Raw genomic sequence first — 61,440 nt, forward strand, 5'->3', positions numbered from 1 at the left:
AGGACTTTGTGCAAGCAGTTATCACGAGGGAGATGTTGACTCTGTCCTGCCTATTTCTGGCCCAAACCCAAAAGCCGTAATGAGAATGAACAAAGACGTGGGTGATTGTGACCACTTTTGTTTTCTTTTCATTTTTGTCCTCCTTGTGGATTAGCTTAGGTTGGACAAAGCTGCAGGAGGAGTTGAGCCTCTCTGCGCATATTGAAGGCACTGTTGGAAGGGATGCTAACACTTGACTAGCAGCAGACTGAAGAGGCTGAGCTTCTGCTGATACCCAATTAGCTGATTATTCCAAAGGGAATTGAAAATGAAGGTTATCTTTCAACTGGTGATGAGCTTCCAAATAAATATTCAACATGCATTTAATAAGACAGTTTTATGCATTATTTAAGTATCAATTGATGGGTAGAAGACGAAACACTATGCTACTGATGTTGAGGTTTTCAGAGGCAAGGGCAGAAATCTGGTGAATGAGTCATTAAAGGAGATTTGTATCACACTCATTTTACTGGATTATTATTTATACAGTAATCATGAAAAGAATGTTAGCAGGATATTCATTTCTGAATTTCAGTTGTTTGGGGATTTTTTGTTTTTAACAGATGATATGAGAAAGGATACAAAATGGATCAGAAGATTAGGGAAAGGGGGATGTCAAGGCAGAGGTCACTTACTCCAGCCAGCCCAAGGCAAGATGAGCTCTTCTTAAATCACCCACTGAAGTCAATGGGGCCAGGGCTTAACCCATGATACTTTGTCCATAGGTGGAGCTTCGTGCCTAGTTCACAGAGAGGACCTGTTTCGTGTCAGAGGTTAGAACTCCTTCTGTGAATTTAGAGGAGCTGATTCTTCTCTTGCTTACACTTCTGGCATATTTCAGGATGGACTTTGTTGGAGACAAACACACTCTCCAAGGTTTCAATCTACTATTGAAGGATAGTCCAGCTCAGGGTGTGAAGTGGAATTTTTAATGTAGTAGAGACTCAAGGCAGGTCTTGTGGGCTGTTGCCTCATTCGAACTTTTGCTGGGTTGATCTTGGCTCAGGGCTCTGGTGCATACTATGCCTAAGAACTGACCCTGCATTAATGAACACCATGGTTGAGTGCAGTTAGCAGTAATTTTTAGTCATGTCTTTTCTAGGCCTGAGAAAATTAAGAATTATCGTAGAAATGAATAGACAGATTTATGCAAGGATCACACCTTGGTCCATGAAGTCCCTGGCCTGCAGACTGCTGGGCCCAGTGAGCGTATGCTGGGGTATGCTGGCAGCATTATATGCATCTCGTCTTATAATCTCGCAAAGGATGTAGGCTAGAAGGTGCTTTGATCCCTCACAATGCTGCTTTTTATGTGAGCTGCAAGATTTTGTGATCCCTATGAACCAGCATGTCTAATTATGACATCCCAAACTCCTCAGGGCAGCTCAGAATCCAGCCCCAGACTGACAGCGATGTCCATCTCTGATGTGCGGCCCTGGCTTTTCCCCCCTTAATATTTTCACTTCTCCCATCCAGATTTAGGATTGCCTGAAACCTTGATGCAGAGGCTGTAGCTTCCGCCAGAAACATGGGTCTGGGACCAACCCACCATGGTTTTAACGCCATGAAGGTGCCACTGAAACTCTTTCGCCTGGGGAGTAATTGAGAGCAGGATCAGCCTCCAGTCTTGAGGGACACCACTTGGTTAATTAAATAAACCAGTGACCTTTGAAACAAGAATGCAAACAGGAGGGTGGATTTTCTCCCCACTCTTTCTGCCAGGGCCTCTCCAGTTCTTCATTCTTCAGTGGCACAGCCAGGGGCTGAGCGCCGTCCCAGCAGCTCCCTACCAGCTCTATTTTCCCTGACACCCGGTGGTATTTCAAATATTATTTTATGGAGTTCTTTTTTTTTTTTTTCCCCCCCCGAGTGCTAAAATAAAAACAGAGGGTCAGCCCTGATTTGTGATATTTACTTTTTCAGTTCTCTCTGTTAACACATTTATTAATCTAGTTGGAATTTTTTGTCTTTCCTCTTATAAAATTTCTTTCCCCCAAAAGGAAAAACTGCCAATGTATTATTAAAGGAAGGTCAGACCCCAGTGCCCTTTTCCTTGTTGATTCAGGGTTTGGAAAAAAAACTTAAAGGGAGTTTTTTAAAAGGACACTGTTGAGAAATAAGAGCTTGAGTTCAACTTGCTTTTTGATGCTTTTTGACTTAAATTTTCCCCTTTCCCCCCCCTCTTTCACTCAGTGGAACAAGACCTATTTTCTGTATATATGTGGTTTCCCAGCCTAATTTCTCTTGTGCTGAGTATTTGCATTTTCATTACTTTCAAGAAAGATTACATCTTCATTATAATTGAAAAATTACCTGTTTTAGTGGAAATATAAATGATTGTCAAACATTTTCACTGATCTTTACGGATTTTTTTAAAACAAAACCTTCATTTTGCATCTAATATTCTGATGCTCCCTTTAAGTTGGTGCACATGGCTATATTTCCTATGTCTTTAAGTGATCTCAAGCATATCAAAAAGCTAGATTTTTCAAAAGAGCTCGGCACTAGAACTCTGTGAATAACTGATTTTTTACTTCTGGTTGTTAAACTAAAAAAATGTTTCCTAATTTCTTTCTGGTCACGCTAAGAGGAAGATTATTCAGCAAATTAAATAGAATACCCTCCATGTTTGGTTTGATTCATTTTGCATCTTTTGTGTGTTCTGAAACCATTTAAATCTCCCTTTAAAAATTAAATGCTGATGATTTTTGAAATAAATGTACTTGGAAATGAAAACTTTAAATGTTTGAAAACATCTTTGGAATGTTAAGTGGAAACATTATGTCTTTTCTGAAATGTATTCATTTTTTTCCCCCTAAGGAAGCTATGGTCTCGTTCGTACTATTTAGTAGTTTCCGTGGGGTAGTACCCATCCCTAGTTGCTCTAGCTTCCCTAAAAAATGAGCAAAGAAAAAGAGATGCCTCTGGAAAGCAATTCAAGCCTTTTACCTCTTTATGATAACTATAGGAATTACTCCTAAATTAAGTTGCATTATACGTTGAAGGTCAGATGGGATCCACCTGGACCTATATATGTATTATGGCAAGTGTAGCATATATTGCGAAGTGCTTGAACAGGTTTACTTGCACGTTTAGGGTGTAAAGGTATTGTGTTATACAGCAGAGGCTTCGGAAAACGAGGGGTTCATCAGTGAAAGGCATTAACATCATGAACGATATGTAGATTAGTCTATATTAGCAACCACATTCATTTAGATTAGGTTGATGAGCCAGCAGAGGAGGTTCTTCCACAGAAGACCAGCGACCTTGGGTGGAGGCAGGAGAGGTCAAACATTTGTACTGTCAGATATGTTAAGGACTCTTGCTGCTTTTCAGGTGATGCAGGTATGTGTTGATACTGGTGTTTTCATTAAATTCTAAGCAAGGTCGTTCCTTCCCTCTCAGCTAGGTCCCTTTTGCTATTTCTGCTGGATACAATAATTCTTTCTTATGCACAGCCCAAAAGCACTGTACAGGGTTTTGTCTGGTGCAAGCAGCTCACTAGTGTCCCTGGTTCTTGCAGGAAATTTAAAGTGAAAGGACAAAGCTATTCTGAGGCATGACGGAGGATATTTTAACACAAGGTGTTGTCTTTTTGTTGCAGGATCTTTGTGTACATGTCTGTAATGTGCAAGTTTGCTTATTTTGGAAGAAGGACTAACAGTATTTTTATTATCTCTGAGCAAGCGAAGCTGAGTCAGTGTAACATAATTAATGAGGCCATCTTCCATTAGAGGACAGTGGTAAGAGCTATTGCTAATTGCTTTGCAGACCTCAGTGAAATGTTGCTGAAAAAGGAACTCTCAGGGCCCAGAAAAAGGTGGAGGAAGATGTTGATTCTTAGCAAGTGAGCAAATGCAGCGTCATACGCTTTCACGTATTACAGCAGAAACTGTACTTTTGCTGGTGATCAGGAAAGCACAGAGGGGAATGAATGTACCTGCTACTGCTTGGGCTACATGTGGGTCCCCAGCAGACTCTGCTGGCTCAAGGGGCAGATATTTGCTGATGCTGCTCCAGAGACAGGGCTGCAGTTAAGGAGCACCGTGCATCTATGATGCACAACATGCTGAAGCAAGCCCAGTGTCGGTCTTCTGTGTGACTTTCTTGTGATCCTCACGACAGCAGGTTTTTTTCCTTGAAAGAAATAAGATTTTCCCATTTTTGACCTGCTCAACTGTATGTAAATCTGTACTTCCAGTCAAAAAACTCAATATTTTTGCAGTCCTTACTGTTGTCAAAATGGAAAAACTAAAAGAACAAGAAAGGTGAAAGGGCTGGAAAAGTATTATTTTAAAGATCTATGTCCTTTGAAGACCACGTCAAGATTTTGGCATACGCCAGTGGCAGTGCTGGTTTTTGTTTGGCCGGACTGGGACATCTGGAGGACTGCCTGGGCTGTGGGAGCAGTTTGCTCCCTGCACAGATCCTGGGTTCAAACCTTTGCTCCCAAGTGGAAATGAACTTGATGGAGAACTTTTCCTTGTGGAGGCACCAATGAGACTGGATGGTCAGTGGTGATAACCTGATCCAGTAAGCGCTGAAATGTGATACAGGATGTTGAATGTAGAGATCAGTACTGGCTTAGCTCCATGTCAAACACAGAAGAAAATGCTACTGTTTTATAAACTTTCTCCAACTTTCCCATAATTGAACTTATGACTAGAGTGGCCCGATAGGGACTTTTTATTATTCCTTTGTCCATTTGTTCACAGATACAGACATATTAGTGCCAGAAACATCCAAGACCTTATCTAGCCTGACCTGGATAGCAGACTATAAAATTTTGTCCATTAACTTCACCACTGAGCCCACTAACTCATTCCTGGCTAAAATATCCCTTCCACTTAGGTCTGAAGAGACCATGCGATGGATAATCCACCATTTCCCTTAATTATTTCTTTTAATGGCTGGACTGCCTCTCTGTTTAAAACAGTAATTATCTCTGCTGCTTTTACCATGTGCTTGATAGATGGTTGATTGCAGTTCACAGTGTGCTCACCTGAAGGTCAGGACTAGGCTAGAAGGTTGCTGTAGATTAGGAGTGAGATGAAATAGCAGGTTTGGGTGTCTGGTGCTCAACCAGAAAAGGGGGGTGGTATACGGGAAAACTGAGGTGTAGGGTCCAGGACTCACGAGGATGACAATATTTGGAGCACTATCATAACTTATCATTGAAGTTTATTGGTGGCTCAGTGATGGCTCCAGCCTGGAGCAGTATGGCTGTTCCTGGACAGATTTTGGGGATGCTAGCAGAGCTGGATGGCACCCTGGGAGAATAGCTGGGAGCGGTGTAGAGGCAGGCTCCTTGCTGCTTCGGCTGTGCAAGCCCCCAGGGCTGATTCAGCAGGGCACTGCTGAGTTGCCTGGGTCAAAGATGATGAAAATCTACAGCGCTCTGCCTGGCTGTGGTGCTGTGCAGTCTGTGTTATCACAAGCCCTAAAGTCACTCACAAAATCATTTGACTCCTTGTTTATCTGCTTCCTTAGGCTCCGTAATTGCAGCTGCTGCTGAGGCAGCAAAGCCTGGTTGGGAGACCACCGGCACAGAGCCCCAGGAAGCATTAAGCCCTCCCTGCTTCAGGATGTGCTTTCCGCAGGGTGGCTGTGTGAGTGGATGGTTAGATTTGCCTTTCTCTGTACTGAATAAATACAGGGAGGTGCAAGCTTTTTCCACGCTTCTATAGGGCTGCATTAGCACACAAGCAGCAGCACGCTGACCCCAGCAAGGTGAGCAATATTTTACTGGGAAAAAACTGCGGGTGAATACTGTGACAGGCAGCCAGGCAGTTGGAGGCTGCCTTCTGAACAGCTTTGGACTGACCATCTCTTTGCAGAGCACATTTTTTCAGGGCTTGTCATTTTTAAGGGCATTGATTTTAATGTATTTTCTTTGGAGAGCAATTTGACAGCAGAGAAATCGGCTCCAAGAGGGAATGGCATTCCTTGGACTTTCACCTCAGCACGCATTGACTAGAAGCTCTGGCCGTTGACGATACCCAGAGAGCGTTTTGTTGTTGAGACTGTTCCTTGGACCCCTCCCATGCAAGTGCCGAAAGAATGAGCTATTTGTTTGGTGAATTGTCTTCTTCCCCATGGACAGGTGTCATTTTGAGTGAAACCATCTCAAACAGCACTCAAAACTCTCGTGGATGATACACAGCAGCAAGGCAAAGAACAGACTTGCTAGTCTGCAAACCAAGCAGAGATCGCCAGATATTCCCAAGCTGATGGATAACTGGCATCAGTAAATGTTTGCAGTCAGCTGCTCGTGAAAGTCTTTGAGGAGCTCTGGAGACTGCACTCCCCTTCCTTGTGCCAGAAATAGGATGTATCAGGTATCTTTTTGCAGCTGGGACCTTTTCGGTGGGTGATGCTGGTTGACAAGGCATGAGGCTTACAACTCTGTGAGCCTCATGATGGCTTTTGTTCTCTTCTTGGATATGTGCTAGAGGAGACCTCAACTGAAATAAGATGTGTCAAAGCCTAGGGAAAAACAGCCTCACAGTGACAAAACAGCTCGATCCATTTGGCCTACTAAAGCGAAAGTTCAGAGGCAACATGATCATGGTGGGTAATTCCCTGCTCCGGGAGGAGATTTCTGATGTGTAACAGATACAGGAAGGTCTAGTGGATAGAAGTTGAAGTTCGATTGGAAATGAGATAACTGTGGAGCAGCACGGTAATTACGCAGTGGATCCGTTTACCAAGGCTGGGGGAAATTCGTTCTGGTTTGGGTGCTTTACCTGGAATCTGGATATCTTCCTAGAAGGGATGCTCTTGTTCAGCCATGTGCGAGATGGATAGCATTACACATCGATGGAAAAAACCTGCAAAATGGTGTCCTGGATCTTTTCATACACTGGACAGCCTTCCCTTGTGTTGCTGAGCTCACCACAAAAACAGTTATTTCACCACTGAAAGGCAGTAGCTGCTCTGGGTTTATTCTCTGCATCCAGTTTAGGTTATTTTAATTACAATACAGAGGACTACGCCCACACTGCTTAAATGAAGAGAACGGGTTATGGGTCGCAAGGACAGTTCAGAATACCTCAGTTTGATGCTTTAAGTGGACCCATTCAGCTGCTCTTCAACATACTATGGGATAGGCCTGGGCAACATAGTTATCTGGTGTGGCTGGCTAACTCAAGAACTGTGAAGGAAGGAATTTTCACGTTAATGCTAAACAGGTTTTTCTTTTTTTTCCAGAAAAGCAAAACAGAATTGGGACAACTGAAATGTTTCATTTTTTCCCCAAAGTATTTTGCTTAGTTTTGGGGTTGTTTTCAACTTGCATGTTCAGCCATTCTGCTTTACACATGATTCGTTTTTAGACAAGCAAGCTTAAACGTCGCTTTGAAAGAAAAGATTGAAAAGTCTGTTTCTGCAAACTGGCAAAACAAAATGGTTGCCTGCTCTGGCGGGCTGTGTGGGTACTATCACGGTGTCCAGTGGTTGCATGTGTGCTTTCTCAGCGTGAGCAAGTCTTGGTCGTGTGTGGCAGAGCTGTCGACATGCCCCGTTGCTCTCGTATCAGGCAGCAGAACCGCACAGCAAGGCTCGATAGCCATTTCTGTACAGCGTGAGTAGTGGTTTTCTTCTGAAGGGCTTAGCTACGATAAGGCAAGGTAGAATGGGACATAAATCACAATCAAATAGCTATGGTATGATGCTGTGTTTTTCCCCTTTCTCTTTGAGATCTCCCTCTCAGTTCATCAGTTTTATAGCAGGGGCTTGGAAGGGCTGTGTGCCTGATTCTTGTTAAAAGTTGCAGATATCTGTTAATGTCGGGCAGCTGCTGCGTCTGTCGTATCATTTCTGGGCTGCAGGTCAGTGTAAAGGGATTTGGATAGCACAGCTACATCTGAAAGGCTGTCTTGTTAATTTTGGTATATTGGATGACTCCTGGAAGCGGTTTTCCTAGGCTATTGCAAGGGTTTGTAATAAATCTTAATGAGACACCCCTGCTAGGATAACTCATTTGTTTCTCTAGTAGGGTCTTGGCTTACGGTCCCCAGGGAGAAGGGCAGGAACCTCAAACCCTGCTTCAAGATGGTCAGTGGTTACCTGGCTGTTTACGATCCAGCCAGAAGACATTACTGCAGTCGCCTGACAGCCCCAGGGGGTTGTCTGCTGTTTGTAAAAGTCAGTGCTTGCCTCCCAAGGCAAACAACTGTTCTTGAATTAGATGCTTTGTTTTAACCCAAGCCCACGAGATGGAAGGATTCCTCCCTCTCCCAACCTCTCATGTTAAAAAGGATCCTGAAGGGATTATAGCTAAGTCAAGAGAAATGTTGACCCATCCAGAAGTAAAGCCCGCCTGAGCAACCACTCCTGTTGCTGCTCTCGTTTCGTTAGCATCTAAAGGCTCCAGCTCAGCTCTGTTGCCCTTGGGGTGAGATCTGGAAAACATGTAGAAGGCAGCAGATCCTCCTCTCGAGGAGCTCAGAAGCTGAACTAAGGAAAATTGAAGATCAGAGAGCTGACCGATTTCCCAAAGGCGAAGGACAGCATTAGGCCAGTCATGCTCCTTCACCACACCCCTTTTCCCCTTCCTTTCAATGTTATATGTTCTCCCTGGTATTTTCTTACATCATTTTTGCTGTCAGCAGTAAGTGGACGTTTGGAAACTTCCCGCTCCGGTGAGATTTCCAAGCCAGGTGGAAGCAGGAAGCAACACGCAATGGGCACCTTACAGAGGCTTGGAGGTCTGCTAGCGGAGGTGCCATGCATGCAGCTGGTTCAGAGATAGCCCAGGGATCTCTGAGAGGTTTGAATTAACATCACTGCTAATTTGCCTTTCTCTGAGCAGAGACCACAAAATTCATTGGTGCTAGTCACTCTGGTATGATGGAAGACGGATCCTATCAAAAATATGTCTATGTGGTCTTGCTGGCCAAGACACCCACAAGATAGGTTGTAATTCAGCAGTAATGCATGATCTTGCAATTAAAACATTTACATGGTTTGCAACTAAAAAGAATCCTAAAGGACCAGATCTAAAACCTGCTGAAATGAACCTAAGTCTTTATTGGCTACAGTAGGCTCTGGATCAAGATTTGAAGTAACCGTTAATTTGGAACCCTCTAAAATGTTGATATAAGTGCTGTGCTGGTAAAATGCAGGTTGGACAAAGGTGGTGGGTTGATAAATCGCAAGGAGAAGATGTTACGTTACCAAGTGATCTGCATTGCTTAGTTAAATGGATTCAAGCCATCAAAATTATCGTAATCCAACCAAGTGCTTTTGGGTAGTCCTGTAAGTAGGTTAAACTTGTATGAAGGGACCCTCTGGCAAAGATTTATTCATTCATGGGTGGGGAGAATCTGGGTCTACAGCTTGGAGAAATGAAACTTGGAAAGAACCCGAGGCATTTTGCAAGCATCCCCATCAGCAGGAATTCTCAGTGCATTGCTGTGATTACAGGGGCCAAGGTGACCCTTGGACTGGTAATGGGGATTATTTTAAGATGAAGTCTGATAACATAATGGAAGGGATTGTATGACAAAACAAGAGAATTCCTGGGGCTTGAAAGTCATTTGATATTGTCCCTTGCATACCTAATCTGTTGGTATCTCCAAAGGGTTTAAAAAGAGATCAGATGACTCTTTATTTGTACCATATTTATATGAATCCAGTGTTCCATGGCTGCTGCCGATTACCTCTGGGGTCAGGAGGGAATGAAAAGTTGGCTCTTCCATTCCTCTGCAGCCCTGAAGCCTGCAACAGAGGAGGAGACAGGGTAAATAGCTTACTTCAAAGCTTCTGGTGATATCACATTCTCTCTCTGGTGCCTGATTGTTGCATCCTGCTCAAACTAAGGGTTTGCTGTGGATTGTTTGGTGATGGTGATGGCATTTTTTTCTTTTCTTCGGTCATATTTATTTTGCCCTCACAAATAACATGCTTCCCATGTTCGCCTAGGAGTTCTGTTTAACAAATTCCCTGCTAATGCCATCCTCGTGCTTGCTTGGTCGAAGGAGGAGCCCTCAGGGGAGAGAACCTCTGCACCACCATTTCTGCCAGACTTTACATGAAAGATAGAAAAAGAGACATTGGAGGGTGATGGTAAATAAGGCCTATCCCTAGCTGGTGATGGAGTCCAGGCCTGGGGAGAGGCAGACACATCTCATACTACTGGAATGCAGTTGCTGATGTACCGGTTAAATTTAAAAGGCAAAGCCCCAAGCCCAGATGTTTAAGTAACTTCAGCATGCCCTGAAATTGGCATGACAATAAAGGGCTCTTTTTTGTAAATAGTTTCTCTGAGGTTAAAAAAAGGCCTTTAAAGCCAGCTGCTGCATCTGGCATTGTAATTCCTGTGTCCTGGGCATGTAGATGCAACAACATAGCTGTGGAGTCCCACCATCTTTCGACAGTGACAGATCTTCCAGTGTCACGAGGGATGCAGCTCCTCTGTGGCAGGGTGTGAGCAGCTGCGCTGCTCTGGTTTTAGCACATCACCTGGGATGGTGCAGAAGGTGAGGAGTGGGGAGCAAGAGTCCCCACAGGCAGAAGGAGGGATGTAGTTAGTGGAGAGGAGTGAAGCCACCATGTACATCTAAAGGTCTGGCACTCCCTGATTCCAGGTAACCATGTGATAGACATTAAATACAGGATAACCTGTGACCAACCGCTCTATACCCGTCGTTAAGTCCAAACCAGACCCAAGACCACATAACAAACTGAAGTTGTTAATATGGAAGATTCCAAGTGTGAAAAACGGCAGTATGCTGCTGGAAGAGACCTGGGCCACCTTTTTGCCTCTCTGAGATGAAAATGTCCTAATGGTCCTGGGAACCTGGTAACATTTCCTGCTGCCATTTTGTACCAGTTTTATTTTTTGAGGTAAGCAAGCTGAAACCATCACAGTAACATATTGTAAGGTAAGTGCAAAGCAACAGACAAATATCGCTATTTACTCTGCTGTGGAGTAAATCTTCCTTCGCATCAATGGTACGTTTACTGCCAGTGGAGCAACTCCTTTGGTGCTATTGTAACAGACCTGTAAGGCCAGGCTCAGCAATTTAGCTTCAGATAACCGAAACTGCAACGGAGGCGGCAGAGCAGGTCAGACCCAGCTACTGTCGGTCGCCACAGATCAGCTGACAGCACAGCAGATCTGCTTCAGCAGCCTGCCAACTGCATTTGGAAACCGTAGCTTTGCCAATGCGAGTGACAATATACCCAGAGTCTTTTGGGGCCTGTACTTTGCCCTGTGCTTTCTAATGCGCAGCTGGATCTTTCCCAGTGATCCCATTAAGGCTTTTCAGGGAACTGCAGGGAAATTATGTCAAGAAGGTAATTATGGGGTAGCCCAAATAAAAAGCCAGGTCAAGAACAATTTGAAGCATTGGGGACAGTCAGTTCAGTCAGCTGAAGAGGTGTCATAAAGTCTCTGTTCTTTCCAAGACACACACTCACTGCTTTGGGTGAAACTTCAGTTGCCGCTTTGCACATGCTCCTCTGGTTCTCAGTATTTCCCTGGCATAGAAAACTCTTCTTGCTGTATACCAGGTACTGCCAGAGCTGGAGTTAGCTGAGAACAGTTGGATTATAGGATTTAGAGACAGATGGGACCTTTTTCATTATTTTTTTTTATGATTAGCTCACAATATAACATGTGAGGCAGTCACGTATTTCATATTCACACAACAAATTATGCATCTAGTATGAAATAGCTCTCGTTTCCTTCTCTGAAACAGAGTATGAATTTCCATCTGGAATATATAATGTGGTTTCCATATGTAGAAACAGAGACTTATAACAAGTATCAAAGCAGTAAGAACATTTTGGATGATAATACGCTGTGGAAGTGTCTGTCTGGTGAATGCATGAGATCTTTCAGTTGATTCATGAATCCTAAGACACAGACCTAACTGAAGAGTGGGGCTTAAGCCCAGTAAGGTCTATGAACCATTCATCTTCTGATTAACGATACTGAATTTAGAACATCCAGTCCTGGCTGGAGTGCACTTTGTTCTCCCTGAAGTCTGGTCTACCCAGACCACATGAACAAGAGTTCAAACCCACTTTAAGGTCTGGAAGATCCTTGGTTTCGAATTTGCAGAGCCCAGCTTAGGTCTGTGCCTGAGTGCTTGCTTGCATGCAGATGGTAAGTCCATTCTGGAGACTAGGCTGTGGTTCATGCTAACACCACTAGCCTCCTATATGTTGCATCATTTCCATTCTGGGGTCAGTCCCCCGTGAGTGCCTGGAGCAAGCCACTGCAAATTGTTGCTATAGGCCTGTTTTGGGCAGGTGTCCTGATGCTGGGTTGACAGCCCTGAAATTTGATGTCTTTCAGTATGACCTAAGTTAGTGCTATGTTAAGGATTTTTATTTTTATTTTTATTACCTACTCCACGTCAGACAGGCAGTCTGGCCCCACTGCAATCTGAAGGTGCCCAGCTACCAATTTAACATCTTAGTTTCTGGCTAGTTTCCGTTACACATGTGTCAGAGTTTTCACATTTTTTCTTAACTGATCATATCCTCAAAGACTGTTCTGAAGGGTGAATGGGTTATTTACTGCTCCAAGTACAGTGCAGTTTTGTGACTATCTATGGAAATGGCATCTGGTCTCCAAATGGAGACCTTCTCCCCCCACCAGGTCCTTAAGAGAACATGACAGTAATTGAGCAATAATGAAATGTTTCAGGAGGAGTGTTGGGAAGTTCAGAGTGGTATGGGAAAGTTATAAATCTGGGCTGAATTTGGTTTGAGGAAGAAACGCTGTTATAAACTTACTAGCTGCTGACACTGTGCTTCTCTCACCTTGCGCAAGATGCAAAGCTCACCTCAACACCGTCACACTGCCTTTCACTTGCACTTGGCTCAAGGTACTGCCTTCTCAGGCATTGCTCTTTGCTTCCCAGGAGATCAGTAGCGGACACACTCTGCATTTGGTACACTCTGGCCAGACCCCTGCCTATTGGTCCTATCGACTTTAGACTCCTTCTCCATCACTTCCTCACTTAGACAGTCAAAATGGGAGCATATGGTACCCAGCATCTTCTAGACTGCCCAGGAAGTCTTCAGATTGCTTGGTGCTGGGAGAAAACTTCTTTCCAGAGTGCTATAGATTGAGTTGCTTATTCCTGGAATAAGAAACGGGGCCAAACCTTTGTAGATACCATCAGTGCATTTCCCTTTTGAAGTAATTTGTTTCAATAGAATATTGAACCCTTGGTTCAGACATCGCATCTTGCAGATGGTGATTCATCCCATCTATTTCAGATACCTCTCTTAGCGTAGGATGAGTCAAGCTACGAAGGTGTGTGTTTCCATAGTCCACGGAGGTGTCCAGGTGATGGGTTTGTGTTAGACACCCCACTTTGAGACAGTTAAGGTGGCATTCACCTGAACAGATAAAATGATTTGCAGAGAAGACGTCCATATCTGAGCAGCTATCAAACTGTCTTTATCACCCATGCAGAGAAACAAATACTTGTAAGGTATAATTTATCAGAGCTGTTTCAGCCATCTGCTTCAGGATGCAATGTGTCTAGTTCACATGGAGAGGAGCATGCAAACACTGACTACTGTTGCTTAATGATCCCTTCCAATGTTGGGTAGGAATGTCATCAGCCGAGGTTTGCGTCATGATTAATTTTTGAGATCCGTTGTGCAGTCATTTCTTGATCCATGTAACGTGCACTGTAGCAGCTAGTGGAGTACTTTCATCACCATATTCTTTGTTAGTGTTTAAAATGGCTGATTAAAAGCCTACATACTTGACAGCTTTGCGATCGCTCAAACCCTTGATTCTTTCAAGGAAGGAAATCAGGTCTTCTTGACAACAGAGGGAAAATAACATGGTGCATCACTTCCAAACTGGGACTTAGCTATCCTGTGTTCACCTGAGATGACTCAGAAATGTGTAAGGAAGGAGACTAAAAGCTATTGGAGAGTTTAGCTTTGATATGCAGTTAACTGAAAATTGTCTTCCTCATCTGGCTTCATGAATCTTGTGAACTCTTGTTTCCAAAATTAGTGATTGCAAAATACTGCTAAGAAGTATCTTTTGGGAGAGTTGTGAAGGGACTGCACATTTAATTAATAGTGGTTGCAAATGTCTAAATAAATTCCTTCAAAAAGTGATGTTTTTAAGGAGATCTTATGATAAAGCTGCTCTGGAGGCAAAGTTAGGCTTTCCCACTTCACATTTAATTAACTTAGTCTGACTTCTATAGGGCTTTGTATTGTATGTTTCATTTCTTTGGTAAAGAAATGGCAGAAAGTTAAAGCAGAGCAACTGCCAATGAACAGTAAATTTAACTGAAAAATAATGAGTTGCCACGGGGTGTCATAGGGTTCTGCAAAGATAACGTTGTTTATCTTGGAGAACTTCCACTTGCCTTTGTCAAAATGTGATATATAAAAGGAACAAAAGAAAGAAATAGGACCTTAGATAGGAAAGGGCTAGAGTCTTATTCCTCACGCTGAATTTGGGACTTGAGTTTAGTGGAGCGAAAAGCTGATTTCCTGTGCTCCGTGACAGCTCAGTACTATTTCCATCTGATGCATTGCTAAGTGAAATGTTGTGTCAGGAAGAGAAGTCAAACGACTGGAATTTGTAAGGTCCGGATGAACAGGAAGGAAGAGGAGCATCAGTATCACAGGAGGGGAGAAACATGTTAAATGAGCTCAGTTCTTTCATGATAAAACAGGAAGCTAGACCTGAGCACTCTCTCTGGTTTTCACATATAATTCGAGGGAAATTAAGTGCCTGGAAAACAGAAGAGTGGGCTCTTGAATAAAGGTGCTGAATTAAGACAGCAACAAGATGTCTTAATTTTATCCTAAAATGTTACATTTGTATCACCAGGTTTGATCCGCTGTGTGAGAGCTACTTGAAATGTCAGTCGGATTGAATGACTCTCTGTGCAGTGAACAGCAAGAGCAAATTAAAGACAGTGACTGACAGTCAACTGTAAATCCAGCTGGCAAAGTAACTGAAGTTACTCTGGATTTGCAGCAGAGTCATAGGTCCACCAACTGGGATGGCTCTCCATGAACGACCGTGATGTCCTCAGCATCCTGAGCCCTTCCTGGTAAAGCTGTGGGCTGTGAACGAGACCCTGTTCACCATGCACGTGTTTCTTTGATTGCCAAGGTGTGAAGTGCAATGTGTAGCAGCTCCTTTTTGCAACATCTGTTTTCTAAGCTCATCATTTCCCAGCAACACCCAGTATGGAGCAAATACTACCTTATTTACAGCCTTCACATTTGGAGGGCTCAGCAGAGCCCAAATTTGGCTGACATTTCCAAGGTTCCTGCTTTTCATTTCAACCTATTCTTGCTTTATTTTTAGCTGTTTTAAAATGACACATGTTTCCATCTTTTAGGTAATGAAATGCTTTCCACTTAATTCAATCACTAGTTAATTTGATCCTCTATTTAATTTGTTCCAAACGTCTGGAAACAAAATTCTGTATCGTAAGTGTATGTATATATTACATATATAGCTTCCATGCTTTGCTCTCTGATCATTCTGGTTCCTCTAAAGAAGCATTATAATTCAATCTTGGGCTATTGAAACTTGCCATTTAATTAATAAGAAAAGTCTACATCGAAGCAAGACAGAAGGAAAAGAAAAGTTAAGGGATGAGGGACTGTGTGCTGGTAATTGAGGACTATGTCTGGAAGTTGCGTCATGGAGTACCTGCTGTTGGCTAGTACATCGTTATGTACAATCAAATCTGTGAGTGGTGCTGAGGGTTGGGGTGAATTGATGGATAGCAAGATCTTTCAGAAAAATCTTAAGAATGGATGTGACCCGAACAACACCTTGCATAGAATAGGATTCAGGGCTCAGTTTGATAGAACATAAAACCAAAAATGTGTAGTAAAGTTTCATCAGTCACCCACAGCTTTCAGAGCTGGGAAATAAGATGGCGAGGGAAGAATTCTCCTGCAGCCTGTGCCAAATCCATATTGTCTCCAGCGCTGTCAGGAACGCCCGCCACCACTCCATAAAGCTTTCACTTCCATCTCCAACAGATCCCAGAAAAAACTTAACCAACCCAATTTAATCAAACACTCACTTCAGTGCTCAACCTCTGTGGTGACCTTTCTGGCTTTCGTATCAACAGACTGGCCCATCTGAGTGTCGCATCCAGCTGGTATTTGGGAAGCAGCTCCACTTTCAGCTTGCCGAGCTGTCGGCATGAGCACGGGAGGAGCCTGCAGCCTGGCCCTGCGGATGCGGTGGCCACGAGGCAGGCAGCTTCACATGCCTCTTGCCAGGATGCAGCTCTTGCTGGTCATACAATGGTGCTTGCAAAGGCGAGGGAGAGCAGGAGGGATGGGGACCTGGATCCTCTTGGCCGGTAGGCCATGTGGATTGTTGTCCTTTGGTGGCTTTTTGCACATCCTGCTCTGAACAGCATGGCTTTGCTGGAAAGAGAAAGGTGCTGTCCAGTACCAGGACCTGGAAAATAAGCAACACTTTTGCTCCTATACCTAAAAGCTATGCCCTGGCCATGCTGAGGGGCAGCAGAACTCCTGCGTGGTGACTCTCCACATTATTCAGCCAGGAAGTTGCCCAAAATCTTTCTGTGCAGCTCACTGATTTTCATGGTGCTGTGCTTTCCAGAGATGCTTGAGTGGGTGTCGGTGTGAGCTGTACATGTTTCCAGTGTATGAACAGTAGCAACTGTCTGGATGTCTGGATGCCACTGTAAAGTCCCAGCTTCCAGAGCACCTGAGGACAGAGTGGGGATGCCGATGAGAGAGGTAGTAAGCCTTGGCAGAGAACCTCGCTTTCACTTATTTTCCATTGAGAAGTGAAGGCAAATGAAAGCCAAGTCAGCAAGCAGTTCTGCCCATACTAGGAGCCATGCTTCTTCCACTAGGTATCTATCCCTCTCCCCCTCTGTCTTTCTGTTTTCCCCAGGAGAATAAAGCACAAAGTGTGCTATTAACTTGAGTTGGCTGTAGAGGCACAGAGGCTGTGTGAGGACCGTTAAAGGTTTTCTATACTGGAAGAGGTCTGCAGATGCTGCTATTGCTGGCAAAAGAGATTTTCCAATGTCCGATGGGAGGTGGTGAAGCACATCACGGGCTTCAGGGGCTTATTGATGACTTCAGTCCTCTTGCTTTGACTTGGTGCTGTAGGCACCTTCACTGAGGCAGAAGAACCTTTATGGTGCAGAGCAGCAAGTAACAAGTGGTGCAAGAAGACATGAGATAGTTATGGTGATGATTGCAGCACTGGGAAAAGAGGAAGTTGCACTTTGCAAGCAACTGAGAGGCAAACTGTCCTCAAAATGAATAAGAAGCAGGGAGGTAGTGAAACCACAGACCTGTTTAGAGAGCAGTGACAAAACCTTGGCGTGAGTTCAGTTCCCCCACGAGATGGAGACAGTGCTGCTAGTTTAAGTTACTTTCCAACTGTGGTGCAGGAACAATTTGTCTTAATAAATTGCGAAGAATAATGAAGTAGGACAGAGCTCTCAAGAGGAAGCGATGATTTTTATGAGAACCGTGGGATGAATATTAATGAACAGATCATGTTATTGCTTACTCTTGTTTTGTGACCTGAGCTCCAAGGCATTTCATGGCCTCTGTGCTCCAAAGTCCAGGCTGATGCCCTTTGTCTCTGTGGACTGTTTTCTTTGACTGTACCCGTGGTTTATATGTCTGAGATCTTTCCTGTCGCGTGCTCTCTGTGGTGTGGCTTGCTGTTGCCTGTGGCAAAGCTCCATGGGGTCCCAGAGCACAGTGCTCTGGGCTCCTTGCTTGGTTGGTGACTGTTTGCAAGGTCTCCTTGCGTAGCTGCAGCCGTACAGAGCTGTGTTCAACTCTGGGCATATGGATTTGATTCTTAAATGAGTTATTTCAGTGAGACTGTAAAACACTGTGGATAGGTGTGAAGCTTTACAAAAAGTGTTGCACTTCCTTGGGAGGTTTTAGGACAGAGCAGCACCATCCAGTGGATGCTTACACTAGGCAAGATGCTCTGCAGCACAAATAGCAAAGGGGTTACTCCTGGGAATAAATCCCTGTGCTTGGCAGGACGGGTTTCCTGGGTCAGGGCCTGCTAGATTGAGCAGTGTGAGAAATGAGTGCATGAGCCGAGACCCTGAGCAAAGATGGTTTGACTGTAAAACCCCAGGGGAGGGGTGTAGAGGAGAAAAGGGCTGTTGCCAGACTACGGTCTAGTAGATAGGACACGGAGTCGAGACTCAGGGGTGCTCTTGAGAAAGGCTGTGAACATGGTGTGGTGCCCATGTTGCCAAGATCCTTGAAGCAAGGGGTCCTTCTGGGCATATTTAGCACTGAGTGGGCCAGCAGCAAGCTGTTTGCATGTTGAGCCTTGGGATTCTCCCAGTGTCTGTCTGAAGGTGGATGCTGGCTGTGTCCCACTTTTAAGCGCTCCATCCCTATGGACTGGGGCTATAACCTTCTCCTTTATATACAATCCCAAGCTAGCTAGACTGGCCAAACACTATTTCTGCCTCTGCCACTGCTCTCCTCTGCAGTCTTGGTCATGTCACTTCACCTGCATGGAATGGGACTGTGTTTTGGTTGCCGCAGACAAGCCTAGGCTGGTTGTTGGCAACTGTAATGCAGATGGCAGGGGACTAGATTTTTCTGGGTATTTTGCATGTGCTTTAATATAACTCATGGCTGGAGAACTAGAGAAACATCAGAGACACAGAACTGATGTCAAAGTTTGCCTGCAGCAAAGGGAAATATTCTGAGATGCACGCGGCTACTAGCACTTTGGGCTTTACAGCAGTGCTCAGTTTCAGTGACAGGCCGGTTTGCTCTCATTCTGACCTGGTTTTGTCTCAGTTTCCGCTCTGACTTTGCAAAAAATATGCAGGGCACAAATGGAGCTTCCATTCTTCTGAACTGCTCTCTCTTGGAGCCTGGAGACTCCATGTGATGCCTGGACTTATCCTGCACCCACTCCCATCAGTGGGACTCTCCACTGTAAATACAGTGGCTGCAAGAAGAGACCCTTCATAGACAAAGAGAACCGCCTTCTGTTCATCTCTCCTGTCTTCCAGATCTATCTCATCTACCTCTACCTGAATCTAAATCTCCCTCCTGCTCTGACCACTTACGGAAAGTAAACCTAATAGAAGGAGTGGTGCTAATGATCACGACCCCTCTACTATTTTATTTCCAATTGGCAGCTCATGCGAGCAGCCCTATTTTCTGTTCTAATAGGAAACTTTATGATGTACCAAATTACCCTGTAATAGTCTGGGCTGAGCTGCCTCCTGAAAGGTAAATGATTTTGATTTTTTATGATCAGTTATTTTACTTTTTTTTTTTTTTTTTGCCTATGCCATTAAAAGGGGGTTTGGGGATTGCATTAAAGAGACCCTAAGGTTGCAAACCAAAGCACTTGGAAGCCAGATGGTGCCTCAGGACTACCGTTGCAGGTGTGGCGTAGCCCTGCTGTACAGATGTGTGCCAGTGCCCAGTGGCTGCGTGCCCTCCTTGCTGTTGGATGCCATCGACCCTGGGGGTCTGGTGCAGACACACTGCAGCTGGTGGGAAGGCTCACGCTGCTGCTGATGGGTTTTTGATTCACTTGTATACGTCAGGCGTGCACTGCGCGCTGCACAAGTGGCTCTGTGGGAAGACCTGGAAGCCAGAAACCATTCCCCAGGCACAGAAGGGAGGGTCTGGGGGCCTGCGAAGCCCCGGAGCTGTTCTGCATGTTCTGGAGTGCCATCTCCTGGCCCGAGATGAATTCACTCGGACTTCCGTGGTGCAGCCCGGCACATCTCCAGCCCACGGGGAGGGGGCCTGGGGCGGCTGCTCCTGCTCTCTTCAGGCTGGTGGCTCAGTCAGAAAATTATCCAGAGAGATTGGCAGCAGCAGGAGGGGATGTGAACGCTTAATCCAGAGCTGCTCTCCTGTGGTAGCTGGAGACATCTCACTTCCCAATGACGGCTTTGTTTTAATTGGAGTCACTGAGGCCCTCACCCCACCAAAGCTGCAATTGAAGGTGACCCTACACAAGGAAGTCAGGTTAGCATCTTCCTCCATACCTTGCAGCTGGGGAAAAACAGGGAGATGTGGGATGTGATCCAAGGAGTGGTTGGATGGGAGACTTCCCGTGGGCATCAGTGAATTCCCTTTATTTTTGCTGGAATTAGGTGCTTAAATATCTTTCTGACTCTGCATGAAAGGTGACTGCAGAAACCACACTTGAGTCATCAGTGTCTGCTCGTATTTGTAAAAATGAATGATTCTGGTTTTTGTAGATGTACCCAGCTGGTGAACTGGAGACTTAGAAGAACTGGTGCAGGGATAGATGGAGTCCTAGCTGGTTGGTTACCAGCATGGTAAGTGTTGGTGTTCCTCTTTGAAGAACTGCTGTCACATATTGGTCTATATCAGATAATCACTACCTGTGCTCATCCGTTCTCCATCAGTTGCTACCAAGTCTGATAAATCTAACTGTAGGGAGGCCATTTGTGTGAAAAAAAGTTTAAGCTAGGTCCAATGAACACACTTATGTGTTCGTTATGTGTTTTTTCCAGTAACTGTAAAAGTTGTTTGAAAAATCAGTTGTATTTATCACTGGTTACTTCAATAGAAAAAGGAAATCTGTAATACGTGGTGAAAAAACAGTGATGATTTTGTGAACAAATGATCAAATTTCATCGAAGTGCATGGTGAAACCTGTGATTAAAAATACCATATACAATTTTGTAGTAATGGGTTTTGGCTTTGGTTGAAAAATGAAATTTAAATATTTAATTTAAATGAAAATTCAATATCTTAAACCAAATTCAGGAGTTCAGCCATCATTGCCAGCTGCAGTAGTAGTGTGGGCAATAATGTGATTTAAATGATGACGTTTTACCTGGTAACACATCTTCAGAGCAGGGCAGCCCCGTGGTGCCCTACTGCTCAATTCACTTGCTCTGTTGTACATGCAGTCATGGAAGAAAGCGAGCACAAAGACAAGTCCCCAGTCGTTTGGATAAAAGCGAGTTTAATGGAGATATAAATATACATAAAGTAACTTCTATTGCTTGCATGTCTTAATAGATGATCCCTAAGATCTAACAGCAAATCACATCCCAGCTACACTTTTCTTGCGCAGATGCAGCCACTGGGTTGGGTGCCTGTTTATTGCTGGGGGCAGCCTCCAGTGGTACTGGATGCATGGGACAGTTGCCTGGATGAGCCACATCCGTGGTGACATTGGCTGGAGAGTGGGTGCAGTGCAGGTGCGTGCAGTGCAGGTGCAACGTGCAACCCCTGCATTACCTCTAAGGGTCTGTGAGAGATGACTAAGGAAGTTAGCACATGTCCACAAGCTCAGTGTTGGTTCCCAGGTGTCCATGTCTCTGCTTGAAAAGCTTTTAGGGTGGCAAGCCGAAAATATTTCCAAGCCACTGTGTTGTGGATAGTGCAGGCAGGACTCCCAGGCTGGTTCCCCTAAGTGTGGAGGTGGATTTGGAATAAGAAATCACTTCTCACTTTTCTACACTGTCTTTTCAAGCAAACATCCTGTTTCCATATTCTATGTATAGATCTTTGGTTTTTGACCATTTCAAGCCTTTCTACAGAAGGAAGCTGATGAGCTTCTTTTGCCCATCTGTCCATCTGACTAGTCAAGAGCAGATCCCAAAGTGGCCCATGGGATCCAGTTCCTCCTGGAAAACCCTGAGTGTCAAATTCAGCTTGTCTGGCTTGAAGATCCCTGTGCTGATGGGCTGGAGCTATCAGTCTGTGTGTACCTAGCTCATGTCAGTGTTTTGGGGAGGCCCTTGGCTCGGTGGGCATCCTCCTTTGCCTCCTTCAAAGAGAGCTTTGTACAGCACCTTGGGCAGGATGCTCTGGTCCTTGGAGGAGACCAATGGGACCTCACTGCGGAAGGGACTAGAATGCAGATTCTTGGTCTTTTAAAATTAGTGCTGAGGGTGATGAAAGAAAGGACAATTATTCCTTTGGATTCACTTACTGTCCAACTTTCTGAGATGAGATTACTCACTCTTTCCCTGTGGAGAGTGAAGAAACGAACATCAGGTGCTCTGACACAGTTTAGGCAATTATCCATCCCCCTGCAGTGGCTGTCTAATACGAATGCGCGTCTTCTTGCAGCTATGGTTGGGCGGTTTCTGAGACAGTTCTGTTCTTGGGCAAAAGACAGACTGGCAGAGCGGCAGAAACTGGAGTGGGCTGGGAGCAGAGCCCTTGGCGTGCAGGAATAATTTTGTCCACTTTAAACTCATCTCTTTCCTCAGTCCTTTACACCTCCCAACACCCTGCTTTGGTTTCTTTAAAAGCCGTCTGTTTATTATATGTGGATGAAATCTGGTCATGCTGTACTGTTTATTAGTCCAAAACTCCTGAGGTCAGGCAGGTTGGATTTCTTTACCGAGTGCTTTTATAATATTTGTGTTAGCCGGGCAGCTAAGTGCTGTCAGATGTAGCAGCAATGGAGCTTGCTGCTGTTGAAATTTTTATGGTTTCATGCATTTTACAGCATCACCTGTCAGACTCCAGCAATCATGATGTCACCTGTAGTGGAATATATAAATTTGAGCATAGGAGAATGGATCTAGGGGAGTTTTTCAGTAATTTGTGCTCTTTTCTTCCTCCTCTGCCCCATGGGAGGCAGGGAGGTCTGAGGCATGGCAGAAGGGAAGGAGCAGAGCTCTGTTCTCCCCCGGGCTTTGCCACAGCCATTCTGCACGATCTGGACAAAGTCGCTGCCTTCCCTCTAGGCTGTAGTTTCCATACTGCCCCATTGCTTTGCCTGCTCTGAGTGCTTCTGCAGCGATTATCCTCTGTGTGCATTCCTAGGCTTGGGAAAGGCTTGCTCTGAGCTGGGGAGTCTCTTGCAGTTGCAGTAAAAGACACGGGGCCACGTGTGCAGGAGGGACACGTCAGATCTCGCTGTAGAAGCAGGTACTGTGCTGGCTGGGAGGAAGGATGACTTACCTCCCTGGCCCTCTGGTGCCTCTCTAAGCAAAGGGAGTGATGGGAAAGGACTAGTTCTTTGTGAATAGGCAAGGGCTAAGCATCCTGGGTACTGTCTGGTGTGTTCGTGAACATTAAACCTGTGTAGCTCAAGAGGGGGAAATACCCAGGAAGCAGAGTCTAGCTCCAAAGCCTACGTATTCCTGTGGGATGCAGGTTGAGAGACCTTCTTCCCTGCCCCTGTCAATTAGTGGAGCCAAATCTCCAGCTGGTGTAAATTGGTGCAACACCACTAGTTTCAGAGGCCTTTTGTCCCCCCTCTCCTAGAGGACATATCCTGAGATTTTTAGGGAAAATGCTGACTGGGGACAATGTTCCACACTGATACACTGGATTATTTTGCCTTCTGCCTTGTTTCAGATTGTATCTGTGGTAGTTATTTTCTGTCACTGGGTGCTTCTCAGTTTCCAGTCCCTTCCCATTTTGCACCTGCGCTGGTCTCATCACGCTGCCATGCAGCTTAGTGTTCTCCTCCTGAGTACTGTTCGGTCTCTCTCTGATTTTAGCATCATTGCAGTTTTGGTTACAGTCAATTTATAATGGTGCTGACACAGGAAGACCTGGTGAAGCTCCCTGGGGAGCTGAGAGGCATTTTGAGTACAAGTTGGTCAAAGCCTAGTGTAGATCTGAGCTGGGTGGCTGAGAGCAGGAGGAGTCACTGTGCTCACAGCATCGTGGCAACCTGCTGTGATGGAGCTGACTCCATGAGTCATGTATCCTCAGATCACCCATGGTCCATAGGCTCCACCAAAACAGACATTCAGAGATTAATGAAAAGGTTTGACAACTGGTTTAATAATGGCTCTGATTTTTGTCTTTACATGGAAGCAGGAAAATGACTACATTTTTTCCTAGTTTCTCATTGGTTGGTATAGCCTTTTCCCTGTAAACACTACCTTAATTAAGTATCAAATGAGCATTAAGATGATATTCCTTGTGGTTTAACAATCCTAAATGAAGACATGTAGCTCTACTGCAGAGCTATAAACCCTCAGTAAATATGGCTTAAGAACATACTGATCAGATTTTAAGAGCCCTGTAACTGATATGCATCTTATGGTATTGTTAGGCCTCAAGAAATGTGTTTCTAATAATCGCTATTTACTGAGGTTTCACAACTATGCCAGAGGTACATATCTGTTACCTTGTGGTCCAGCTTCAATAAATGTGTTTTTAATAATCAATTGGTACTTCAATAATATACAATAATTGCTTTATTAAATATGAATTTGAACATGTTCTACATTTCATTTGCGCTGAAATCGCCATCTTTTTTTTTTCTTTTTTACTCTAAAGAAGCTTTTATTGACCAGCTATTGGTACTAGTGTGCGCCAAATGTTCCTGTTCCTGTATAGCATCACTGACTTCTCCTGATTTATAGCTTGTGACAAATATTTCCATGCTTTGTTTCTACCCTAGCCTAAGCAGTCTATCAGCTGCTTCCAGGCAGTCTTCCTAAGAGAAATGTAGCAGTTCCTCTTATGGATCATTAACTAGAAATGAACTTGGGACCTTCAGATCTAAATGCACAGCTTGCTGTCATACACCTTGGAGACCAACCCCCTTAGTTGACAGTGCAGATAATAGTAGCATTGGACTCTAATCCTTTACAGAAAAACCAATAATGGAAGTGGAAAGTTGGTTTCTTGCAGCACCGCTGAGAAAGCCTTATTGTTTTTTGGCACCTGGGTCTCAACCCAAGTCTTCATAGGCAGGAGCTCCCATTGCCCATCTATCCTTGGTCTGACTGCCCTCCTGTGTGCTGCTGCCAGCAGATGCGGAGGTCTCCAAAGTGCGAGTGTTCTGCTTATCTGTGCAGAGGGTTGTAAAGAAGGGTTCTGCACCTTACCAGCCATCCACTCCTTCCTATGCTGCTGTGAAGGCTGAGGAGGTTTGATTCCTTCCCATCAGTTTCTATAGCAAAGTTTCTTCCCGGGGCAGGCTCAGCTGTTTCGAGTCTGGTTGAATGTTGTGATGTATTGTTGTGCTCCAAGAGGCCAGTTTTGGACAGCAGATGAGGGAAGGCAAGCAGTATCCAGGATTCAGCTAGCCTTCAGGAGTATGGCATCCAAATACTCCTTAGGTTCATCTTGCACCCTAAATCTTCTCTCGTAAGATCACCGCACTACCCCTTCTGTACCCTTGTGCTTGGAAATATTCTGCACTCCCAAGGCACAGCAACTGATTGTGTCTCATTCCCAGGAGGAAGATTGACCCTCCTCATTCAGTGCCTTCCAGTTTCATTTCACCTGATGAAAGATCTGAATCCCAGTTCCAGACCCTCCTTCTTGAGTGACCTTTCAATGTTGAGTTGTACCATGCTCCTCTCCCCTAAATGGGGCCTTCTAGCCACCCAGAGCCATAAATGACTTTGAGCCTTGATGTGTAATTATCCACCACTTTGCCACCCCACTTCACTCACCCCAGCAGGATAAATGGAGGAAACATGTTGCAGCTGGTACACCCCCACAGAAGCCAAACCCCTTTGAGCAACAAGAACCGTATGTGTGCATCTGTGTTCCTTGTCTATGTCGAATGTCACATCGGATTAAGGCACATCAAGCTATAACTGGTGCAGAGTTCGATGCCTTTAATTAGTTCAGTCAATGGCAAGAATTCCCTATTGCAGGGTGAGTCTGCTCCTATGACAAGAAGATTAGCGGCCTCAGTTTGTGATTGTCGAGCCTGGAGTTTTCCATCCCACTTTGAGTCATTTGCAATTTTCTCTTCCCTGCACTGGTAGATTTGAGGAGCTATTTTCATTCCAGGAGGGCAAGGGTCAAAGAATTTTAGTGGATGGCAGGGAGCCCTGTTCCTGGAGGGTGTTTGGACAAATATGCTCCCTCCTGGACTACCTCTGGGCTAGAAATTTGTGTGTCTGTCTGGACCTAGTGGTGAAGCTATTCGTGAGCAAGCGCTTTGCCATGGAGCATCTGTGCTGACAGTGGATGCCAAGTGGACATCACCTAGCCCAGGGTGTTGAGAGATGCAGTGATGAACACACCAAGGAACAGAAATCCTTGTGTCTCATGGCAGATGCCAACCATGAGCTACCTGGGAGGAAGAGGAGGCTTGTGTAGACATCCTTCAGCTGTATGCAGCGGGTTTTCGGTAAAGCAGTTGGTAGGTGGTTGTGCTTGACCAGTCCTGTGCTGCTGTTGGCCCTGCTCTGGGCTGTCCTATTCAATAACCCCTCTGTTCTCAGGGCTATAAACGCCTGCGGGCAGCGCCAAGTCCAGCTTTGTGGGGCCAGAGACCCACAAAAGCTATTCTGGGCTCCTGAAGTCTGGTTCTTCTGCCTGGCAGCTAGTACTGTCTGTTGCTGGATAGGATGGCAGGACTTGTGGACCTGTGGTATGGGCTGAAATGTCCATTTCTAGGATGTTATTGAAAATCCTGGCCGTATATATCTTTCTAGTTTATTTTTTCATATGAATCTTAAGAATTTTATGCCATTGCATGTCACTCCTTTACTGTAGTTAATATCAGTAGACTGGAAATCTTCTCTTAATTTCTTATTTTCTTTCTTCTTTTCCTGTCCCTGTGGTTTAACTTAAGCTCTGCGGCAGTTTGGAGTTTATTGCTTCTCTGTCAGGGCTGAAGAAAAGCTTTTGTGTCTGACTGCTTGTCCATTTTCTCAACTGTATTATACAATGTTTCTCTCTCGACTCTTTGATATCCTGAGACTGTCTTGCCACAGCAAAGCTATTAGACTTATAACTTAAATGGATCTTATTTTGGTAATGTAATGTTGTCGTCTCTGAAAAATGAGCCCTACGCTCACAAGCAGCTCTACAATATCCCACTAGTCTGTGTGGAAGAGGATAGAAAGTCTGATTAGCAAATCTTATTCTTGAGAATTGTAAATAAGAATAAGTTATTTAGGAGTACTAAATACTGTGGAAATATTTGAGGACTAGAGATGCTTGGATTATTGTCGTATTAATTGCAGCAAACTGAGATGTCCGGCTAGAATTCTGTATCGGAGAGAAAATGATCGCTTGACAGACCAGAAGTCTTAAAATCTAAGATATTCTTGCCATTTTGGAACCAGGATCTCAGCTGATATAAATCACTGAGACTGACAAGATCTTCCTCAAAATGGTGCGGGTAAGACAAACACAGGTTGTAGCTTTTAGTGAAGTTGCAAAAGGCAAAATGCCCGGAGATGTTTCTGTGCAAAGTGCTAAATAAATGCTTTGTGCTGCTGTTTCTGTTGAGCCTCCTTATAGCTGGTTTTTGGGTCGTTCATAACCCGAATCCCCAGATTCGCAGGCTGGGGGTTCTCGCATGCCCCAGGGGCCCTGTGGCCGTAGCTGCCGAGGGAATATGAGCGTGGCCCTGATGGACACTTCCTGTCTGCAAATACTGCTCCATCTGCAATAGTCAGAGTCCAAGATTTAAGGTCAGGCAGGATGAATCATTTTCTGAGCCTGGCAGGTTTCCAAGTCACCCCATCCTGGATATTACCCCTCATAAAGAACACTCTGGTATGCTGGGTCCTTGGGTTGGAACAGTATTTTCCTAGCAAATTACTCCACAGTGCACCTGGGATGCAGTGATTTATGAGACAGATTTGCATGAAGGATATACGCTGCATATACAAGGGGAAATCATACATGGGCTGTTTCCCTGCTTGCTGTGAGCTGGAAGGGGCTCTGCTGGCTGCAGGGGGAGAGGAGGGGAGAGCCGGGGAAACTCTGCTAGAACCATCCAGCCGTCCCGATGGTCCGAGTGTTTAGTCAGGTGCAGCCCAGCTCTTGTGCATAACCCTCATGTTATCTTACCTTAAATAAAACTTTATTGGGATGTGTCAGGAAGAAAGGCTTTGGCTCAGAAGCCATGAAAGGGAAGTTTGTGTAAGTAATTACTAATGAGGCACTGGGTGCTTCCTGAGAATTAACAACTGGTCAGCCTGATGGTCTGAGAAGACAGCCCTCACGTAATCCTCAGGAAACATCTCAAACTGAAGGCCTGATGGTGCATAAGAAAGCACAGATGCATAGGTGTCATATGTGGGTGATGCTCATTTTGGTGACTCTTGCAAGGGCAGCTCAGCAGAACTGAGCTGAGATTTTCCTGCAGCCTCGGGGGAATTTGTTGCTCATTTGACTGTAATGAATTTGAGCTTACGTCCCAAAAAATCTTTGGAAAGCTTAGTTTTAATATCCTCTGCCCCGGTCAGAGAGATGGCCTTGATTGTCCCCTAGTCCTTGAACTCTAGGGGACCTGCAGTGGTTTGCTCAAGGAAAAGATCTGGCTTGGTGCTTTTGAGACTGATCTTGTCTGGTTTCCATGCACTCGTTACTGCTTGTTGCACATTCTCTTAGACGTGGCTTGATTTTGTTCCTTTTTCTTTTTCAGTCCTGTATGAAAAAACACTGAGCTTTCTAGCACTATAATTGCCATCATTAATAATAATACCTCTAAATTATTCTATTCAGCCTCTGTGGAATGTTTTCCTGACTATCTTCTCTGCCAATTGCTTTCCTTCAGCGTCCTGAGGAAACTTGCATTTTCTAGAAGTTATGCCAAGGCAGGACAGAGGGGAGTTGGCTCTGATTTTTATACATTTTTCCTAAGCAGCCTTTACCCAGTCAGTAGAGATAAGATACTTTTTTGATGGACCTTCTTGTGCCCAAACTGGGGAGACAGCGGTCCCAGGACATTGGTAAGTGGTCGAGGCCAAGCCAGCCTGAGATGGGAGACTGGGAGCCAGCACCTGCAAAGGGGAGTGTAGGTCAGGCCCTGCCTCACATTTGCCTAGAGGGAAAGGGGCCAAGGAGGGTAGAAAGTAATGGAGAATTCCCCACATAATTGCTCTTTGCTTTGCTTCAGGGGTGCAAAAGGATCTCAGAGCTCAAATCTGTAAGGCTGGGGTGTTCTGCAGACACACGGCAGGGGAGAGACCTGTCTTGGGCTTGGGACTGGGGGCTGTGCCGGTGTGGGTAGAGAAGTACTGGCAGAAGTAGCGGAGGGGAGAGGGAGCAGGGGAGTAGCATGGGGTGCCGACTTCATGCTTGGCAGAGGCAGAGCAGGAGAACTTGGAGAAACCCTTTCCTGGAGCCCCTGCAGCTGCAGGAATTCCCATTCATTTCTCCACACATGCAGCGGCTGTTCCAGCTGCTCGTCCGATGGTTTTCTAACCCCGGCTGTAAACCGGCCGTAGGAACCTCTTGCTCCTGCTTCCCTCTAATCTTTCCCAGTCACAGGAAATGGCAAATTATTCTGGGCTTTTCAGACCATCAGAAAGGCATTCCCTGTCCCTCACTGGCGAAGCGAAGTGAGGTCTGATGGTCAGATTGGTGGCATTTTGTTTTGCCTGTAAGGAGATTTGGCTCTCTGAAACTTTGAACAACTGATTAGTAATATCCAAGCAATCAAAATGAACCCCGGTTATTAACTCATTTGAGGTGATTTGTGGTAGTCAGGAGTAATTCAACCCCTTCCTTCTCTCACAGGCTCAGACAAATTGTTTCTGTGTTACATCCTTGTGCAGTAGGGCCTTCTGTCTCTCTCATGTGGTGCTTGAGGTTAAGTGGCCTGGGAGATGATTGAAAGCGAGGTATTTCTGTGACACTTCGAGCTTTCGAAAAATGCTCATTTTCTCATGAAAACCCCATTGTAATGAAAACTTCCGACTAGCTCTAAGCACATTTTTTTTTTTCCACCTAGAGCCTTTCAGTCTGTTGCTCCCCCTGGTTTTGTCCAGCAGGCAGGATGCTGTGCGTTAGAGCCGAGGAATTGTTAGCGATCGGGGTGCCCTAAATGCCAACAGCAGATGCAATAAAGGAATGTTTCTTTCCACTTGAAATGCCTGTTCCGTTTGCCAGGCAGCCAACACTGTAAATTCAATCTGACTATTTAAAAAGACCTCTTAAAGCTTTTGAATGGTTCCTGGCTCATTCTATAGTAATAAAATCATAGTGCCTGAGAGCCAGACATTCAAAATAGCCAGGACCTTAGCAAGTAACTAAATACAAGATACTTGGAAGCATTGTAGAATGCCTAGGAACAAGATAATTATACTGGCCCCTTCCACCACTGTTTGCATGCCTGTAATCACTGGGCTCTGTCCTGGACGCTATCTAGTGACATTTTGGGTTACTATGAGACACAGAAACAGAGAAGGTATTTGCAAAGTGGGAATCCTGTCTGCCATGGGGTGGTGGAACTACTGTGTAATGAAAACAGGCAAAGAAGCCAAACAAGGTGGGCAAGTTTTCTTTCTCATCTTGCTGCACAGAGCTAGGAGATCAAGTGTAGCTTGTCATGCTTGGTTTGTGGAATAGATTCCATCCTGTCCCTTCAGATGATTCTTTTGAAGGAGACAAACATGGACATTCAGTTTTCTCTCCTGCCATAGTTAGGGTGGGACCAGAGCTTGCTTTCTGCTCTTACTGCAAGAATTATTCAGGTCTGCAGCGCTTTCTGACTGCCAGCAGGTTGCAGGTGTCAAGCTTCTTTGTTAGGGGCAACTCCTTGGAGGCGAAAATACCAAATATGTGCTGCACTGATACAGCTTTCTCTAGGCATCTGTTTTCCTTTGAGTTAGAGACAGGGTGATGAGCTAGGTGGACCTTTGATGTGATAGTTTAATGATCCTTTTGATCTTAAGCTGAGTAGGAATGGCAGATGTTGACTCTCATGCTTGAACTGGAGAAATATTGAGCACTCATGTTAGTTTGAGCAGAGGCTGTGACTGCTCAGCAGGGTTGGGCCATCAGGACCAGTTGCTGCAGTTCACACTAGATCCACCAGATTTGGTTCACTGCTGCTTGGAACCAATGCTTTGTGCCGGGGAGGGTCCATCCGCTCAGGCAACAGCAGCAATGTTTCCCGATGCTTGTATTCCTGCCTTGGTGATAACACCTTGCCTCCACATCTCCCTTGCACACAGGAATCCATGGCAGTTCAGACTACCCCCATCTTGGTTCTCTTGACCTGAGAATGATGCACCCCCTTGGAGGAGTCCAACCATGGGAGCCTGAAGACAGTAGAGCTTATCAATTTTACTAGACACCACAAAACTCTGCCTGTTGGCTCCTACTCCATGGCATGGTTTTGCCTCTCTCTTAGACCTGTTGGCCTGGGAGCGGGCTGGTGGACTACAGGGGTGATCAAAGCTCCTTGCTGGAAGGTGATTTGCAGGTGCAGCCACAGCCCTCTTCTAGTGCCCCAGCGCATGGTATGTATGTAGGTATGTCGTGGTACCCATAATGCCAGATGGCTCCCTGGCATATCATCAGTGCTTTTGCATGCAGCAGGGAGGAATTTAGTTGAGAAGTCTGATAAGGGGCCTGTGAAGGTTTGTCTGGTACTGTTTTGGTCTTCTGGGAACTAGGACCTCATTGCAGAACAAATGTCTGATCTCTTGCTGGCATAAGTCAGCATAACTCTACCAAAGTTAATGGAGTAGCGCTGATTTATGCCAGCTGAATTTCTACCATCAAAAATCATTCATTTATTCTGTCTCTTCTCCACTTTTCCCCTCTCCTTGGATTAGAAACAAAGTCTATAAAGCTAGTACGGTCTCTGCAGCAGCATAACTTCCACAGAGTGTTTGCTTTAAGAGGTTAAAAGCCTTATAAACTGCTTTACATTCTCTAATAATAGAATGCAGATGCAAAGGGGAAGGATTTGATGGTCAATTAATGCAGAAGCTATCCAGTCCTTTGCATAGATCCTACTCCTTGGCTTTGAAATACAATGCCCAATTAAAACCTTACCCATAACTATACTGAGATTAAAATAATAATAATAATCTGCAGCAGTCGAGGTAGTGTGCTGCAGTTTTCAGGGTGCCTATGAGCTGTTCCTCATAAACTCTTGGATAAGATTTGTCTGAGTGTTTCCAATTGCAATTGCTCCTGGAGAAAAGCCGTGAAGTAGCATTCAGCTGGCAGAGGTTGGAGAGAGGGTTATTTTACAGAGTAAAAGAGGAGGGAGTAAGGAAAGTGTTGAGAATCCCTTGTGCATTCTTCTAAAAGGAAAAGAAAATGATAGTTACTGTAAATGTTCTGCCCTTTAGCTGGGTTCTTCTCAGGCCTAACTGACATACTGGGCTAGGCAATGCCCACAGAGCTGCTCTTGGGTAGAGAGGGCTGAAACAGTTCTGGCCTATTCCATTAACTCTGATTTTATTTTGCAGATGTATTCAGTATCATTTGCTCCAGCCCTTACAGGTGGGTGGTATTGATGACCTGTCAGGACATCTCTGCCAGTGATGTTTGCTCCAGAAGAATGATGCAGTTTGTGAGCAGAATTCACTTGGCTGAACAGGAGAGGTTTGGGCTTCAGCAGTGAATAGGCCAGAAGGTACAATGAAAATCCTTCTCTTTCAGTAGTCCACACCACAAGTAAGACCTGAACGGGGAGAAGGCAGGTTAGGCAGTGAGAAGAGCTACCAGCAGTAATCAATCAGGATAGCAGCCAGACCCTGCTGGGCTCTAAGGCTTACTTGCTGGCAAAAGTCATCAATATGGAAATATGTTGCCTTCTTTTTAGAGCTCTAGTGATTTATTTGCCCTGCAGAGCAGCAGGAAGGCAAAGAAGCAGTGCTCTGTCTAAGATGCTTCCCTGAGGTACCTGGAGACTCTTTGCTCTTGGTTGGTCTCCTCCCCATTAATCAGACACAGGGAGTGGGGTTCACTTCACCTACCTTAGCCTGCTACAACTTGGGTAGCTCATACAAGCCAGTCATCTGCACTGCCTGTGTTGTCAGTGCTGAGAGATAAGCCCTTCAAGGCAAGTTAATGCCTTCAAAGGCAGAGATCTAAGGCAGGCCACTTCCCTTCTTGCCAGGGTCCCTGTCTGTGTACACAGAGCAAATGGGCAACTGAGCAAAGCCTGTAGCTTGGGCAGTGCGATGTAATGGTGACTTCCCCAGGGCCAGAGCAGGAGGCATGGCAAGTCTGTCTGTGAGTCATGAAAATCCTGATGTCAGCCCAGAATGTCTAGTTATTCTCTCTTTCTCTCTTTTTTTCTCTCTCTCCTTTTCATGGTTTCTCAAGATGACTGAAGTATGCAAAGTTTTTTTAAAAAAACAGAGCAACTAATAGAAAGAATGAATGTAACACAGATGGCCTAAAACCAGTTGGTAATGGGGAGTCTTCCAGGTGGGACTTACAATCCTCACCAAACTGCCCCTTCTTTTGGAATCACCTTTGTTCCCCTGCTTCTGCAATATGCAATAAATATTTCCTGGCAGTAGGCACCCCCCCATCTCTTAGGCACCAGTGGAAGCAGAAAACAAGAATGTTTCTCTGTTGACTTGCGTGGAGCTGTGCTGCTTTATAGCAGTTTAGTACGTGGCCTGAGAAACTCAGAGCTTTGGCTTGGCTCCCTGTTCAGATATTTTTTTCTGAGCAGCCTTCTGTATCACAAACCTCTTGGGACTGGTGAACCAAGTCAGAAACATCATGAGAATGCCATTTTTTGCTGTATCTTACCAGTTCTGGTTTTGGTCCTGGCTGTTATGAGAGATGCATTAAAATACTCCATGAGAAATGGACCAGACCTTTTGGGATGACAGAAGGCCCAGTTTACACTGAGGGTGTAGCTGTGCCTCTATTTGAGCTCATGCGGCTTCTCCTGCCTGTGGATTTAGTCCCGATCGCATAAAATCTCGACACAGATTGCCAAGGTCAAGGGGAATTGCCCGAGTTTGGGAAACTAAGACTGAATGAATGGAGCATGATATGAAAGCATAATGGAGCTGGGTTTTTTTATTGCAGAAAGGCCTCTCTACACCATTTTGACAGCAAAAAGGGTCATTTACATCTATTTTAAGCAACGTAAAGGCTTGATCCTCATTTACACATGTTGAAAAGAAAATATAGTATGTACCAAGACTAAGCTCCTTCCTACTGCCAAAGTGATGGAAAGAGAATTTAGTGTAAATAAGGTTCAGGCCTGTTTTCACTTTCAGCACCATGAACATGCCAGTGCAGATGCAGGAAAGATGCCAAATGTATTTATTTTGGCAAGGCAGGGCGTTTCTTCAGTTTTCTGTCTGCAGAAGAAAGTGAATGTACACTTTTTGCCTTTGCCTTCCACTACAGCTACTTTAAGTGTCACTTCCCCCTCTGACACGGAGACAGAAGATGCTATTGCAAAGGTCCCAACACAGGAGGCTCCTCTCTGGGCAGCTCCCGTAGGACCACAGATTGCTGAATGGGCACCTTTGTGAAGGGAGTTGCAAAATCTCTGTTTCCAGCTACTAAGCTGCTCCTAAGGACTCTGCAGGAACTTTCAACCAAGCAGAAACCAAGGATGCACAAGCTGACAAACTCTGTTTGTGTCAACTAAAGAGAAGCAGCTCTCTGCCAGCTGCCGGAAATGGACTCCAGACCTTCTTCTGAGGTGGGAGACATTGAGTAACTGTTCAAAGATGTGAGTAGTTTCCTAAACAGGATGATGATGACAATTACAGGCTGATACAGGCTCACTATTTACATCTTCTTAACTGGTTGGTTTTTCATCCCCATCAGAGTCTGCGAGAGTGTTGCCCTTCCCTGAGAACATTGAATTAGACTGTGATTTATCATGGGGCACAGGGGCAAGTGGCTGATACTCCACAGAGGTTCAATAATATGGACCATCTGCCTGCAGATTTTCATGCCGCCTCTCCCCATCCTTTTTCCTCTCCACGTAGAACAGAGGCAAGCTAGATCTGAAGGGAGGTGCAATTTTAAACAGGGCTGGCGCGCCTCTGTGCCAGTTTGGGATGGATTAGAATTAGTTTCTGCTAATTTGCTCCACATGGAGCTTTCAGTTTGAATCCTGTCTCCTGAATTAACAGGCAGACCACCCTCTCTGTATCCTGACTGCTGTATTTCCCGTTGTGCGGGAAGAACTGCTCATCCGTCCCACTTTTTCTGTGGTGTGGTCGGAGTTGTACTCCCCGCTTGAAGGAAGGAGTATCTCCGTAGCCGTGTGTATTCAGCAGGGCTCCTCGTCGGGGCCCCTGAGCTGATCAAAACCTGGGCAGCTGTGCCTGAAAACAATGAGCAAGTTCAGCTGGGGAGAAGGAAGGATACATGGCCCAATGCTTGTTACCTCCTGAATTTTTTTGTGCTTGTCTGCATCCGAGATCGTTGCTTTTCAGGAGGTAGCTCTTGGTAATCTTGCTCCTTTTAGCAGAGAAACCAAAATAAGTCTAGCCAGAAAAGATCCAGGTGCTTTGATTTCTTGCTTGAAATGAAACCAACTGTTTTTGCAGAGTGATGTAAAAGAAGTGCAGGAGGTGCTTTGATAGCCCTTGTTCTGCTGATGAAGACCACAGCTTCTGCTGGACCCGGCCCACAGGGCTGAAAAAACTTAAGGATACAGTGTAGGCTTAGTTAATTTGACTGTGGGTGATGGACTTGCACTGCAGGAACACCGAAGCACCTCAGCGAGAGGTGGAAAATAGCTGCTCAGCCCTGCCAGCCAGCGTGAAGGGTTGCACACAGTGCATTTTCTAGGGTTTCACTCAATCTAAGAGAAATGCCCTAAGTGAGATGGCTCCTTCAGGAGTGCGTTAAACCAGCCTTGCTGGCTGGAGGTTCTCCTTAAAGTTCAGCCTCCATGTTCCCCTTCTCAGGCCCATCCAGCCAAATTATTCTTGTGTGTCACATGCTGAAATTTTCCATTCACCTTAACAAGGCAGGGCAAGCCACTGGCTTGGCCTTTGCAGATCTGGTTTGATTTTCCTCTTGCGTTTTGACATCCTGTGTGCCTTTGAGGAGGTTGCCTCAGCCCTTCTGTGGTTAGGTTCCCACATAAAAAAGGGTATTACTGTAATAACAATCTCTTTCATGATTTATGTTCAGAACAGCTTAGATAGGTCTAGCTGGGGAAATGTCTATGCCATAGAAAGAAAACATGTATGCAATTTCTCAGTAAAGGTCTAGACATTTTCAGTGGCTTCTCAGTCATTAAGATGCTCTTTACTTGTAATCATCGCTATCTCTGATAATTTATACTGAGATCGTGTGGCACGTCTAAGGAGCCCTGTAGATGTTCAGGAGCTCCATAAAAACCCTAGATAAAGCGGCTCTTGACCAAAGGCTTTGCTGTCCATAATGCAGGCCACACCAGGCTGAGTGTTCAGCAGTGCCAGCAACTTTGCGGCAGTTGGGTGCACAGTGTAAGAGCAAACTTTGTGCTCCCAGATTCTGACGATAATGAATGGTGGTTTGTGTGTTAACTGCAGTGCTGTGTTTGCAGGCATGGATGGGGGAAAGCAGGGAGGAACAGAGTTTCTCTGTTTGGGCTGTTCCGAGCTGGTGTGTTGCAAAGAGTGCTTCCTGGTTATGGTCTAGATGAAATCCTACTGATGCATCTGCAGGGGTTTTATAGAAACTATTTGCAAATTTATTACATCTTTTCAGCCAAAAAAGACAATCTCTAATGATCTTAAGTTAAAGGTTTCATTTTGTCATTTCCAAGCCAGCATACTTCTCTTGGTTATTTCAGAACAGGTGGTTTTGAAATTTAGCTACATGAATTTCTCGAAAGTCTTTGTTTTCAGGGCCACAGAATAAAGCTGGACAAAGTTGAATGAAATATTTTATTTGATATCTAAGTATCTTTAAGACTTGTTTTTCATTTCAGTGGGGTGAATTGATTTCTGTGTTTTTTTGTGAGGACAACCTGAAATTATTTATCAGAGAAGCAAAGTCATTTATTCTCTCAGTTCTGTGTTTTATGCCTTTCCCAGAGTCCAACTGTGAGTCACTCTGGCCTTCAGCTTTTTTACTTCTGTTTGCCCTTCCTTTTAATTTTTATTACATGCTCTTAATGTCAGCAAAATAGACATTCTTAATGAGGGCGTATCTGAGCCTGAGTGTTGATGGCTCTTCCGTGATGCCTGGCAGCAGGCATTCCTGTAGTATGGGTTCAGCATAGAGGTGTCTTGGCAGATGAACATTTCCCCTGTGGTTTTCTCTCTCCTGCCAGCTGGAAATACGATGAAAACACACCTCTTAGTTGTACTTTGTCTTATGGTATGCAAGAAAGGGGAATGCTCCTTGAGAAAGAAATAGAGCAAATCATCTGTAAGTCATCCATCTGTAGGTCTGGGTGTAGGCTAGAGGGCTCTCTGAGCACAGTTGTGTTGGACAAAGACATGGAGAGAGCTGAGCCCTGGCCAAACTGTGGCTCTAGTGGAAATGCAGAAAGGGCAGCAAAACTGTGCTTCCACCCACGCAATCTGTTGCTAGACTTCTTACAAGTAACAAATTTTCGGGTGTGGCTGTGTTCCCAGAAGATGATCTCTGCTGGTATGTCCATTCTTTGTCTCCTTGTAGACCTAACTTTGTGAATCTAGACCTGGCCTTGTGAATCTGGGCTTACTTCCTGAGCCTGGTGTCATCTAGCTGAGGGCACTGTCAGGAAAAGACTGGCTTTTGGGGGGCTGTAGGCTGTTCTAAAGAGTGGAAAAGTGGCTGTGCAGTAATGGCATATGATGGGATTTGAGAGACCTGAGTCCTGCTCCTCTGCACTGCCACAGGCTCTCTGCCTGCCCTACTTCTTAATCTCACTGATCTTCACTTCTCCATCTTTAACTGGGAACCGTAATGTTTCTTTTGTCTGTTTTTTCAAAGCACAACTGATGCAAGCTGGAAAGCTTTACCAATAATTTCCAAACACAGAAATATGTGCCTGCAACATGGCACTTTTTAGAACAGCATACACTCTGGATTTAGAGGTTTCAGATGGTGGAGAATCCATCACAGCCCGGAGTGAGTAATTCCAATGGCTCATTACTCTTTCAATTACAAACTGGCACCTTCTTTGCAGTTTGAATTTGTCTAATTTTGGCTTCCAGCCATTGGATCTTGATATGCTTTTGTTTGTTAGATTAAAGACAGTTTTGCTGTAAGAGAGCCTCTCTTTGCTAGGTGCTCTTATTGTTAATAAGTCACTTCTTCCTCTTCTTTTTGATAAGCTAAGCTATTAAGCTCCTTAAGTCTCTCAGTGCAAGCTAGCTCCCCTCCACCCCACAGTCCTCAAATCATAGTTGCAGCTCCCTTCTGAATTCCTATGCGGGTACCATTCAGTTGCCAAATAAGCATGAAGTGTCATTTGAGACATCTGTGTGTAATTGACAGATCTGACACATCTGCAGTGGCAGTAGATACTTAGCTTTAGGGACCTGAATCAAGCCCTTTAAGTCCAGAAAAAAGATATAAAATCCATCTCCCCTAATTTGAACCATCTACAGATTTGGCAGTAGGCCAAGCTAATCATCTAGTCTCCCTCAAAGGTGAGCTCACTCACCCTCCAGTATTGCCTCTCTCTATTGACTCCAAAGAGAGCCTAGACAGGTAACTTAGACTGTGCATCTAACTTTTAGCTAGCTAGATTTAGCTGAGATGATTCCCAACCAAGAGTTGGACCCTGCTGTCCTGCAGTGATCTCCTTGGTGCAGAATGCAAATGATATCTTGCATCGGTATGGAGTAGTATTGGCACATGCAATCTTTTGGCTATCCAGCAGCATTCTTTGCCAGAGGAATTGCTTTTTCATACTGTTTAAGCTCTTAAAGCTAAAGCAATGACTGTTTGTTACCATATATTCTCACTGAATCAGGATTGTTGAGGTTGAAAGGCATCTCTGGAGGTCTCTAGTCCAAACCCCCAGTCAAAGGAGGGTCAGCTAGAGGTGGTTGCTCAGGTCCTTGTCCAGTTGGGGTTTTAATATCTCCAAGGATGGAGAACCACAACCTCTGGGCAGTCTGTCCCAGTGTTTGACCACCCTCAAAGTAAAAGTCTTTTCTTATTTCAAGTGGAATTTCCTGTATTTCAGTTTGCGTCCATTGCCTCTTGTCCTTTCCCTGGATATGACTGAGGAGAGTCTGGTTTCTTCTTCTTTATTCCCCCACATCAGGTAGTTATATTGGTAAGATCCCTTCTCAGCATTCACTTCTCGAGGCTAAACAATCCCAGCTCTCTCAGCCTCTCCAAGTATGACAGATGCTCCAGTTCCTTAATCAGTATTGAACTCTCAGGACTTTGATGTTCAAACAGGCTGAGTTACAGGCTTGGTTTTGGTACTTAATGCTGCAGGTCGATGTTATCTTGTTGGCACATAATCCCTACTATTTTGGTCAGGCCTGTGTCTAGCCCAAGCATCCTAAGCAGCATGTGAGCAGAGCAGGCAGGCTGTGCTTTCAGCTCTGGCATTTCTCTTGATGGTCTCTGCACTAAATTCCCCTTAGAAGAGGCTGAGTCTTAAACTGTGGCCTTCCTTGCCATCTTTTATGGCTGGAGTTTTGAAAACAGCACTAACAACGAAGACCAAACTTAAAGCATTTTGTTGTCGTGAAGCTGAGTGTACTTTACAAGCACCCTAAGAAAATCTTTCAGAACAGGATTTTGGTAAAAGCCAGATTACACCACAGAGCTGAGAAAGCCGCTTGTTGACCACTGCTCTTAAAAAGAGTGCTCAAGCCCAGTCAGGTCCTGTCTCTTTGAAGGGCTTATTTCTGAAAAGCAGCTTGTGGTGATCTCTTGTGTTGGACTCGAACAGCCTGATTTACAAAAGCACCTGTACAAATCTATTGGCTTCAGCAAGGTGCTGTGGGCTGAGATCACCCCAACTTTGATGGATTTTGCAGGACACACGTGACTCTGTGAAGCTCCTTAGTGGAGCAGTAACTCCTAAAGCAAGGGCAAAGGTGGGTTCTGTTCCTAACTCTTGCTGGTTCACTGAATGACCTTAAACAGTTTGTTTTCCCTCTTGCTGTTTCCCCATTGACAAAATGAGGATAAACTCTCCTTGGTAAAACAGTATAAGATTTACTGACAAGAAAAGGTAAATCTTAATAACATCATTTCTAAAAACTACAGTTATCATTATCACAGATGCACTGCGGTGTTGCCCTCCCAAAAGGCATTGGCCCTGTCTGGCAGAAAGCTGAGAGGGGCCGTGCTGTTGCACCTTAGGCTTGCTCACTGGACTGTGGTGTTTAAACATCTTTGATGGACCCAGGAGCAGAAAATAAGACTGCATCCTGCTTAGTCTAAGTACTTATGTGGTTTTCTGGTCACCAAATCAGCACTCACCAAGCTGTAACTACCCAGAGAGAGACTCTAGCATAGTACGCCTGTTCTACAACCTGTCGCAGCAGCCGTGGAGCCCCAGGTGCTGGTGTGAGTTCCTGCAGATTTGGAGGAAAGTGCCATGCTCATGATGGAGACCTAAGTCCTACTTGGCCAGTCAAATCTAACTGGGAGAGATTGTTGATGCTGATTATCATTGCCTTGGGGGCTGAGTGTTGTGCTGTCTTTAGCTGTTTGGCCCTGGGCATCGTAGAAATTGCCTCAGTCTTTGTGTTGCAACCCAGGCGTTGGCCAAGGAGAGCTGTTGGCCACATTCTCAGCTCTTGGTGTCATCTGCCAGCATGTTTACCTTAAAAGAACCTGAAGAAAGCCATCAGTTTTCTCTTCAGGGCAAGTTGATTGGGGATGGCATCTGTTTTAATGACGTCTTAGAGCTGCTTGACACTATCATGCTTTTTCTTAGTGTAATCTGGGTTTATATAGAGTGACTGATCATGTGCCAGGAGATTTATTACTGACAACAAACCTCATTCAATCAACAGCAGAGACCAAACCAGCCAGTGTTTAAACTAGCTACTTAGGACAATGTTAGATGACTCCAGGCGCACCAGATGGGACCTACCACCTTCACTCAGCTCTGTCTGTGTAATCTGCAGCCCATCCCCTGGCTGATTTCCTATGAGCTGTGCTGGGCAGGAGCTTGTTCCAGGCCCAGCTAGAGAGCTCTGCTATTTATTTCAGGATGTTAGCATGGGAAGTCTTCGGTGCAGTCTCTGGTGAGTTGGCCAAGAGAGGACTTTATATCAAGTCTTTCCCATCATGCAGCCATTAGAGTGCAGTAGCTGAGCAGTTAGAGTTACTTGCTATTTCATGAGACTGAATTTTTCTTTGTGCCCAGGGTCTTTTCAATTGAACCAGCTATATAGAGGTAGTTGGTCCTTTGGGGCCTGCAAATCAGGATATCCCTCCCTTGTGTGCTGCTGATAAACTAGTGTGTCTTTGCCATCTTAGCCCAAGGCTCAGAAAGATGTTTTAGAGATACTCTGCTTGCAAACTCTTCTTTCATGAGCAGCCAAGCTCTGTGGAGCGTATTAGTGCATGCACAGATAAATGAGATATGGGCAGCCTGATCGTAGCAGAGTAAGACACACAGATTCATTGCTCAGGTAAGAAGGAAGCGTGGCAGAGCACTGAGAAAGTCTGAAAGAGCAAGCACGAGTGTGTATAACCCATGGTGTGAAACCTATGCTATAAATAACAGGGTGATGGAAACCAGATCTGGTTCGGTGTATGCTTCCCCTTTCTCCTCCAAAGCAAGAAACTTTGTTGCAGTGAAACACTCATACATGGCCATGCTTTGGCCTCTGTTCCTCCCCTCAAGGCATGTGCTGGTCCTCTGGAGACCTTTAAAAGGCGGTTCTGGGTGTGACCTGGGAAAGGAATGTGCATATCTGGGGAGAGGTTTCCTACTGACCACTGTGTGCGAGGAGAGGCTAGTATCGTTCCTTTCATAATAGGAATTACCTTTCTCGCTCATCCCTCCCCCCCTCTATTTTTACAAAAGAAAAATGTTGGGACCCAAACAAACTTGTCTGAGGGCAGAAGATGGTCGTAAATAAGCAGTTCAGCTCTCAGCACGTACAGCTCCGCTATTAGTACTTAGTGTTTTGGCTTCTCCGGTCTGCCAGTCAAATAAAGTAGCAAAGGCAGGGGTTACCGTATATAAATGTCCACAGTGCTAAATCCTGAGCCACCTAAGTAAGTAAGTTTGTTTCTCCCTTACCTTGTATTAAGGTAAATCACCCAGGTCGCTGGCCTTAAGCTCATACATGGCTATTGTGAGAGGGAAGTAGCGTTACTGCTGGCTTCCGGGAACGTTAGGAGAGGTGAACTTTGGCTACCAGTTTTCAGGGAGTTAAAGAGAATGAAACATATTCCCCAAGGCAAATAGCAGAGACCCATTTGGAATAAATCTGCTTGCTGGCTGCACTTCTCGTTCTGGCAGTCAGCTCATTTACAATTTGGGCCAAGTTTTGCACTATGGTCAGCTTTAACTAATAAAGATCTAGCATGGTACCTTGCTAATCTCATTAGATGGAGAGGTATGTTTTGGTAGTGGTTTCTAGGGGAGGACAAAGAGAGAAATACGTTTAGCAATTCCAGCTTGAGCCATTTCTTTACAATTTTTTAAAGCATATATATAATGTTTCTACCAACTATTTCTACCTAAATCTCCCACTTAAAATAGTGGTATCAGATGCCCAAATTACCTGTCTCCAGGGATAGCTGCATTCCAGACTATTGGCAGATACTTAGAAGAGGTAAATGTGGCTGGGTACTAATCTGCAGAGCTCTTGGGGTCCTTTTTAATGGAGCCATATGTGTCTTGACTATTTAAGGGCCAGACATAGACTTGTACCTTACTTGGATATAGCCATACTGAACTTTTCCACGTTGACAGTGTACAAGCAAACCCTCCAAACCATCAAAGTCCATGAGAAGTTTTACATGTAAAGCCTGCTGATTTCAGTGACTTACCCCATGCCTCATTGTCAGCTTTATTTTCAGTGACATGAATGGGAGTTTTTTTTCCTCTGAACTAGGCTTTTTTTAAAAAAATCAGGAATTGGGTCAGTATTAATAAATAGCAGTTCTCTCACTTGGAGTACGAGGCACCGCCCTACCCCACTGAGCTGGGCTCCTTGCAGAGTAAGGGATGTCTTGGCTGAGGAAGAAGAGTAAAGCCTGGTTCCCTCTCCTTTTCTTTTTTGTTCTCAGACCATTTGTCCCCACCAGTTTTGATAATGTGCTGGTATGTGTTAGCTTTGAAGTGGTCTGTGGATAGACTGGCCTTCTGCACTGTTCCTTGGGACATGTCTCCAGGCTCCTTGCTCTTTCCTGATGCCTTGCATGGTAATATTTGTCAAGGACATCTCAGCTGCAGTTTCAAAACAGGTCCAAACTGCACCCGTGGTTGTCTTCCTCCACATTTAGATGCTGTAACTAATGCACGCAGGAAAAGATACTGACATGTGGGATCAACTTGATTAATCAGTTGGTTAAGGGGGTAGCACAGAGGCTTTGCTGCTGCTTATGAGGTCGGTTACTTCCCCTTCCATGTGTCACAAGGACGTTGTTGTGTTTGGCTGAAGCCTTCCTTGCTTCGGGCTAGTCATTTATCAACAGAGATTTCCATCTTGGACTAATAACTCATCTCTTATTGCAGCACTCACTGCTCTGAGGGCCCATTTGTTTCTTCTTATCACAGTCTAATTATTTTGTGAAGGAAAATTTCTGACTATATTTTGGGGACAGTGGCCAAGGTTTCAGGAGAACCTGGGCTTTGGGTAGAGGTGAGCTTTTGAGTGTGGGAGAAGGTTTTCCTGGGGGTCAGGCCTCATCCATGGGACCTGCTGCTGAAGAAATGAGAGAGGTGCTGGACTCTGGTGTGTTTGAAACGAGATGCAAAAAGTGTCTTTCTTTGACTTAACTTTCTCTTGGTATGTTTTTCACAAATGACTGCTTGCACATGCATTGCACCCCCTCATCTCCCACCACCAACTTGCTCACTTTCTCACACACAGACACACTTACCCTCTCACAGATACTAATACAAAACCCTGTAAATTAAGATTTTGTTTCCTGGCACACTGGGAAGAGTAAGGGGTGGGAGGAAGAATTTGTATTTTAAAAATACTTTGCTGGTGCTGGGATTGTAGAAGGAAGGATGGGTGGATGGATGAACAGATAGTAATCACAGCAGCATAATTATTAATAATGACAGAAAGGCATCCTGCTCCTATTAATAGTGTGCTCACAGCTTTAATCAGCCCTATCCACCATCCTATGGAAGACTTTAACTGAATCAATCTTTAGTTTCTGTTTCTATCAAAAAGGTTGCTGTGGCCAGGCTGATGGGGATATCCTTGAGGTTCTAAAAAAAATTATTATTTTATTATTATTTGACACATCTTAATTTGCTTAAAGAACCCAGGACAATTTCTTCTATTTCTTTAACAAACCCAGTGCAGTACTCAGCGCGCAGGGGACATGTCCAGGAGCTCCCCTCTTTGCTTTGTCCTATTGAGGCATCCTCTGCTCCTTCATCTGCTTCCTCTTGAGCTCAGTGAAAACTCTTGTCACCTGCAGCAGATCGGGCCCTGATAGCAAAGCCAGGGAGCGAACTATTAATAAAGGCAGCATGGCAGCCTCTGCAGTCACTGTATCGCTGCCGTCTTGGTGTCACACTCATTGCTTTATAAAGCATTTTGGAATCACCTGGAGCATGAAAGGTGCTCTATAAAATCAAATTCCATTTCATTCTGTTTTTCAGCCATTCCCCTACTCTGAAAGCAGCAATAAATTCTGCTGGCCTAGTAATGGCTAGTTGTACTACTTCAGAAATATACTTTAAAGAGAAGTTCTAAAATCTTGTTGGTTTATTAAGCATATCATATGTATAAATTGTCCATTGATGTATTGCATGCAAAAGATGTAGCGAGTATAACAACAACCTTTTCCAACATTTCATTTTGAAGCCCCATTTACCTGAAATGAGCTGCTTCCGATAAATATTTCACAACATGTTTCTCCTTCACAAGTGCGCTTACAACTTATGAAGCAAACACAAATGTTTTAATTCTGATAAAATGAGAATCTTTCATGCACCAGCCTCTATTCGGTGCATAGTTTTGTGGCTAAATGGCTTTCTGATTATCATGTCCCAGGATATTACTTCAACTGAAGTGATATGAAATGTCATTAAAAAGTAATGTTCCTCTGCTTTGACAATCATATTAGTAAACATTGGAGACTCTGCAGGTTATATGTCAGGCAGGCCGACACTAATGGGTTTATTAACATACACAGTAGCACTTTGTCAAACCTTCTTGTTAATCTAAATTTGCAGATGACAAAAAGAAACAGAGAGGGAGCAAGAAGATGATATTTAAATACCGTTCAGGTTAGGCCACAACGGAAAGAAGCCCAGAAATCCCAAGCAAGGTCAGCTGCTCCCCAGCATGCCTCGCCGCGGTGGAGCCATCCCTTGCTCCAAGGCAAAGGGGAAGGATTAACTTGCTCCCTGGGGAGGTTTTCTCTGAGGTGACATGGACCTGGGATGCCTGTCCTCCGGAAGGCCTAGTACACGTATAGAGCAGGGCACAAGGGGATATGTTTCTGGGTTAAGGATGTATAGCCGCTCCTCCTCTGAGTCATCTGGGTTATGGTGCAGGAGCAACCAGGGCAGGAGTTTGCTAGTTTTGCACTGTGTGAAAGGCAGGGGTATCTTCATAGCAAATCTAAGAGGGCAAATGAGGTGACAGGGAAATCCAGGTCTGCTCTGCAGTGGGTAAAGATATTTGAGCCAGCTATAAAATAACTCCTGGGAGGACACAAGCAATGCTGCTGCGTAGCCTGGGCTACTGTATAGTTCATCTGTTTGGCTTCTTAGTGGTGATGAAGGCCTGAAGCCAGATTTCTGCTAGGATTCAGGAAGGGACACATGAGGATGAGGAGGGGACGTGCTGGTCTTGATGTCCCCAGAGGATGGGATGGGGCAGGGGGAATTTCAGTTGCTGCTGCTGGGAGCAGCTGACCCTGACCCCAGCACGAGCTGCGAGTGCCACCAGTCCCGCAGCCCTTGCCGGCCCGCTGTGGGCAATGCAAACGGGGCCAGACGCTGCAGGGAAAACTGGCTGTCTCCAGAGAAACCACAGTCACAGTGATGCTGCCAGTCAACACCCGAGCAACAGAGTCCCGCAAGAGGACATCAGACTGGTCCTCTCCTGTCCCAGCACCAAGATGTATCCCAGGGCGCTGCTGTCCAGCCGTCCCTCCTCTTCCTCCTGCCACCCGCTGTGCTGCATGCTGGTGGCATGGCAGGCATGGGACCCGTGCCCTGATCCCAGCATTCCCCACGGGTGCCCATTTGTGCCGGCACTTCCCCTTACTGGAGAAATTGGGCCTTCAGTTCCCTTCCTCTGGTTTTGGCTCCCGTGTGAATGGCAGCGACTCTGTGCTCTCACTTCTTCCTGCGCGGGCTGTGCAGGGGGTGCCAAGAGTTGACTTTGGCCCAGAGAGTTATTTACCCAACAACTCCACATACCACCCCTTGGGAGATAAGCTGAATACGTTTCCCATTTTGTTCCAGCGGCTCAATAGACCAGAAGCCGTTCCAGCACGGGTTGGATGAAAATGGATGGTGGTGCTGAGCAAGCCTGCTGGCACAGCGGGTGAAGGTCCAGGAGGGCTGCGTGGAGCTGCCCCAAGAGGAGCTTCAGGAAAAGCCTCTTTCCATGTTGGAAATGAATTGCATCCCTGCCCCGTAGCCTCCTTTCCCTGGCTGGTGAGACTTAGAAAGGGGCGAGGAACCAAGGCAAAGCTTTGCGCAGTGAAGCCAAGGGTCTGTTGCTGCACTGATGCTGTCTCTGCAATATGTTAGGTGTTGGATTCTCTATGTATGGCATTAGGGTTTGTTACGTATGTTTTTATGTGTTTTTTTCTCTCATGGTGAGTCTGTGTGTGGCACAGTCATCAGGCGTATTCGCAAGCATGCTCTAAAGGAGCAATTCCCCCGAAACAACCCAGCTTGGTAACGGCTGCTCGAAGGGAACGCTGGCTGCAGGGGTCCCAGCGCTGTGCCCGCCTTCTGGTTCTGCGTTTGAAGGGGATAACAGCCGAGCTGGGTGTTTCCTAGCAGAGGCAGCTCTGTGTGCTCAGTACGGGGTAAGTAAAGTCAATGACTTGCTGTGATTTTTATTTTGGGAGCTGGGAAGTGTAAGTACAGCGGGACCTATTCTTGTCCCAGTGACTAAGCCTCAGCCAGCCCAGAACTCTTCATCTTGGAAAACAGATGGTGCGTGGAGTAAAAGAGATGCTATTCACTGCTATGAAAGGCCTTTTCTTTCTGGAGCAGTGCCTTAAAGGTACAATGGTTTGTTTTATCAGGCCGAGTGGTACTGTATGTTCGGTTGCCTTTCTGGGAACGACACAGCCAGGAATCCCAAAATAGGGCAGGGTTTCAAGTGCAATCTCAGATGAATTCTGCCCCATGGGGACAGCAGGGCCACGTTCTCTGCTCATGTTACTTGGCTTCACTTCGATGCAGGCAGCTCAGTTCTTGTCCAAAATATTTCTAAGAAAAAAAAAAGCACTCTGTTGTGATGTTCTCATTTGATATGGGTCTGGGCTTGGCTTGTAGCTTCACTTCTCTGCAGCACGAGCGCCTTTTGTGGATGGGCACAGGAGAGGGCTGCTCACACATGCAGAGCAATTTCCATGCAGACTGGCAAATCCAGCAATTTCCTTTCCCATCTATTGATCTCTGCCTGGCGGCAGCATTTCTGGTTCACTGCTGCTGCTGCCTGAGGCTCTTGAGCCACTTCAGCAGCAGGCAAAGCAGGGGCTCCGGGCAAGCCTGTCCCTTTGCCTCTGAGAATAGCACAGAGAAATTCAGGAGCAGGATGAGAAATGTCATCACGGACAGCGTCTCCTTCCCTGCTCCTCCCCCTCCAGGCCACAACCTCCCCCTGCGCTGATCTTTCCTCTGCAGCTCTTTTTATGACTCCAAAAACAGAAGGGGAATTAAGCTTTCCAGGGCAAGGGAGCGGAGCCCATGGCAGCCCAGCTACAGGTTGGCCATGCTGCAATGATGCATCTAGCTATGGCTTTACGGCTCTGAGAGTAACAGAGGAACGTGTATTATAAACCACAGGAGTGGATCCTGTCAATCCGATGATTTCTGCTTCATTGGCAGATAATTATAGCACAGAAAGAAAAAGTATTTGCTCAAAGCAGAACCTTAACAGGTTATATAAAGGATGCTTTGTCTGGGCAGATATTGGACTCAGGAACAGCTATGTTTATATGGTAACTTCGCCTGGTCTCTGTAAAGGTCTCTAGCTCTCCAAGGCTGAGTTTTGCTGAATGCTGCTTGGCTGGGAATTTGGGACCAGTGTTCGTGATTACTGTCCTAGTAGTCCCCAGAGAGCTGTGGGGTTGCAAAATGTAACCAGGACTTGAGGCCTGAGCAGAAACATCTCCTGATCTTCCCCTGTCCTCATGGAAGTCAGGCAAACAGGCATGGCTGTTTGTGCTTCATGGGCACTGATTGCATCCATGGTTTGTGACAATACTGCAGGCTTACAGAGGTTTTTCTGTTTGGGGACTCATTGTTTTTAAAGGCTTGCTACATTTGTCTTAATTTGATCTCTTCCAGCTTAAAAGGTCAGCAAGACTCAGCAGCAAAGTGCTCTGGAGAGACAGAGGGCACGTGGACTTTCATGGCTGTGCCATTGCCCCGGGGTGCGTGGTGCTGGTGCCCAGGGATGAACATGGGGTGCGGGTGCCCCCCCCACACTTGCGGTCCTCTGGGAGCAGCCGCAGCAGTGGGGCATGCAGCAGGGCTGCTCTTGCCTCGAAGCCAAGCTGAGGCAGGCTGGGGCAGGCTGGATTTGGCGGAAACGTGCTGGGGGAATAGTCGGTGCCTTGGGGATGTTTTTTTCACTGTGCCTTGGAAGGAGGGCACAGCCCAAGGCAATCTCAGTCATGTCCTTCCCCAAAAGTGGGCCCATCCTAAAGCAGCCCAGTCGGCCCTCTCCGGTGGCCTAGAGCCAGCAGGGCTTCCTGGGGCTTCCCGAGCAGCGCGGTGGGGACTGAACTCCTCCTTGCTGCACTGCCATGGGGATGTCAGCACTTGCCTGGTGTTGCCAGCCTGGTTTCCACACCAAACAACTGCTTGCCAGCCCCGAAAAGGAGCAACCAGAGGTAAATGTGGCAGGACGTGGAATTACCCGTGCAGATGACTCCTCACTGTGAAGCCACCTTGGTAGAGACAGTGGTGGACACGCTATGTGCCCATGCTTGCAGCAACAAGTTGGTGCTTGTCCCAGCTGGTTAATCTCATCTTCATATTTGATGCTTGTGAACTTTGGCTTTCTCAGTGTAACACAAGGGTGGTGGGAACTGAACAGCTGCTGAATTGGTTGTTTATTTGGGAGAGGGAGAAGGTTTCTCCTTTCTTGTTTTCTCCATCATTCATTCATCCAGTAGCTTCAGTTGGGGGTGGGGGGAGAAAGAGCAGGAGGCAACAGGTTAGAAAATAAATAACAGAAGAATGAGAAATAGAGTTATTTGGAGGAGAGTTATTTGTTTCATGATCCAACTTTTCTTTTCTCGGATTATTTTCAGAAAATAAATTAAAAAATCCTTCCCTCCAAATGGCCCTTTCTTTTCATTTAAAAATTCTAAACAAACTTTTCTTGTTGCCTCTACTCAGGATAGAGTTCGCAGTTTTATAACCTTGTTATGTTACACATTCTGAGACTTTGTGACTCCTGCACTAGTCCATCTGCCAAGCAGAGAGCATTTCTTGACCTTTTAAAGAAAGCCTGAGATAATGAACCATTAGGATTGTAGGATGCCCTAACTGCTTGGAATAAAAGCAGTGTCTCTGTGAAATTTGGAGAGGAGAGAACTTCTGCTTGCAGCTCCGAGCCAGCAGTGCAGGCTGAGAGTTTGCAGTGATATCAGACAGAAGAAACATCCATAAACTTCCTTTAAAGCAGTTAATAAATTAGAAGACTTGTGCAGAGTGAGATCTGAGCTTCATAAAGGCTGTAGAAGGTGTCTGGAAAGGGCCAGTGAGGGAGGATTCAATTGGTTGCCGTTGAGTTGGAGGTTGCAACTACTGACTTTGTGCTTCAAAAATCTCATCAACTCTTGAGAAATGGAGATAGTGAAAAAGCTGATGCTTGTTGAGGGAGGGCTGGATGTCAAAGGTTCTGGCTGCTCTCTTTTTTAGGGACGCTGCTGGGAACTTGCAACAAGTACCACATGTTTTGCACTGGGGATGTTGGAGTTGCAATGGTAAAAGGCATTGTTTCCATCAGTATTTTCTGCAGAGTGTTTTCAGTTGTTCTCTGAAGTGGAACCCCAAAATATTGCAGCCTCGCAGGGTTCACCTGGCTCAGGTGTCTCATCTGCACACTGGACTCTCTGGTCAGAAACACCCTCTGGGGGCACCACTGATCCCACAGCTCCTGCCCCTCTCTTCCCCGCTCTGCTGCTGTGGCTGGGCTCCTGGCGACGTTCCTGGGTCCGAGCCATGTGCCTGGTATGACACACACATGCACCCGACACAGCGCAGGGCCAGCATGGACCCTGCTCCCACGGTCTCCTTTCTTTGCATCCAGGTCGCTCTGCGGATGCAGCAGAGAACACGTTGAGGGCTTTGTGAGTGAAGCAGGAGAAGGGAAGGCGCTTGCCTTGCTGGTGCCGTGGAGAAACGCCTGATGAATTTGTTTAAAGCTTCACTGAGGATATATGTGTTTGCAAAACCAGACCTATGGCCAGAGCCTTGCTCTGTAATTCTTTTCAGGAAAGATGACATAGTGGGTCTTGATTAAAGCATGGTTAACTTCTTCATGGGTCTAGCTACTCATACGCTACATAAGGAATTTGTTGTAATGGGATGGGTTGCCGTGCCCAGTATGAAAAACTTGCTGCTATGCTCACTGGCAAATATAAACAAGCAGCGTGGAAAGGGAAGGATTTTCTACATGAACACCATGATATAACTGGAGCTGTCATTTAAAGTGAAAGAGCATTAGGTTTATGGTGATTTTTAGCTGCAGATCCCACGTTGTATCCTAACTTTCCTGCCAAAGAAGAGCAGGCAGTCTTGGTTTTCTCTGATGGGGGGTGTCCCAAAGCAACGCCAAGTGTAGCTACCTCAGTGGTGGTGGTGAGCAGCCAGGTAGGATGGTGGTTAGTGCTGTAATAAGCAGTCGTTCAGCTGAGGGAAACCCCCAAAGTCAGTGCTCTCAAGAAAAGTCCCATGATTGTTTCAGTGTCTGGCAGAGCAGATGAAGCACCAAGCTGAAGGGATTCCTCCGAGACATCTCCTCCTTTCCACACGGCATTTGTTTTTTTTTTTCCTTTGAGGGCAGAAAGCTTGAGAAACGTTAAGATGTACTTTGTGCAGGCTGGTTTCCAGGCCCAGGCTCGGATGGCAGTGGAGCCGAATAACAGCCTTGATATTAGTGACCCACAGAAAAGCTCGTTGGACAGGGCGCCGGCTTCGCGGGTCGTCCACCCGTGAGTCGTTTGCCATGCAAATGCAGAGGGCTGGAGAGGGAAGGGAAGGAGGGAACAAATATCCTGCCTGACTTGGGTGTCGCTTGTGATTATCGTGGCCTGCCCCGGGCTGTGGCTTTATGTAAAGTCAGTGCCGTGATGGGGAAGGTGGTTGCTGAGGCTCTGGCGAGGACAGGGAGGAATTGGTACAGAGGAGGATTTTGGTCTGTGCAGGTAGAAGAGGGACCAGTTCACTTTGGCTCTGGTAAAAAACAAATGAGTTGAAATGTGGTCAAAACTGAACAGTTCCAGGTATATTTTATGTGCAAGCAAAATGATTCTTTTGGAATATGGTAAGTTAAGAGAAAGGATGATGACACGTGTTGGAGGCAGCTGTTTGTGCCTCTGGGTGGTCCTTCCTGTCCCGCATTGCTGTGACAGCCTCCAGGGAAAGCTTTAAAACTTTGACAAAGCCCCAAATCCTGAGATTTTGAAATGTCACAGCGCAGTGCTGCTCCTGCGATTAGCTCCCCATCTGGGTTGCGTTGCCCAAGCTCCTGTTTTCCTGTGGGTCTCGCTTCACCCACACCCCGATCGCCAGCAGGAGCCTGATGGTCACTCGGGCTCTCTCCTCTTGTGTCATTGCAAATGTTCCTTCTTCCTCCTCTGCTGGGGCTGATTTTCCTTGCTTGCATCCCGCTGGGATCAAACTCCTGACCCCAGATCTCGTGCACAAGGGCAAATGGTAACAGCCGTAATCTGCGGTGACCTGTGGGCAGGGTACAGAGCCCATTTTTTCCTTAGGTGGCTGCTGGTAGATGGGAGGAAGTTAACGCAGCTACTGTACAAACAAGCGTAATGTGAATGGTGCCTAGGGAAGCATTTGGTCCTTATTAGCCAAAGCTCAGTAGCTGTTTTGTCATTTTTCTTGTTTGTCATAAAAAATAAATACAGTTTAATAGATGATCTTACAGAGCAGGTTTTGGCAACAAAATAGACCGTGTCCCATTATAAACTTGATGTATATAATTTAAAGCAAGATGGAATATAAAACCATTTCCAGCTCATATGAGGGAAAGGGAGACACAGATTTAGGTCTTGATTGTGCTGAAATGAAAAACAGCACATTCTCGGATAGTGTATTAAATCAGGCATTCTATTTTATGGGGTCCAAACTATAAACAGCCTTTTCCATAATAATTAATCATGTCATTTGTTTTTCGGTTTGAAAGGTTTGGGGAGGGGATTTCTTTTGTTTCTTTGTTTGTTTTTAGAGATATCTGATGTAAAACAGCGGCCCTAAGGACCTCAGAAAATCTTGGGGAGAGCAGGGAGGAATTTAAGGGGACATTCCTCTCAAAATCCTGTCCGTTAGCACAGATTTAAGAAAAGCCCTGCGGAGCCCTGGGGAATGCCATGGCTGATGGGGAAAGCTTGGCTTAGGAACCAAGGGCATGGACTTGGGGCAGAGCTGGGACGGTGAGGGAAGGAAGCAGCGACAGAGTTGGTTGTGATAAACACCTCAGCTTTCACAAAACAGCAGTACGAGCCGGTTAGCCAGGAGCCGAGGGGCTGGTGGGAAAGTTTGTTAGCAGAACTGCCCCTTGTCCAAGCTGCTGAGAGGCGGTGCGCTCGCCTTTCATACCCAGTTGGGAAAACCTGCTCGTTGTTCTTTCTTATATTGAGCGGTTAATTCATCCTGGGATTCGAAGCAGTGCTGAACTCTGCCGTCAGCGCTTCCTCCATCGCCCAGCAGTGCCGCGAGCGGGGGGCCTGGGACCCTCTGCAGTAAATCAGCGCAGCTCCACTGGAGGCTGAACTGCTGTGCTGATTTTTGCCAAGGAAAGACAGACACCCAAAGTACGTTTCCTAGACACTCCTTTTGCGGCAAACCATCCAGCTCCTCTGGTTTTGGAGAAGCGGGCTGGCTTGCAGCAGCGGCGTCTTGTCTGTCTGCTCAATTCCGATTTCAGCAGAGCCAGTGTAAATCCAAAACAGCTCTAGCAAAGTCAGTCAAGCTGCTTGAGACTCAAATAGGCTAGATGAGATAGGAAACTGTTCACAACTTCTGTGTAGCTGTCGACATGATATATAAAAAGCTGTCTGAATACAGCAACAATGTGTTAGAGACAGGGCGCTAATCTCTGTAGTTATTAAGTTTCCTGACATTTCCCATTATCAGGCCTCTTTGCAGTTGCTTATAGCTTTGCCAGACTTTAATCTTTGTTGTTGAAATGCAGCACCCATGTACCATCCATGATACAGGTAGCACCACCGGATGAAGTTCTGCGTTTTCTCAATTTTGCTAAGAGCTGGGAAACCACACAGAAAAACAGCTCAGTTAAAAATAGTGTTCAGTAAGGCTGCAAAGTCTTGCAGCCTTGATGAGGTCAAGCCAGAGAAACCTTCACCTGTGCTGTGTTGTGCAAATTGGCACAGTTTTTAATTATGTCATTGAACACTGCTTTCCTTGTGGGACCCCCTGAGTCAGTAGGACCTGATCCAAGGGTAAACTGTAGTGGAGAGAGGTTTAAGAGACATGACCAGAAGAGCACGGGCATGCAGTGGCAGAGGCAGGACTTGCTTCTGCCAGGCCAGCTGTCTCCTACCATAACCATGCTATGTGGCTTTATCCACTCAGCCTTGGGAAGAAATGGCCGAACAGGTCCTATAGAAAAGCTTGCATCTATAGCAAGACGCCATACACTAATGCACATGCAGAAGGAGGCAAACCAACCTTTTTTTGAGCTGGGAAGTGGTATATTATACTAGAAACCCAAACCGGTTTGCTTTGGCTGTGCTCTGCATGTCCTTGCGGCAGCTGTACTCCTGCTGCCGTTCCTGGATTGGGGTGCTTAATGCCAGAGGTGTTGTGGCAATACGCAGGAGCTGAAATGTATTGGCTTTCTGCCAAAGTGATTCACTCGGGATTGTTTGGGGACTTTTCCCAATGAAAAATCAAAATTTTCTGTGCAAGCTGAGGCATGGTTTGGGTGGGGTGGGAGAGGACTGTGTGTTTGGGAGGGAGAGGGAAGCGGAAATAATCCCTTTAGAAAAAACAAAACAAAACAAAACACAAACCCTACAAATGATTTTTGCTTTGTAAAACACATTTTAATGACATGTTCTTCTACCAGCTCCAATTTTGAACAGGGTTAGTAGTTTGATGCCAGCCTGATGAGCCTTGAAGCAGCTCACATTCCTGCAGGAAATAAGTATAAATCCTAGCACCAAATATCCCAACTTTGAGGCCAGCAATGGGCCTTTCCTAGTGGGACACAGTGGACCAAGGTGTCCGGAGACAGGAGAGGAGACCATCTCAGCAGGATCAATGTGCAAAGCTGTAATCCTCTCACAGGTATATTAGAAATAAGAACCCTTCTATGGACTCTTTAAGCACAGAAATGCATTTTGGTTATCAGATGACTGCTAAAACAGTTGCGTAGATTAACAGCCAGGTTAGCAACAGGGTTAGATAAAAATCTCATTCAGAGAGAAATTGTTCCTAAAGGGTCTGCTTGGGGGTTGTTGTGTTGTGAAGACCCAGGCATCTGCTCTGGACTGGCCACCTCGTGTCACCTACGGAGACTCCTGGTACCGTCACAGCAGATGGACGGAGTCAGGGCACACAGGCGCACTCTGAGCCTCCCTGAGCTGCAGCTACTTGTCATCCTCGAGCCCAAAGAGGAAAAAATGCAATTTTCAAGAGATAAAGAGCAGAAAAGGTTTTGCCACTTGCTGATTTGTTTCAAGCAAACGGATCGATAGCACTTGATACATAACTAAATAAAACTGAGCCAGACCCCGGCTCTTTGGGTCTCCAGGGATATGTTTTGTGGCTGAAAAGGTAACTTTTCTCTGCAGAAATGGCACAGAGCTATTTTCCTTGTTCTGTGGCTATTAAGGAAAGAAATGGGAACTTTTCTCTTCTGTTCCTATTTCTGGCTTGATTGGGCTTTAGCTGAATAATGGACAACCTGAATGCTTGGTTATTAGCACTTGAGCTCCTGCCCCTGTTATATAACAGGGCTGTTTCACTATAGTTGCTTGTCCATGGGCAGATTTGATCCTGGAATGTAGCAGTGAATACAGGATTTGCCATTTGGCCTTGCTGAAGGAAGAGCCAGTGGTTCACTGCATTCCTGAGCAAAATTTTTGGGGAGAGGTGGGGAGAAAGGAGCTGGCCAGATGTCTGCTGTGGAAAACATCCTGTGAAATTGATGTTTTTTCCAGCTTTCTTGGTATTTTTTCATAGGGTTTTTCTATTTCTTGAAACATTTCAAGGAGTTCTGGTCCGCTAACCAGCCTTTCTCCACCACGGTGGATATATCCTTCTTGATCAAAAAAAATAATAATAATCTTCCTTCAGGCTATGCCTTTTCAAAGTAGTGCCCAGAACATGGCCTTCTCCTAAAGCTTGTCCCAGTTAAGGCTACTTAATCTCGTGCCAGAGTGCTGTTTAAGGATTCCTCTCCATGCTGACCTGGTATGATGCGAAGGCTGGTTATAGAAAGATATTACCCAACTTTGATAAGTCCTGCATTGAATTAAGATGGGACAATGTCCTACTAGGATGCAAGATACCTGGAAGCCTTCAAATGCAACCTCAACTAGTATGAATAACTCAATCTAAGTGCTGCCAGTTTGAAATGTCTCTTGGCCATCTAAAAACATAGCTCTAAACCCACTTCTCTCCCTCAGTGGAAACACTGATTATGACCACCGCCCTTCCATCCCGTTGGTGTTACTGCTGGAGACCTGACCAGCGCTCCTCAAACAGCGCAACGACCCCCTGATGGAGACCAGTGTTCTACAGCTTCACCGGCAGAAAGGACCTATGTGTTCCTGGTGCAGCCGCTCCTGCTGGGCCACGATGGAGGATGGTTTGCCACCAGGTGAGCATCTCTCTAACACTTAAAAACATGGCTGGGTTTTGGTGGATGAAGGAGATCCTGTTGTTGCGATGGAGCCTCCAGACTCCCACCTCCCCTGCTAACAGGGCACCGCTCAGTCGCTTCCACAGGTGCTAGCTTCACTTCCCCCAGCCGCCAGCACAGAGCCAAGCGGGCCAGCGAGGGGGGAGCCCAGCGCTCCGAGAGGATGGGGACAGCTTGGTTGTTCTCCGCTCTCATTGCCAGCAAGCTGTGTGTAGCCAGAGGAGCGCAGGAGCAAACTGCTGGCGGGAACTGAATGGCTGTGATGAAGTAACGGCCATCCCTGTGTATGATCTCTGAGGAGCTCCTCTTTATCTGCTCTGCCACCAAAATGAGTAAATAAAAGCCTGCTCAATTATTAATGATGCAAATAGCAACTACGCATTCAGCTTTAAGACTTGTTGATTATTTATTTAGAGCCTCTTGTCTCAGAGGCACTGACTGTTTGTATGCAGGAGGCATCTGTCTGGGTTTATTACCTGTGAACAGCCATTTTGCTTCTTGAGTTGTGGCTGCTAATTTTTTTGAAAGTCTGCTGTGGAATGGAAAACCTTCAGAGTCAATAGCACTTCTCTGGTCCTGCCACTCCTGCCCTCCCCAGCTCATCCAAAAATCCTGACTGCACCATATCCCACATCTTTGGAGCAGTCAAATACTGAGCTTCTCTGGGCAGGAATGTTTCCAGTGTGGTAACACCCAAGAGCCTTTGTCATGGCTAAAATCTTGTTGCTGTAGGTCCTTGGCCTCAAAAGGCTAAAGGGAAGATGGGGAGAAGGTAGATACATGCAGACATGAAAACAATGAGATAGTATTTGGCCTAATATACTAGTGATGGTTTCTTGGGGACCCCCTTCTTTTCCTCCAACATTGGGTTTGCCCTAAAATGCAAGGCAGAGTCATACTGTATGCTGAAAGTGTTGGATTTATTTTATTCTTTAGCCAGCCAAAGCAAGCATTCTTGTGATGGAGATCCGGGGAGTAAATTGGTTAGGACCATTACCCATAGAGCACTTTAAATGTTCCTGGTTCTTCTGAGGTTGGTGGCTGGTACAGTTTTGGCTCTTGGCTTTAGGAAGCTAAACACACTCATGCAATATGTGCATCTTAGCTCATTCCCTTGTCTTTTACGGTTGATAGAGCACCAGTGCTTTTCAGAGGGTGCCTGATTAGTGAACCATGGCACAGATCAGGCCTCAGCTGCAAAGTTTTGGTAAGTAAATACAATCTTGGACAGCTCTTTCAGCAAATACTAAGGCAGAGAGGGAAGGGCTTGTCCCAACAGACTGGTGAGCCCGGGGCGTTTGGATTATGACAAATGAATTGGGCTCATCGTCATTTGTAGCAGTTGTGGCACCATCAAGGGATTCCAAAAGAAAGGCACCTGATTGCTGATCCTGGCCTGCTGCCATTATCTCATTGTCAACCAAGTTATTCGTTACTGAAGTGTCTGTCTTTAATTATCCCATGCAAGAATTCCTTTCTTTGTAAAATGATGGCACAATCAGGGTTTTAGAGGGGAGATTTCTTTCTTTCTTCCTTTGAGATTTCACTGATTTAAAAAAGTTGTTTTTACCCTCTTATTTGACTGTGTGTCTCTCAGTCTTAGGGCTCATGAGTAGGAATTATTTTCTCAATCCCCCCTTTTTAGGGTAAAATTATTTACATTCTCTAAGTCTTAGAACTGTGAAGTGGATGTGTAATAATACATTCATCTTCTGTAGTATGGCTGACCAACCTGCAACAGAGGAAGATTAAATCCAGATTTAGCTGATCAGACTTAGGCACCTCAATGAATGATCAAAGGCCCTGCCCCAAACTCAGATCCAGTATGTCTTGAGTCTCTTCTTTTACAAAGAAAAAGTTGCTGTTAAGCTAGAAAGATTTTCTTGACTCTTCCACTCATGGCATGCTCTCCAAGGCTTTCCAGGGCTTCAGCCATTCTCATGGGTCTTCTCTGAAACCTTCTCCAGTTTTCCAACCTACATCCCAAGCTGTGGAACTTCCTAGAATATGAGACATGGGATCCAACCTAGATTTTAGATACCTTGTGCAGCAGCTTACCTCAGCTGATTACTTAACTCCCACACAAAGACAAAGGAGAAAAGAATATGCCTTTGAAGGCCAGAAAAAAAAAAAGTCTTTGTGTCTGGGCACACAGATTTGACTATCTGGGGAACTTAGAGATTTCAGCTCTGTCAGGGGAATTGTCTGTGAAGGGAGTTTAGCTCAGGCATAGAAATCCCATGTGGAGACACCTGAAGTTGGGGTGAGAATTATTCCTGCCATATTTGCTTGCATTCAGCACTCCTGTAGCAAATAAAGCAGCATGTCTCCTGTAGGGACAAAAGGGGCCAGATGCAGATAAACAGCAGAGTAGTAAATATTGTGCCTTCTGTGTGTGTGTTTGTGTGTGTGTGTGTGTGTCTGTGTGTGTCTGTGTACACACACATGTGGTGAGTGTTTTTGTGAGGTATGCAGATACTGAAGAAACCTACAGAGATATAAAAACAGACCCCTGGTGACTATCGGTGTCTAACCTGAAACACAATACCAGCTAAAGGAAGGCGACCTGGGGGTGGACCCTCGCTACCTCGACTACACGTCAGAGTCAGGATACGGTCTGCTAGCGTGATGTAGCTGTGGCTGTGATGCACAGCCAGAAAACCCCTTCCTGGCACTGTACACAGCCAGACCCAGCTGCTGGGGCTAGTGGTGTATTCTCCAGCCTCTTTGCTCTCTGTGTTTAGACTCATGCCATAGTGAATCTCATCTAGGGGCTGGGACGAGGAGATGGGTAGACAACTATTTCAGGAGGCCATGAATAGCAGCTTTCATCAGCTGTCATTTCCCATTACTGCTGGCACAACATGGAAATGCACTTGGAGCACATTGGCCCAGCAGCTCAGGAATCCAGTGGGACCGTGGGAAGACAGGTTTCCCCAACCTTGAGTCCCAGAGATACCAATCCACATTCTCCTTTTTGCTCTTTTGAGACTGAACCTTTCAGGCATGATGATTGCTAAAGGGCTGGCTGGAGATCTGAAACTCACCAGCTGCAGGACGCTAGCTTGGTCCCTCACTTGAAGGCGTGGAGTGGGGTTCAGGCGAGACCAGGATCTCAGTGTCTTTGATGTGGGTTGGTGTGGATGATGCACAAATACAAATCTTGCAGACTTGAAAGAGTTCTGCAAAACCTAATCTGAGCGCAGGGATGCCGAGTGCATGAATCTTCAAATGAGACCTTACGTAGAGAGCCTTCTGCCAAAAGGTAGCAGAGAATTTTATGTAGAAACAGAAATATGCTTCAGTTGCCTGGGAATATAATATCCTCCTGAGCCCACTTGTATATCACTTTTCAAAGATCAGCTGTCCACCAAACTACCAAAATCCCCCAAACTTGGCTGCATTTCAGTGTTTGGAGTATGTAGCTTATAAAGGAAAGGAAGATGACTGAGTGTCTCTGTTTCCAATTGACCGTGGTGCAAAGGGCCTAAATCTAAGCCTGAGGATGGAGGTACACCATCTATGGATGGATAGTTGTAGGACAACTTCATCTCATTTCTGCTTGGAAATGGGAGTGGTGGTGCTGAAAAGGAGACCTGTCCTTCACCTTGGAAAATGACTTTCCAACTGGGAGTAGCCAAAGGAAAACTGATTTTATGATACTAAATGGGAAGGAGGATTTAAAAGTACAGAGGCAATTCTAATGCTCTGAGCTCAGTAGTTTGCTTAATTCTGAGTTCAGGTGGTTCATGTAGGAAAGGATGGTGGCTACAGGATGAGCATGGAAAACCCCCAAACCGGTGCCTGACAGAATTGGCAGGTTTTCTTAACTAAGCAGGCGGGGTGGGCAGCTTTGAGTAAGTGACACTGCATTTGTGCATGGAGGGGCAAGAGCTGGGGAGGGGTTCAGAGCTGTGGAGGAAACAGGGAAGCTGCATTGCTCCAAGGCAGAACTGGGGATGGAGCAGAGAGGAGGGGCATGAAGGACTGGTAACATGTCTACAAGAGCAAGCTCTGTAGAAATAGCTGCCACACTCTGGTTATTTGATGTCTCGCTACCTGCAACTCCCTTGGACCTTCACTTTCATCCTTTCAGTCTTTGCTTTATTTGACTAATAAAAACCTCTTTCCTTTTCTCAGCAGATACTGGAGCACAGCCCACGGGTTGGGAGTGGAGGAAGGAAAAAGCTGCAGCTTGGCTACTTCTCTCTGACTACCAGCCAGCTCCATATCTCAGGATGGATCCAGCAGGAACATGGGAGCTGACATCCAAAAAGCCCCAGTGCTCTGCCAGGGCCACACAGGTAGCAAAGAGCCTGATATAAAATCAAGTGCAACATCTGGGATTCTTTTTTTTTTTTTTTCCTGTTGACTTCTCTGCATTTCAGAGCAGTAACTCTCTGATGTGCATGGAGGGCTTGCCAAAGCTCTAGTCTCCTGCACAAACACCTCTGTATATGCACAGATGCACGCCTGTGTCTTTCTAGGAAATCTGGATCAGAAGATGGCAGCCATGTCCTAGGATGTTATGTTACCTATGAGACCCTCTCGTCCTTTGTAGGAGGAAAAGGCAGCTGCTCCCCTTTGCACATTATTCACTCTCAGTTCTGCTAGCTACAGGGCAGAACAGGTTGGGGGCTACTGACTTGGAGACTTTCCCCTTCTCTTTCCCCGCTCTTCTCCTGCCTCCCTCCTTCCTTCTCCTCTAAGAGCCCAAAGCTGCAGCCAGTAGATAAAGGAAGAGGGAGCCAGATGATTTGTATAAGGAGAAGGATCCAGAAGAGGGGAATTTGGTCTTTCTTTCTGTTAATCAGTGATGCCCCACAGTCTGCCAATTAATTTGCTTTCCCATCTGCATCCTGGATGGTCTCATGAAGTGGACAGCTTGACAAGGGCTGGGAACGGGCACTCCTGCGCTCTGTGTAATGCGCTCTGGGCAGCTCTGCACCCTTGCTCACTCTCTCCTGTTCTTGCGCTGGGTGAGCTCCTGCCTAGCAGCGGGGTTTTGGTCTGGAAATGGTCAGAAGCACAAGGGTGACACACTCCAGGGGCCGGGCAGCTCGTTTGCAGAGTTTTTTCCTGGTGTGACTAAGAGCTTCTGAGGGTCTTGTGGGGATGGCGAGGAGCAGAAACTTGCCTGAAAAGCCAGTGCTTGGAGCAGGGAAGCAGGACCAAGCTGGGAAGCAAAGGGGAAAACAGTGCCAATGTGGGAGGAAGGAAAAGGCCAAGGCAGGCTCAAGATCTGGAGCATGGTTAGGGCAAGAGGGTTGGCCATCATGGTCAAGGATAGGCAGACCGACTTCTAGGGCCCATAGGGCCCCATTCTCACTATTGGGTATTTTGGCCCATATTTATATCTTACATCATA

At 45.7% G+C, this 61,440-nt stretch overlaps 1 long non-coding RNA gene across 1 annotated transcript; it reads left to right on the forward strand.

Annotated features, from left to right (window-relative positions):
- Positions 1–20,281: 20,281 nt before the first annotated feature.
- On the forward strand, positions 20,282–60,411 carry LOC135330244 (uncharacterized). Its single transcript, XR_010392124.1, has 3 exons — positions 20,282–20,354; positions 55,837–56,030; positions 60,213–60,411. It is a non-coding gene; the product is annotated as an uncharacterized LOC135330244 (long non-coding RNA).
- Positions 60,412–61,440: the final 1,029 nt, after the last annotated feature.

The sequence above is a fragment of the Dromaius novaehollandiae genome, chromosome 18 (assembly GCF_036370855.1).
Source record: "Dromaius novaehollandiae isolate bDroNov1 chromosome 18, bDroNov1.hap1, whole genome shotgun sequence".
Lineage (NCBI taxonomy): Eukaryota > Metazoa > Chordata > Aves > Casuariiformes > Dromaiidae > Dromaius > Dromaius novaehollandiae.